Genomic DNA, 72,089 nt, shown 5'->3' with positions numbered 1-72,089 from the left:
TTTTGATCGTCCCTACAAATCGACCCAGCCTAATATGTATATACATTAGAGTGTCCCTTAGAATTAAATTTTTTGAAATGTTGAAACGGTACCCGCTGAAAACTTTCGTAATGACCTAAAATACCACCAATTAAATAATAACTTTTGCAATTTAATATAAAAGAATCGAAATGTGTACGTAATTTTCGTTCTAATAAGATATAAAAGACAAAAATTGGTTAAAAAATGTAAAAGTTATTAAAAAATCGCCAGACCATTAACGTGTCTCAGGCCACTCGAATAAGAAATGTAGGAACAAAATTAACATATTTTGTGAAATATTAAAACAAAAGTTTATTCTTACTTAAAATATATCCATATTTACTTGTATATGAGTTTTTATCTTTATAGGATACAGTTAACCTATTCACAGGTATAACAAAAAAAAATATTTTTTTTTAACGGCAGTTTCAAAACTCCAATTTCAAATTTTTAAAAATTTTGTTAAACAAATTTCAGAATTTTTTGATCATCACATGGGGATTTATTAACAACATAATAGGGAATAAAAATGTGAAAAAAGTATGTCAATACCTCCTATAGTTTTTACGTACCTGCGAAATAAATTTTGCGATTTTCGAGAATAACTAATTTTTTGGCCATATTTTGTCGAATGAGCCCAATTTCCTTACTATTATTAATTTTAAGTAAAAGCTATTCAGAATATTATAGTCGAGGTAATTTTAAATATAGTCTGAAAGTTTTCCTAAAATCCGAAAACGTTAACCCTTAAATCGTGAAGGTCAAAGGTCAATTTTTTTCAATATTTGGAATTTCTAATGGAAAGATAGCGAAATGTTATATATTTTTGGGCCGATTTAGATGAAACTTAAGAAAAATATAACACGAAGTCTAGTATTTATAATAACAGTACAAAAATGGAAATTAACCCTTAATAGCACTTGGGGTCCAAATGACCCTGAACTTTTAAAATCACGAAAACCACAGTAATTTTGCCTCAAGTGCTCTTAAGGGTTAATTTCCATTTTTGTGCTGTTATTGTAAACACTAGACTTCACTTTAAGTTTCATCAAAATCGGCCCAAAAATATACAATATTTCGCTATCTTTCCATTAGGAATTCCAAATATTGAAAAAGTTTACATTTGACCTTCACGATTTAAGGGTTGACGTTTTCCGATTTTAGGAAAACTTTCAGCCTATATTTAAAATTTTCTGGACTATAATATTCTGAACAGATTTTGCTTAAAATTAATAACAGTAAGGAAATTGGGCTCATTCGACAAAATATGGCCAAAAAATTAGTTTTTCTCGAAAAAATAGTTTTAATCGCAAAATTTAAATCACAGGTACGGAAAAACTATAGGAGGTATTTCACGCTTTTTCACGGTTTTATTCCCTATTATGTTGTAAAAATCCCCATGAGATGATCAAAAAATTCTGAAATTTGTTTAACAAAATTTTTACAAATTTTAAATTGGAGTTTTGAAACAGCCGTTAAAAAAAATAAAAAAATATTTTTGGTTATACCTGCGAATAGGTTAACTGTATCCTATGAAGATAAAAACTCATATACATACAAGTAAATATGGATATATTTTATGTAAGAATAAACTTTTGTTTTAATATTTCTCAAAATATGTTAATTTTGTTCCTACATTTCTTGTTCTAGTGGCCTGAGACGCGTTAATGGCCTGGCGATTTTTTTTAAAACTTTAATATTTTTTAACTAATTTTTGTCTTTTATATCTCATTAGAACGACAATTACGTACACATTTCGATTATTTTAAATTTAATTGCAAAAGTAATTACTTAATAGCTAAATTTAAAAAAAAAAACTCAAAAAAATTAATTTTTCCCCTTGTAAATGCACCTCAAAACTAAATCGAAAGTCGGCACGGGTTGCCCTTCTTAGAACAAGCTAAATTTTTTTTGTGTTATTTTAGGTCATTACGAACGTTTTCAACATTTCAAAAATTTAATTCTAAGGGACACTCTAATATACATATGTGCATTTATTCGTTTTATTCGATTATTCTACATAAAATTTTTCGAATTATTCGTTATTCAGTTCATCTGCCCTGGCACACGACACAAAAAACTGGTTAATCGAAAATAATCATTTTAAATTAACCCGTTCACAAAAAACCGAAATTGAGAAAAAAAACCGGGTTTTCGGTTAACCGGTTTATTTTAAAATATAGATTCGTTGTCAAATAAATATGGACAGATGACGCCGCCAGACCAAAATCCACACCAGTGACATTTTCGGGATGCATTGAACGTTTTTGGATCTCATATGGATTGGTACCGTCCCAAATTCGACAATATTATTTTTCGATATACCTATTCATCCAGAAATGCCCGAACAGAAATGATAGCCAATTCAACAGGTGTAGTTTGAACTGTCCAAGTTAGGAAGTGCCTATTTGAAGACCATTTATATTACTGCAATTTATATTACTGATTAACTGACAAATTTGAATTTTGCAATCAATTGCATGATCCTGCAAACATCCTTAAATATTAAACTACAAAATGGTACCCAAATAGGAGCTCAATTTCCGTAGATTTTAGAAACATAAACAGTTTTTAACATTTTAATTAAATTACTGAGTTCCTGAGATAAAACTGGAAAAAAACGTTTTTTTTTTTGGTGAAAACGTATCAGTGGAAATATCTAGAAAACTAGCCATATTTTTGTTAAGCGTTCCAATATTATATAAATTTATAAATTTCTAACATATACAACAATAATGTAATCTACAATATTTCCCCCACAGGTTATAACCGATTTGCAAAAACAACTAAATCGTACCTTAAAATTAACTGAACCATTGGAGGGTGTTCAATTCCAATATGGATACAATACTGAAGCCATGGCTCAAGTTGTCGAATACTGGCGGGAAAAGTATTTAGCCAAATGGTCGGAGCGTCAACAATTACTCAACAGTTTGCCTCAATTTACCACCGAAATTCAAGGGTACTATAGATTGTCTAAAATTCATTGCTAACTTAAACTTAATTTTATATTTTCAACTACACAGTTTACGCATCCATTTTATCCACTCCAAGCCCAATGCTGAGGCAGTGAAAACGAAAAAGGTTTTACCCCTGCTCTTGCTACATGGCTGGCCAGGTTCTGTGCGTGAATTTTATGATTTTATACCAATTCTTACTGAGGCCGCCGATTTGAGTGAATATGTTTATGAGGTTGTTGCACCCTCTTTGGTCGGTTACGGTTGGTCACAGGTAATTGAGCATCAGCTTTTTTTAAATTATTTATTAATATTTTTAAATTTCAGCCTGCTAGTAAAGTCGGTCTGAATGCTGCTGAAATGGCCATAGTCATGCGTAATTTGATGTTACGTTTGGGCTATAATAAGTTTTTGGTACAAGGAGGAGATTGGGGTTCTATAATTGGCAGCAATTTGGCCACTATTTTCCCAGACAACGTTATTGGTTATCATTCCAATATGTGTATTCTTAATACTCCGCTGTCTTTAATGAAGGGCGTTGTAGCCAGCTTTAATCCCGACAAATACTTACCCTCACGTTTCTTCCGCGAGCATCATTTCCCCCTGACTGATAAGTTATTGTGGGGTTTGGAGGAAAGTGGCTACTTCCATATTCAGGCTACCAAACCCGACACCATTGGCACAGCTTTAATTGCCAACCCAGTTGGTCTGGCCGCTTATATACTGGAGAAATTCCAAGCCTCTACTGGACCTGCCAATAACCAACGTTTTGATGGCATGACCAAAGTATTCACCATCGATGCCCTTTTGGACAATGTGATGATTTATTATTTGACTAATTCTGCCACCACTGCTGGACGTCTGTACAAGGAGTCAATGTCTAAGGAATTCTTAAGTTATCAAATGGATCGTGTTCAGTCTCCAGTGCCCATGGGCTGTGCTCGATTCCGTTTTGATTTGCCAGCCGCAATGGATTGGCAATTGAAGGACAAATACCCCAACTTAATTCACAGCAAATATTTCAATCAAGCTGGACATTTTGCCGCTTTGGAAGTGCCAGTCATGTTGTACATTGATTTTGCAGAGTTTGTTGCTAAAATTGAATTGTAATGATTTCATAAATATCACTTGTGATTATTTTGTAAAGTTTTGTTAATTTATTTAATGTTTTGTATTAAAAAGATTTGTTTAAAAAAAAATACTAGTGTTTTTTACGCCACAGCTACAATCATTTGTATAGAGTAATAATATGATAACAATATCTCTGTAGTATAAAATCTTAACCAATTAGTTTTGGGTGACTGTCCCGAACTAGTGATAGCTAATCCTGTAACCACTGGTTACATTTTTAGCTATGTGATTAGTTATTTTAGAAAGAGACTGTATGATAGCTGGTCTAAAATAGTATAACTATTTCTGCGAATGTCGGTTTTTTCTTCTATCAAACCATCAAAAATATGATCATAAACCATAGTGAATAACAAGTAAGAGTACTATATTCGGCCGTGCCGAATCTTAAATACCCTCCACCTAAATATGATGGTATAAAAACTGAAATAATATAACAATTGTTAGAAAGACTAGTTTACGCAGAAGATATTTTATTTCAAATGTACAAAAACTTGTATCTATTTCAGCAATTTATAACCGAAATTCCTATTAGAACGTATGAAATTTAATAATTTATATACTTAATTAATAATTAGTTAATAAGTTTGGATCAACATTTTTCCCTTTTAACCTCAAATGAAGAAACAGAGTATAAAAAAGGGTATACAAATATATTTAGACAAATTTCAAAATATTGGGTTGTGGTACTTATATTTAAGCTATAACCAATTATTGGACCTATCATCGTAAAATTTGGTATATCGATTTTTGTATATATTGAACAAATTTGTTTTGAATTTCAACCTGATAACTATATTTGTAAGAAATTTATGAGGATTTTAGTGATTTTCGGGAATGGACCTTATATGGGGGCTATGGTTAAATATAGACCGATATTCACAAAATCCAGTAATATGATTGCTGGATAAAATTTACTGATCTGTGCGTAATTTCATTTTGATATTGATTTGTTTTAAATATTTATTAAGGTTAATATCTTTTTCGGAAATGGGCCTTATAGAGAAGCTATGACCAATTATCGGCCAATCTGCGTAAAATTTGGTACAGTGATTTCTATGTATATGAGTATTATTTTTGCCGAATTTTATCATGATAAGGGTATTTATAAGAGATGAGTACTTAACTGATTTTCGGAAGTGGACCTTATATGGGAGCTATGGTCAAATATGGACCGATATTCACAAAATCCTGTAGTATGATTTCTAAATATAAATTACGGATCTTTGTAAAATTTTGTTTTGATATTGATATTTTTTAGATATTTATGTAGGTTATTGTGTTTTTCGGAAGTGGTCCTTATATGGGAGCTATAACCAATTATTGACCGATCTTCATAGAATTAGGTACATCGATTTTGGTATATATGGGGATTATTTATGTAGAATTTGAACTTGATAGCGACATTTATAAGACATTTATGCTTATTTAAGAGATTTTCGGAAGTGTACTTTATATGGGAGCTATGGTCAAATGTGGGCCGATCCACGAAACATTTTGTAATATAATTTTTTTTACCACGAAACTTATTTTTGCTGAATTTTATATGGATATTCCTATTCTGTAGGCATTTATAGACCATAGAACCATATTTCGGGAAGATATTTGTATGGGAGCTAGGAGAAATCTTGGACCGATAATTTTCACCACAGTTACGCCTTTTATCATAAAAGTAACGAGTGCAAAATCTTATGATATTAGCTGCAATATATTTACAAAAAATGTCCAAAAATATGTGAAAATTATCAATTTTTGTTTGAGGTTGTCCCACATTTTAATTCATAACTTTGGTTCCACTGTACCGATTTCGCTGATTTTCAATACCAAACTGCTTAGGACAATAACAAACATTTTTCTTGCAACTCTACTAAGTTTGTTTGCGTATTTTGGACGTGAGCGTGTTTTACACAGACGGACATACGGACAGACAGACGGACATGGCTCAATAGAATTTCATAAGGATCAATAATATATATACTTTGTTGGGTCTCAGATGAATATTTATCAATGTTACACACAGAATGACAAACTTGTATATACCCTCATTCACCACTTATGGTGGTGGAGGGTATAAAAAATGTGAAAAAGTATTTCAATATATATAAATTTTGGGATTTTCGAGAAAAACTAATTTTTTGGGCATATTTTGGCGAATGAGCCCAATTTCCTTACTGTTATTAATTTTAAGTAAAATCTGTATAGTCCATTTAATTTTAAATATAGTATATATTATATATATTATAGTTTTCCTAAAATCGGAAAACGTTAACCCTTAAATCGTGAAGGTCAAAGGTCAAATTTTGGAATTTCTCATGGAAAGATATCGAAATATTTATTGGGCCGATTTTGATGAAACTTAAGAAAAATATAAAATAAAGTCTAGTATTTACAATAACAGCACAATACCGCCAGATATTCGAAAATAACTAATGTAGCTTAAAGCATCCCACAACTGATTTTTCCTTACATTTATGGATTTCACAGATTATTCAAACTAAAGATCAGCTGCAATTAGTTAATCTCTTGCAATTATCTAAAGTAAGTTCACATTGATAGAATATGCAAGCAGCAACACTGATCTTAACAGAATAAAAAAAGCTTTTTTATTTGAGTCTCATTTAAACTACAAGTTAAAATGTACAAAGAGAGCGAGAGAACAATATTTAATAATTGCTAAATATTTATTAGATGATTTAGCATTTTTGGTGTATTAAATAAAAAAATAAATTTGCAAAATTAAAAAATTAATGTGTTTGAGTTATAACTAGAGTATTCAAAGCCGAAAACCGGTCAACAGGTTTTTTCATATTGCATTTGACAATATTTCGTAAAAGATACAAAATAATTGCATAAAAATAAGTTTTAAATATTCAAAAATTTTAAATTTACAAGAATTTAGTATACAATTATTATCGTTCACAGTATTGAATTAAGGCGAAAAAACAATAACGATAAAATTTTAACATTTGCATTTAAAGGTAATATAAAATTAGAAAACAAATTAATGGTATTTATGATAGGAACAAATTTTAAACACCTGGAATTAAAGCAAAATGTTTATTATTTATTTCATTATTCTGAAAAAATAAATTATATGTTAAAATCTATTTATTTTTCTTATGAAACAAGTATTTACACATGTAATTCTTTTGTTTATAATGACAAAAACCGAAACATTTTTTTCGGTTAAACCCGAAACTGGTTTTTATAATTTTCCGTTTTTTTTTTGGACACTCTACTTATAACGCTGCTATTGCATTTGCAGTGATATTTATTTATTTATTAATGTTCATAAATGTAGGTATGTATAGGTGTCAACATTTGAATTAAAATTTTCTATTTATACAAATAAATAATTTCATTCAATGAATTTTAAGTTTTAAATATATATTTGTACGGTTTACAATAAACATATTAAGAATTGCTAATAAATAAATGAACTACACTTTTTTTAATATCGACCCTAACTAATAATGTACATTGGTATGTTTTAAAAAAATATCTATACCATTGTTTATTCCCCTTTATAAAATAAGCACGTTTTTATCTTGAAATACGACTTTAAAAAAAATCAACAAATTTATGTGAAAACAACCCCTTCTCATTTTAGCGCCATTTTCATTTGAAATTTAATTCATATTGAAATTGTACAAATGCGTGCAAATAAATAGCATCATATTGTTGACATACAGAACTAGGTCCCATTCAATAGATCGATGGACATTAGGGAGGCCTTTATATTCGACTTTCGGTACTCTCAAGGTCTAAACATGTTCTCTGTTATCTAAAATCCAAGTGCTGAAAATTTTAGTAAAATTGGATATCGTTCAGAGAGTTTCCATTCTATTCATTATATTTTAAGTTTCGAGTTTTGGATCAAAGCACGATGGGGCCAATGACCAGTTTTTGAGGCAATAAATCACAGGAAACAGCTAGACCTTTCAAATTTCGTACAGATGATAATAATGAGCTTTTAAGTCTTCAGTAAAAAAATTAAGTCAATCGGGCAGTGCCACGCCCATTTCCAGTAGTTGTATTAAAGTACTACTGCGGTTGATGATCACCGGGAAATTATAAGTTTCTGAGTTACAAATAGGTCACATAAATGCTCACCTAAGACTTTAGTAATCATTTCAAGTCAATCCGCCTACTGCCACACCCACCTCTAGTGACAGGAAATATATGCATGGCTATAGGCGGATCTTGAAATTAAGCGATAATTGCATCAGTCTGTTCAATATACATTTATTTAGAAACTTACACACAGAAAATAGATTGGTTGGAAAACGGTTCCCATTATAAAAATTTAATAATCTTAGACGAAATTTTATTGTGGTTATCAAAAAACTCTGAACTTAATAGATTTTCAGTAATAAGAATTATCTAAACATTATTGAAATTGAATTGAGGTTCCAACTACTGTTTCATAAGTTGGTATTACCAATTTGTGTCTGTAGACATTTATTTAGTCAATTCGGTAGGTACAACCTACATTAATTCAGTTTAAATTTGGTTCATATTCCAAATATTGGTGTTTGTAATTGAAAAATTCGGTTGTGATGTAAAAAACTTGAATTCGATGTTCCCAACTGATATAAAAATTGAATTGATAAATTGTTTAATTGACATTCTTGAAAATAAATTAAAAAATTGTCTTTGATAAAATCAATTGCATACATATGTAAAAAATACAATTAAAGGAAACTTTTAAAATTCTTAAGATTAGCCGTTGGATATGCTAGAGTAAGTTCAATATCTCAATGAGTCTGTACTATGTATGTAAATTGCATGGAGTAAATGCTCTATTGCAATTTATGTACTTATGTACATATTTACATATACATACATATATATGTAACAATCAAAACTATGTAACAATCATATTTCATAATTATATTTCTTATTTATTTATATTATCTTGTGACCAATATTACATAATGACTTTCCTCAAAAGCGTTGTAGAAGTTCTCCCGTCTTCTTTCATTACTGGTGGATCCATTTTGTATGTCTTGTAATCCAAAAAATGACCCGTAGAGTATCGATGTGGCCAACTGTTTACCTTTTTGTACATAAATAAAGATGGGGACGAAGCCGCGCAACAAATCTCAACATTTTGAATGTATTTTTAATAGTTTGTATTTGTTTTCTATATTATTGTTTTACGATTTTCTTTTTGGTTAAATATTCATTGTATTTTCAATAAAAATAATAAAAAAAAAATGTCAAACAATTTTGAAAATAATTCACAATAGTCATATATATTTTTACCGAATCATTTTTAAAAACAGTGATGTCTACCCTATTTATTCAGTTATTGCAATCGAATTTGTCGATAGTACTTGCAACTGACAAAATTCGATTGGCGCCAAATTCGGTTGTGAACACGAATCAGTTTTCTCTGTGTACTTTAAATAAACAAAATAATTCATATTAATTCATTTAAGAAAATTACTTAAAAAAATAATAAAATACTTGCTGTGTGAGTGTTCACAACATAAAAGTGATTTTCGGAAGTGGGCCTTATATGGGAGCTATTTCTAATTAAAGACCGATCGACATAAAATTTGGTGGTGCGATTTCGGCTTATATAAAACTTATTTGTGTTGAATTTGGTTTGGATATCTATATAAATAAGATTTTTATGAGAGCTTAACTATTTTCAGATAGGGCAATCGTATCGGGGGCTAGGAGAAATAATGGGCCAAATTCAACAGGCTTTGTCCCTGGGACAAGAGAAAAGCTTGTACCAAATTTTGTCGAATTTTCTTTAAAATTGGAACCTGTAGTTTGATTAAAAGGTTTACATTGAATGAAGAACAGACGGACGGACGGACATCGCTTTATCGACTCAGAAAGTGACCCTGAGCAGATTGGTACACCATAAGGTGGGTGTTGGAACAATATTTTTGCTCGTTATAAACATCAGCACTAACCCAATATACCCTCCCCACTATGGAGGTTTAGGGTATAAATATCCAATTTTTTAAGTTATACGCTATCTGGAAATAATTTTTTATAAACAGCGGCAAATGGCGGCAGATGGTTTTTCAAAAAAATTATAGTACACATTATTACCTTTCCCCACACATATATTTTTTCACTGATACGCTCGGATAAACAAAGTTCTATTCCAAAGAATATATGGACGACAGCAAAAACTTCACAAAAAAGACAACACAAGTTGACACAAAAAATTATTTACTACATCTAACTTTTTTTTGAAATTTTTAATAACATTTTAATTTACACACCTTTACAAGTGTTTTCCATTTTATAAAATTTGTATAATCTTAAAAGTTTTTGTTTGACGACTAAAATTCCTTTGTTGTTTCATTATGATTGAATGTCGGAAAATGTAGCAAAGCAATACTTGGCAACTTTGGCAGCTCGGCATGTCGCCATGAGTTGCCACCTGACATTAATTTTTTAATATTTGAGTGTTTCAAAGTGTTAAATATAAAATTCCGTTATTATTTTTTTTAAATGGTTGACTTGAAAAAAGGATTTTTTGCCTCAAAACCTGTCATTGGCCCCATCGTGCAAAGTAACAATATCTTCAAACAAAAAATCCCAAATTTAACATTTCCAAAAAAACGAAAATAATTTTGAAGATTATAATAAATACTAAATTATTGAGAATGTAAATATTAACGGTTGTACCTATTTTGGGTTAGCGTGGGGATCGATTTGAAGTCGGCGGATTCGAGGAAATTGCTTTATAAACAGTATTTCTTACTTTGGGTTATCAATGAACTCCAAATAAAACAAGTAAGAGAGCTATATTCGGCTGTGCCGAATCTTATATACCCTTCGCTGAATTATACTTCAAAAAACCAATTTTAAATATTTTAGGCAAACAAAATTTATTTTTTTTCCAGTTTTTTTTTTAATTTTATGAAAAAAAAAATTTTCCAATTTTTGTTTTAAAATGTTTGCTTTAAATTTTAAAAACTTTTTTTTAAATTAAAAAAAAAATAATTTTTGTTGGTGAAAAAAAAAATCGGGTTAAAAAATATTTTTTCCGATTTTGACCCATTGTAGGTACAACTTACTATGGTCTTATATACGTCGTTGCAAAGGTCTTTGAAATATCTATATAATGATATTATTAATGACTTAGTAATCCAGATATAAGTCAAAAATCGAGGTTGTCCTCATATCTCTGCCATTTGTGGACCGACCGATTTTGCTGATTCTAAATAGGAAACTTCTCGAAAGCATGTCTGACAGAATTATTGAAGAATTGGATCCCGAAGATGTCTTCAGAAAATTGATTTCAACATACAGACGGACAGACATACAGACATGGTTTAATCGACTCCGCTATCTATAAGGATCCAGAATATATACTTTATAGGGTCGGAAAATTATATTGTGGAAATTACAAACGGAATGACAAACTTATATATACCCTTCTCATGAAGGTGAAGGGTATAAAAATAGACTACAAAAATGTTTCTTAACAAATAATTTTCATATCTTTCACAGTTTTCATTATGTTTAGTGTAAAGATCTAACTTTCATGCCTTGGGCAATTTTGACTCCATCGTAAATTAGCAACCGATATAAATAATCTGGAATTGAATATTAGAATATGCTACGAAACGTTTTATATAATTTATTATTTAAAAAAATGTATGAAATATCCTCGAAATCCACAATTTAGCACGGATCCAGGTCAACCCATTTAGGGTTGACCTGGATAATTTTTCTTTTTTTCCTTTTTTATATTAAAACTTTTTGGTTTTGGGCTGTAAATTTCCTTTTTGTCCCCCTGGATCCGCGCCTGACTTAGCATTTATTAAAATCTAACATTTTTCATATATGCAATCAGTGGGTCAAAAGTCGGCAATTTTACAAACTCAAAAAATCTGAACATAAATCTGTAAAATTGGGGGAATGAAAGTGCAGAAAACATCTCTATTTTAAAAAAGTATACTCAACTGGATATGTCTACTTACCTGGGCTACAGGTAATATTGTCATTAACGGGTTTTAAATATATGAATATGGATGTTATTTTTTGAGTAAAAAAAATTAAAGATTTTTTAGAAAATCGTTGGAAAAGCGATTATATTATTTTTATATTGAGAAATACCTACCAGACAAGGGCAATGATATTGAGGAATTTTTACCATTGCTTCAACAATACTGATATGATAATTCAACTGTATGTACTTTTATGTATATTTGAGAAGCTTTCTGATACTTCTCGAAGACCTTGGAAGTTTAAAATCCATATACTTAATATCAATTACACTTCAAATCCTAATGGAGCCAGATTTGTTAATTTCGATAAACTAGCGGTGCGATAGTCTGTTATAGATATGTAGAATTATAAACTTGTTTAATATGTTTTTAAACACACCACATATAAATTCGTTTATTTCTAAAGTATGTATTTTAGAACCCATTAATGCCCAAGTAGATTGAAAAATACCCGGATGCCACAGATTCAGGTGTAACAGATAAAAATTAGATATCCATATCAATATAAATATAAAATAACCTAAATACTGTTTGTATGAAATTTCATTAAAATCGGACAACGGAAGAGAACGTAAGTTCCGTAGATTTTAATTCAATAAACAGTTTTTAAAAAATTCAGTTAAATTTCACATTGTCGAAAACTGTGCTGTTAATTTTGTTTTTTACAGATTTTTATTTAGAAGGGTATTCAGCTGTTAATCGGTTAACCGATTAATTTTGGTCGGTTAACTGTTCGAATAATTTAAAATTGCCGATTTTCAAATAACAAATAAACCGATTAATTTGTGTCGATTAACCGATTAACTGAAATTTCTTTTCATTTGTACTTTATATAGAAATGTAGTTTTAAACACACAAATTTTATTTCTTAACATGAACATTCCCTTCTAACAATAGCTTTTTTGAAGTATAGGTCAAAAACTGAAACTAAAGGTAGGGTCTCAAATGACAAAATGAACATTGACATGACAATTAGAACTTAAAGAAATTATTTAAAGATTTACAAATTTTAAAAAATCGAAAAAGGACTCCAATGCACTGTGGTTCCAAATCGAAATCTAGGTGGACAAAATTATGAAAATCGATTTCTTCAGAATTTGGAAAAACTAAGTTTTTTCGAAAGCTGACAATCTGCTCTTATATCTTATATTTATGGGCCTCTCCATTTTCCTGTTATAGTCCTTTCAACTTGGGTCTCAAATATACTGAAATTTTTTTTTTCTAAGAATGTTATATAGCTTGCCAAAAAAAAAGACCGTCGAAGCCCGTCCAATAAAGAAACTTCTGGGGAATGTGTTTGTAAAAAAATTGTAGCCGCCAGCACCCGCCGAAGTACTTTTTTTTAATTTTTACGGAATGTAATTTTCAGAAATATTTCATTATTTATTATTGATTTTTATATATCTAGACCCTACTGTCACTTGAAATATACTAAATGCAGATCTTTTTAAAAATTTAGTTTCAGAAAGACATGAAAACGTATTTTTTTTAAATTTTTTATTAATGATTTTTATATGTATATCTAGACCCTACTGTAACTTGAAAAAAGTCTATATTGATCTTTTAAACATTTTTTTTGGAAATGGAGATACCAATTCTATATAAAAAGACCGCCAAATAATTTTGTCCACCTAGATTTTGATTTGGAACCACAGTGCAATGGTTTAATGGTGGATTTTATATGTTTAAAAAAAAGAAACCTTTTAAGTTATATTATTTTCTTAAAAGATTATCTTAGAAGATCTCACTAAAATCCTAAAAAAAAACTCATATGTGTATTAGAGTGTCCCTTATAAGCCAAAAACTTTTTTTGGGAATTTTGGAACGGGTACCTCTATTGTTTTATTTATATAAAACTATAGTTAAATACGAAACTTTGTCTTTCTATCATGATTGCAATCCTTGTCGACTTGCGATTTAGTTTAAGTTTAGTGTACGTACTTTTCGTTCTAATGAGATATAAAAGACAAAAATTGGTTAAAAAATGTTAAAGTTTCAAAAAAAAATTCACCAAGCCATTAATGTGTCTCAGGGCACTAGAACAGGAAATGTAGGAACAACATTAACATATTTTGAGAAATATTAAAATAAAAGCTCATTTTTACTTAAAATTTATTCATATTTACTTGATATGAGTTTTTTTTAGTAGGAAACCGTTAACTTATTCGCAGGTATGACCAAATTTCAAATTTATAAAAATTTTGTTAAACAAATTTTAGAATTTTTTGATCATCACATGGGGATTTATTTACAACATAATAGGGAATAAAAATGTGAAAAAGTATGTCAATACCTCCTATAGTTTTTCCGTAGCTGCGGTATAAATTTTGCGATTTTCGAGAAAAACTAATTTTTTGGCCATATTTTGGAGTCTGAAAATTTTACTAAAATCGGAATACGTCAATTCTTAAATCGTGAAGGTCAAAGTCAATTTTTACAATATTTTCAATTTCTCATGGAAAGATAGCGAAATGTTATACATTTTTGAGCCGATTTTGATGAAACTTAAGAAAATATAAAATAAAGTCTAGTATTTACAATAACAGCACAAAAATGGAAATTAACCCTTAAGAGCACTTGGGGTCAAAATGACTGTGTTTTTCCTGATTTTAAAAGTTCAGGGTCATTTTAACCCCAAGTGCTATTAAAGGTTAATTTTAATTTTTGTGCTGCTATTATAAATAATAGACTTTATTTTATATTTTTCTTAAGTTTCATCAAAATCGGCTCAAAAATGTATAACATTTCGCTATCTTTCCATGAGAAATTGAAAATATTGTAAAAATTGACTTTGACCTTCACGATTTAAGAATTGACGTATTCCGATTTTAGTAAAATTTTCAGACTATATTTAAAATTAAATGGACTATGATATTCGGTATTAAATTAAATATGGCCAAAAAATTAGTTTTTCTCAAAAATCACAAAATTTAAATCTCAGGTACGGAAAAACTGTAGAAGGTTTGATCATACTTTTTTCATATTTTTATTCCCTATTATGTTCTCAATAATTCCCAATGATCATAAAATTCTCAAATTTTTTTAACAAAATTGAAATTGGAGTTTTGAATCTGCCGTTAAAAAAAATATTTTTTTGGGTTATATCTTCGAATAGGTTTACGGTATCCTATGAAGATAAAAACTCATATACAAGTAAATATGGATATATTTTATTTTTATTATATTGAGAAAAATTAATGTTGCTAAAAGTTTTGTGCAAAATTCGAATTGAATTCAACCAGTCGTTACATGAGAACGAATCATTGCTCAGCGACTCGAAATAGAATTACACTTGGCATATACATGACCCGATTTTACTCTAATGTTCAGCATTGCAGTTCTAAGTGCCACGCTAGTCACACCCTAACAGCTTAATTACAATTCATAGTTTACCTAGTATGCTAAAGTGTCTGAATTATTTTGTGAGTTGTGCTATTTTATTCCTCCCCACTATAAATACGTTCTCTAGAACAGTACAAAGATCTTTAACCACTTTATAATAAAAACAAAAAGCTTTTAAGAGCGCATTATTCAACAGTTTTATTAACATATGCTCTCCATTGGCGCACAAAAATTGAATTCTCTTTTACAAACATTATCAATCGCAAGAAGCGAATGTGATTTTTAGCATTTTAATGATTAGTTTTAATTTTCAACAGCAAAAAAAACAATCGAAATCAGTTGATTCTACCTACTTGAGGTGAAAAGTAGTGGAGAGCGCTTAGCGCTAACTAATATCGAACAAGAAAAAAAACACACATTTAATTATTTCTAAAGAAAATAAACACATTTTTGCAAAGATAAAACCAAATATTTTTTGATTGCATTAAATATAAATCATAGCAAAATGGGCCTTTTTGTTAGAGTATCTATAGTTGCGATCTGTTTGGGATTGGCAGCTTTAATACAGAATTATCGTATGTTGTCGCAACCATTGCCGGCACCAAAGTTCGATTTTCAAGAATACTGGGGACCCGGCAAGGCAGCTGATTATAAAGAAAATAAAGCTGTGACACCATTCGATATTGCAACCAATTCAGAGGTGAGTACAACAGCATTATTAAGTAGATATGTGCAACGAGTGTGTTGCAACTTGTTGCTAGTTTCCAAATTTAAAAAAAAAATAAAAAACAACTAAGAATGAAGTAAAACTTGTTGTTGCAAATTGTGTTTGTGCTAAAATTTAATTAAAATTTGTTTGTGTTTTTTTTATTTACGTAGCTGATTGAAGATCTTAAAACACAACTTCAACGGCCATTGAAATTACATGATCCTTTGGAAGGTGTTGGCTTCGAATATGGTTTCAACTCAAAATATTTGCAAACTGTTGTGAAATACTGGCGCGATGACTATTTGTCAAAATGGTCGGATCGTGAAAATTTCTTGAAAAAATTCCCTCATTTCCAAACACAAATGCAAGGGTAAGTGTTGCAGTTTATATGTCTAGATAAATATCTATAATGATAACATTTAAACAAAAAATAAAGTAGAAAAAGAAAGTTATAATCATAGAGAAATATACATAGAGACAGTTCGATTTATCAAACAAAAAAAACTCATACATATGTCTAATACAACAACTAAATACATTGAATAACCTGTATTTTGTTGTTGCAAGAGTTAGGTTTTTGGCAATTACGTCTCGTCTCTATGTTACCCTATGTTTATAATCGTTTGAAAGTCACCATTGTTCATTTAGATTATGATAATGACAGCTGAATGAATTCAGTATACAAGGGTATTCCAATATCAAATATTTATGAAAAAAATTTTTGGCCTTATTATGTTCTTTTGCGATTTTCAAAAAATCAAATTCTGAAAATTTTAGAAAAATCGAATAACGTTTAGAGTTTGCACATTTTATTTGAAGATTCGTGTTTTGGATCAAATTTTTAAATATTTAAAAAAACTTAATTTAAATATAAAAATTTTCTGACATCGATAACTGACTACAATAATTTTGGTGCCGCCTATAACTAAATTCTGATTTCCTAAGATATTTTTCACAATGGCAACAAAAGATTTCCAAACCGCTGCTTGTAAATCCTTTAAATTCATGTCTCAATTTGATGTGTAATTGTGTAATGGAGTCAAAAGGATATTATCTCTTGAAACCAAAGGCTTCAACTAACTTAAGAAAGTATAGTCGGGCAAGACCGACCTATGATACCCTACACCGAGTGATTATAAACAGTTATCTCTTGATATGAAACTTATTTGTATTGAATCTTATTTTCTTATTTTCGAGAATGGTGCATATATGAGAGCTATGAAACCGATTCGTTCCTAAATTTGGCAGTAGGAGTTCGGCTTATAAAAAATAATTTATATTCGTGAGTAATTTTTGAAGTGGGCCTTATTTGGGAGCTATGGCCAATTATTGACCGATCAGCATGAAATTAGGTCGTAGTTTATGTCTGTATGAAAGTTATTTATGTTGAATTTTATGTGTATACCAACATTTTTATGAGATTTATGAACGTTAAAGTGATTTAGGGAAGCGGGTCTTATAAGGGAGCTATGACTAATTATGGACCGATCATAATAATATATATATAAAACTATTTTGTAGCAAAACTTGTGTAGATACCTACATAAATTAAACAATTATGACCGATGAAGTCCAATTTCGGGAGGAAATTTGTATGGGGGCTAGGTGAAATAATGGACCGATTTGAGCCAGTTTCAATAAGATTCATCCTTGGGTCAAACAAATCATATATACCAAATTATATCGAAATATCTTCAATAAAACACGATGATTATCAACATTTTATTTTCCGATCCTGGTTGACTAATCGTATGAAATGCCCGTATGTGTTTCTCTCTAACTCCGTTAAAATTTTTCTAAACTTTTTGTCTGCGTATTCAACACAAATGTTACAAAACACATTTAGGTCATTGCGATAACTTTTCACTATGAGGACAAAATGTTAAACTCAATTTATTGTAATGTAAATACATATAAGATTCGAAACCGGCACAGTAATAAACTTATGACAGTCTTAATCCATTGGCCAATATTGAAAAATTAAACAAAACTAATTAGAAAACATTATAAGTGACCCAATGTTCACTTAATACAAAACCACTAACAGTATCTCGGCAACAACCTTGTCTATTTATTTGTTGACCTGTTTAACATATTAGAACTTGATACCAAAAAGAAAAAAAAACAAATCGCAAAAGTGCAAAATAAGGGCACGATTTAATCTAATTGTTTTAATTAACAATTTAACAATTTTTATTAAATTTTATTTAATTTGCAAATTGAGCTTTTGACATTTAATGTGAAATACTGATGAAATAAATTTTCCTAATAAAAACAAAATTCGACAGTACCAAACCTTAGATACTTAAAGTAAATTAAAAATATATACAATATTTTTTGGAAAAACTATTTTGTGATGATAATAGACAGATCTGAAAAATTCAGAATTGAAATATAGTTTAATCCTAATTTATTCATTTAATACAACAACATTCTCGGAACCGGATTTATTGATGAATCATTCATGTTCGATTAGCGATTATCAATATGTTACCATACCTTGGTCCGGTGATTTGTAAGTTAAACAATAATGAATTGGACAGATAACTACCTTGGCCAGAAAAACAGCCCACCGCCAAACTTGACTGTCTTATTTATATGCTTAGGGTCCAGTCTCTTTCCAATCGGCCATCTTACAAATGTTCTCTCATCATTAAATGTTGTTTGCCAAATTTTATACAAACCGTACACTAACAGTTCGGGAAATAATTTCCAATTTCAGACTACTGATAACCTCCCGAAGAGTAATTTTTTGGAATTTCTTAAACTCTCTTGCTATTAAATTATCCTGCCCAAATGTTAAGTTTTTACAGAGTATTATTACAATTTTTGATATTTCATCTCTGGAATAATAACATTTTATAACAAAATTCATTAAAATTTCATTATTAATTAATAATGTTCAGGTCATTGACTATGAATGACTTTTTACTTTAATTGTTAAACAATTTGCTAGTAACACATATACGGTTAACTCTAGGTCAATGTAGTTAAAATTAAAAACTAAAAAAATAAAAATAAATACTGTGTTTTGAATAGCAATTAGTTCGTGTTTTTCTAATAAATGAATAAACAATTAATAATATGAAAACTATTATTTGTATGTCTGTTGTTATTTATACACTTCGTTCTATAAATAAATATTAAATTAAATAAACAATTGTTAGAGTTAAAATCTGGATTTGAAAATATTTTTTGACATTTACCTTGACCTTGAAAGAATGTATTAGCAAGTACATAAAAGAGATTTTTTTGAAATTTTAAGGAATGCGGTCACTTGATATAATAGTATAACTCTGAAAATTTAAGTTAAATCGGATAACAAAATGGAAAACGTTTGTTTTTTTTTGGAGGGGGAAAAATTAAAATCTGTCAAATCATAATCCCTAACTTAAAAATCTGCACTAATTAAGTACTACAAACATATGTATAATATACGATTTTCATCCTCTAAAGATAGATGATATCAGAATTTCCTACGTGACTAATGAAAAAATAATTTAAATTGAATATTGGACGCAGTTCATATAAACATATGTATATATTTTCGAACTTAGAGAAGTCGATATTCTAGTAAAAAAAATAAACAAACTTGCCTGATAAGCAACATCTGTTTATTAAAAAAATGCAAAAAAAAAACAATTAAAAAAGTATGATTGGTCAAGCCCGACCATATAATACCCTACTGAGTGATTTTCGGAAGCGGGCCTTATATGGAAGCTATAAACAATTATGGACCGATCACCATAAGATTAGTCCGTGTTATTTGTTTCTTCTTATATGAAACTTGTAATAGTTAGATTCTCATTTTAGGAAGATGGCCTTATATCGTAGCTATGCCCAATTATGGACCGATCAGCTTGAAATTAGATAGTATGATTTATGTCTATATAGAACTTATTTTTTGTTGAATTCTATGTGTATACCAAAATTTTTAAGAAATTTTTGTTCGTTTGAATGATTTTCCGAAGTGGGCCTTATATGGGAGCTATGTATTACTAATTTCGTATATATAAAACTTATTTGAAGCGAAATTTGTGTAGATAAAGTCCTATTTCGAGAAGACATTTGTATGGGGGCTAGGTGAAATAATGGACCGATTTCAGCCCGTAATATTAAGGTTCGTCCTTGGGCTGCATGCATGTTGCAAATTTGATCGAAATATCTTCAAAATAGCTACCTATACTTTGCGCACAAGGTTTACATGGAAAATGAATGATCGAAGCTATTGTGTTGTGTAGATTATAAATTATAATTCAAGTCTAATAAAATTTGATTGATATTTTTTCTATCGCACTTTGAGTTACGAAAATAAAAGTATCATGTAAACAAACAACATTTAATTAAAACCATTAAATGATTATTATTCAATATCTAATCTTTTTGTATTATTGATAATTGCAGCTTAAAACTTCACTTCATCCATGTCAAACCAAAGAAAACGGAAGGTAAAACAGTTTTACCATTGATACTGTTGCATGGCTGGCCCGGTTCCGTGCGCGAATTCTACGACATCATTCCATTATTGACTACACCCAACGAGAAGAGCGAATATGTGTTTGAAGTAGTAGCTCCAAGTTTGCCTGGTTACGGTTGGTCTCAGGTAATATACATATTCGTAAATTGTTTAAGAATTCAAAATAATTACTCTTATGCAAGACCGCAATCCAGTATAGTATTCGAGATTATTGCAAAATATGATGATTTTGTATATTGTTCTTTATCTCATCTGGTGACGTTTATGTCCGTTAAAGTATGTTTTACATGATAAATTATGGTCCACTAATTTATATTCCCATGATAGTTATTTTGCTGATTTATATATACACCCATAGACATTTACGAACACTCGCATCCTACACGGAATTATAAATATAGAAAGTACAAAATTTCCCTAATTTCCCGGACATTTTTGTTTGATTCCTATTATTAAATTGTTGTTGTTTTCTTTCTTAAATTATATCAGATAGCCTCATTAAGAAAGAAACTGAAAAAAGAAGAAAATAAACGAAATGAGTTTTAATTTCTGACGGGCAAAATAAAACTCCTTAAATGAGTTTTATTTTAGAACGGCAAATTAAAATTTTCTTTTTAAACAGTTTCATCCGAACTTTTATAGAAATAAAGGGAGTTTTTTTTAAAGGCGGATCACTGTTTTCTGTGACAGAAGATTTGACAGTTCTCGGCTGATTTGAGGTTAGTTTGGTTTGGCAATTTATCATGAATAGACTCACGCCAGAGCAACATTTGTCACTTGTTTTAAAATCATGGTTCAATTCGACAAACTCATCAGGCATTACGTGCATTTTATGATGCTCATAATCGTCCACAGTTTACACAGATATGAAGCAGCAAGTTCCAGTAATATGGCAATAGAAAACAAATAAAAGAAAAAGTCCAATTGGTTGTGGTTTGGAAAGAAGGAGAAATATATACAAACTTGTTGCCTATTGAAAAATGCGATTTTTCTCTCGCCCTACAAACCAAAACCAATGAAAAGTAGTTGTAGATTCTACAACTACTTTTCAATGTTTTTTTGACGTTCTACAATGTAGAACGTCAAAAAAACATACGGTTCCATATTACTTTTTTGAGAACTGTCATTTGTTTTATATCTGCAATAATCTGTGTAATCGTCCATCAGAACGATTAATTGGAGAAACTATGGATCGTTAGGAGCGATAATAAACGACTGAAGCTAGAATCATGAAATTTTAACTGTGGGTTCCTCCCCTCCCCCCCCAAAACGATCCACTATGGATTTTTGGAAATTCGAGCGTTTAGGGGGTAAAAAGGGTAAAACCGGGTAAATTTATATCTTCAAAACTAATAAAGATACCAAAAAAAATAAAAATTGCATGTTACACCATTTAAAAAATAGGCTTACAGGTGTTTCGTATATTTTCTAAATTCGAACCATTTAGGGGAGAAAACGAGTAAAAACTATATTTTGGTATTTTTTTGGCACCCTATGTATTTTAAAATAAACATAGAAACCAATAAACATAGAAACAAATTTTAAATCGCATTCTTTACTTATGAAAAAATAAAAAATATAGGTTTGGTACTTTTTGGAAATTCGAACCCTTAAGGGATAAAAATTGTGTTTATTTTTGGTACTTTTTCAAAAAATATGTTTTTCTATAATTTGACATAAACATACGAATATTTTATTATGAGCTCCCACCACGATACAGAAGTTTATTTAAAAGGTACCAAAAAAGGGTATAAAATCGGGAAAATTCATTTTATTTGAAATTATTAAGCCAATTTTGATAATTTTTTAACATTAGTTCCTGGATTCATACAAAAATTAACTAACAGGTTATTATTTGGATCTCCAAGGTTTATATTGAGCCAAATCCGGGTAAACAGTTTGGTACTTTTTTAAAACATATTTTTTCTTGGGCACATTAACACAGATTTTAATCGTTTGAGACATGTCTGTAGCATAAACAATTTTGGCAAAATGGAAAATTTTTAAAGGAGGAAAATGGAAATTGGTACTTTTTAAATATTTTAAATTATTTGTATTATCGACATTAAAGTTAGCTGATATACATCTGAGTGAAGTTAGAGTTAATAATAGGAGATAATATTTAGGTACCAACATGTGAGAACTGAACTATAGGTACTTTTTTATTCTTCTAATGGTACTGTTTGAATTGTCTATAACAATAGACTTAGAAATATGAAATTAAGCATATATGGTCCTAAGTGAGTGTGAATTCTAGGGAAAGACTTTTTGGTACTTTTTCTTTATTCGAATGGTACTTTTTGTAATTTCTTCACCAATGAACCTAGTAACATGAAATAAAGCTTATATGGACCCGAGTGAGTGGGAAACCACAAGAGGGACTTTTTGGTCCTTTTTATATATTCTAATGGTACTTTTTGAATTTTCTGTAATAATGGACATAGAAATATGGAATTAGGTGTACATGATTCCGAATGAATTTGAATTCGCAAAGGTAACTTTAGTGGTAACTTTCTTTTGCATTTTCTATAATGGACCCAGAAATATGAAATTAGACATTTACAATTAGATGCACAAAGTGAGATTTAATTGTACTATTTCTTTCTTCTAATTGGGGTGGCGAAGCGCACCGGGTCAGCTAGTGTCTTCATAAATAATGATGGTTACAACGTTACAGTAAACGGTGAGCGCTATACCGACATGCTTTCCTACTTTTTCGCACCTCAATTGGAAGGCATTAGTATTGCAGACATGTGGTTTCAGTGGATTCTACATGTCACACAGTGTGCGATACATTCAATTTACTTAGAGAAACATTTGGCGAACGGATAATTTCAAGAAATGGTCATATTGACTGTTAGTTTAGCGTTTTCTCGAAAAATCAAATAATAGAAAGACTTCGTAGTAAATACATTATTTAATTGGTTTAATATATGTATGAATACCTATATTATTAATAAGCATGTGTTATAAACTAAATCCTTTTTTTACAGGGCGCCTCCAAGAAAAACTTTGGTCCTGCACAAATGTCCATAGTTTTGCGCAACTTAATGTTGCGTTTGGGTCACGACAAATTCATTGTACAAGGTGGTGATTGGGGATCCATTGTGGGTTCCAACATGGCAGCTTTATTCCCCGAAAATGTTTTGGGCTATCATTCCAACATGTGTGGAACAATGGGACCCATTGGCATGCTTAAAATGGTCCTTGCCAACTTTATGCCCAGTCTCTTCTATGAAAAACAATACAGCGGCTTCTTCAAACCTTTGGGGGATTTTTTTACAACTACCATGGAAGAGATGGGCTACATGCATTTGCAAGCCACAAAACCCGATACAATTGGCACAGCTTTAGCCCATAACCCAGTTGGTTTGGCTGCATACATCCTTGAAAAATTCTCCACCTGGACAAATAGCGAATACAAACACTTGCCAGATGGTGGCATTACTAAACGTTATACTATGGATGCTTTACTCGATAATGTCATGATCTACTATGTCACCGATTCCATTACGACTTCTCAACGTCTCTATGCCGAACAATTTAATAAGGAACAAATGGGCTTACAAATGGATCGAGTTGGTGTTAAGGTACCTACAGCCTGTGCTCGTTTCCTTCATGATTTATGGCATGCTACCGATTGTCAGCTGAAGGATAAATTTTTGAATTTAGTCCAAAGTACCTACCATTTAGAAGGTGGCCACTTTGCTGCCATGGAAGTGCCCAAAGTACTCTACAACGATTTTGTTGAATTTGTGAAGAAGGCAAATTTGTAAAGCTGTTTTATGTATTTTTAAAATTTAATCACAAAAAAGTCTGTTTAAAATAAGAAATTGAAAACATATACGAATAAGTATGTATGTATATTAACCTAATTGAATGTTATAATTTTATATTAACCTGGCGTAGGCATTTTGTTTATTGTACATTTAAATATTGGTATAACTGGATATATATATATATTATGTACGTATGTTTATTAGTTTTTTTTACATTTTCTAAATAAAGTTTTTTTTTTGTTTAAACTGTTATATGTTATGAAATCTATGTTTTTCTATGTGTTCTATTTAATACAGAGACCAAAAATAACTGTTATTAAATTTTTTGAGACTGAAAAAGTTAGGCATAAATCAATGAATAATTTTTACGTTTTCAAATAAGAGTTATTCATAATAAATATTTTCTTTCGTTGCTCATAACTTTAATTTTCGATTTATATTTTTTTACGTTGCCTAATAAATGTTATTCATAATATATATTTTTTTACGTTGCTCATAACTTTTTTTTTCAATTTGTATGTTTTTAAGTTGCCTAATAAGAATTATTCTAAAGAATATATTTTTTTCGTTGCTGATAACTCAAAAGAAGTTTCTTTCGCTACCTTGATTGCATTTTATTAGTACATACATTGAATTTAACCTTTAAAGTCGCAAAAAATAAGCTTGGTATGAGATTGATGGTTTTTATTGTGTGTTTTTTAATTATGAAGAATTTTGTTTCACAATCAATGTTTTAGCAAACGCATTGTCCGCCAAGTTGCACCTTTTCTCAGTCAACAAAATGCGCAAAGCAGAAAATGATCTTTCAACAGAAAGCCGTTTAGCCAGGAGGGCATAGACACTATGAACCAATTTATTTAAAAATTGCAAAAGTATCCTTTTTCTCTTCCTAATATTGCAACAGTCTCATAGGTTTAAAGCTCTCTATTTCAGCTATAGCTGCTAATAACTCTAGCGATGTATTGCCTTTGTCATCTTCTGAAGATAAATCCACTTCAAGTTCTCTAATTGATGTTCTGAACAACGATGACGTATTTAGATTCGTCGATTCGTCAATCAGAAAATCGGATATTGGTTGAAGTGGAGATACTTCAGGTGAAGTTAAATCGAAAATAAAAGTTATGAGTAACGTAAAAAAATATTTATTATGAATAACTCTTATAAGGCAACGTAAAAACATAAAAATCAAAAATAAAAGTTATGAGCAACGAAAAAAAATATTTATTATGAATAACACTTATTGAAAAGCAAAACTTATTTTCATTGAGAATAACTATTATTTAAAGAAACAAAAATTTATTTCTACTATATAACAGTTATGGCTAAATTTTTTTAGATATTTCTTATAACAGTTATGTCTCTGATTTAATACGAATATGGTAAACTTTGTACCCCAGTCTATGTAAAGACAGATCTAAAGAAACATTTGGTCAATTCACAAGGTCTCTTATTAGTCATATTGTCATAATGTCCTAATATATCACGACTCAGCTGCTCGGCTTAACCGACTCTTAGACATTCGGCGCAGGTCTCTGCTGGTTGGTTACGATAACACAATAAAGATAGCATTAGGACATTTGTTGCTTGAAAAGCAATAAAAACCATTGTGAACTATTAGGACATTATGACAATATGATAAGATACCTTGTGAATTGACCAATTATTTTTATAGTTGTACTATACTATAATTTTATGTTCAACTTTGAGATGCAAATTACACTTTTTATATTAAAAATTTACTGCCGTTTTCATAATAAAGAAGATAAATAAGAAAATATAGTCAGTCAAGCCCGAGCATATGACCGAATGACTATATATTAGAAGTATGTATTTCTAGGGATAATAAACAGTTCAAGATCTTTTACGGATAGCCACTTAGTTCTAGGCTAAGCAATATAATAAACCTTGGTCCTAAATTGGTCCTAAATCTCACCTTGCATTCCTACAGGGTGATCACAAATTTCATTTGCTTAAATGACGACACAGGGTCGTCTACGAATCGTTGATACATTATTTTGCAAGCGGACCAATAGTTTATATGATTCTATTTGTGAGCCAATACTTTTAATTTTTAGAAAAACATTGACTTCGTCTTAAACGTGATGGTAATAAACTTTTTGAGTATTTATAAATGTGTCAATCATACATAGTCTGACTTCCAATTAGCTACGTTCATTGGCATTGATATCAAACTTTGGACAGATTTGTGTAATTCCCTAAGACCACTTGATTAAGCAATGATTCGGCATCGTTGATAGAGCTTGAGGGTATAATACAATTTGTTATAAATAATTTAGAATAATTAATTTCCTAAAGAATTAGTTACTCATTTTAAAACACGAATTAATGAGCGACATTAAAAATTTCTTAATACGTTTATATTGTACATACTTGAATTCAAGGATCATATCCAACTAGCTTAGATTTTTTAAAGCATAGCTCCAAAACGGAAACTTAAGAGCTTGCTTGTCAACTATTTTGTATATATCAGGATATTTCTGATGAAAATTTAATGATGGACTTCGTTTTCGAATGGTTTTTAACATTATCAATACTTGAATAGTTAATATTAATGTATTTTTTTGTTTTTCTTTAACAATAAAATATTAAAAAACCTACATCAAACTTCATTTTTTACTTTTTTATAAAATTTAAATTATTCGAATAATAATTCGATTAATATTAAACGTGTGATCGAATTATTCGAAAAAGTTAAAATCTCTTATTCGGTTTATTCGAACAAGAGAAAAATCGAATAATTTGAATACCCTATTATATACATATGTAAAACAAAAAAAACTCAATATTAATTTAGATTTTCTCATTTTCTGAATAAAATTGTATTTACATATTAATTTATATTTGTATTCTCTCAATACTAATATTCATCTTATATCATTCTCAGAGTCCATACGTCATCGATTCTTTTTTTTTTTTTTTTTGATTAATAAAAGTGCAAAAAATGCTAATTTCAACTTTAAAAGCCGGAAAACTTCCATTTAATTCCAATTATTTCTTCTTGGAATATATCAGGTATTTTATCAATAGAGATTATAAAATGATTTTGACAGGATAGAATCATGTACTTTCAATATATTAATGTAAAGATGAAAATATTATAAATCGAAATTGTTCAATAAGAAAACAAGTAAGAAAGTATGGTCGGTTAAGCCCAACCATATAATACCCTACTCTGATTAAATGAGCAAATTCATTTTTTTTATACCCTTCACCTTCGTGAGAAGGGTATATATAAGTTTGTCATTCGGTTTGTAATTTCCATAATATAATTTTCCGGTCCTATAAGCCCTTATAGATAGCGGAGTCGATTAAGCCATGTCCGTCTGTCTGTATGTTGAAATCAATTTTCTGAAGACCCCAGATATCTTCGGGATCCAAATCTTTAATAAGACATCTTCAAGTAAGACATGCTTTCGAGAAGTTTCCTATTTAAAATCAGCAAAATCGGTCCACAAATGGCTGAGATATGAGGAAAAAACCAGGACATCCTCGATTTTTGACCAATATCTGGATTACTAAGTCATTGATATAGACAATTTGGATATCCATTGATAGACATTTCAACAAGCTTTGCAACGCCGTATAAAAGATCATAGTAAGTTGGACCTACAATGGGTCAAAATCGGAAAAAATATTTTTTAACCCAAATTTTTTTTCCCAACAAAAATTTAAAAAAACAAAAAATTTTTTTTCAAATTTAAAAAAAATAATTTTATTTAAAAAAAAGAAAATTAAAAAAACAATTCGAAAAATTTTTTTTACAAAAAATGAAGAACACATCTTTGGAAAAAAAAATTTATTTAAAATTTGTATAAATAAATAAGATTCGAATATAGCTCTCTTACTTGCTTAATTTCAATAATTTATTTTCGTGAACGATTTTCGGAAGTTGGCCTTATATGGGAGCTATGACTAATTATGGACCGATCATCATAAAATTAGGTCGTTTGATTTATTTCTATATAAAAGTTATTTCTGGTGAATTTTATGTGGATACCAACATATTAAGAGGTTTAAGCTCGTTAAAGTGATTTTCGGAAGCCGGCCTTATATCGGAGCTATGACTAATTATGGACCGATCATCATAAAATTATGAAACATGACTTCCGCATATATAAAACATATTTGAAGCGAAATTTGTGTAAATTAAACAGTTATAACCGATAAATTTCAATTTCGGGAGGAAATTTATATGGAGGCACAAACACATTATACCCTCCCTCCTCACTATAGTGGTGTAGGGTATAATGATTTTTTGTCAAATTGGAAAATAAATATTATACAGTGATAGTTTAATGTGTTTTTCGCGGCGATCCTGGAATGTTCATACGGATGCCCATTTGAGAACTGTTGCTCTAATGTATACCCTTACCACTCATGGTGAAGGGTATACAAATATAGGCGTATAAATAATTTTAACATACACTGTATGAGAAAACACACCATACAATTGAATTATAATGAACTAAACCTAAATATGTTCATATAAATGCTTTTAATTTGTTTATACTTTTTTCAGCGGTTAAACTTGTATTACTGAAAGCTCAATTATAAAACTTGATAAAAGCAACTTAATCGAACACCCTTGCAAACATATTAATCGCATTAGGAATTTTTTGGGTGTCAGCTTAAATATATCTAAATATTTACTCTTATATGTGTCGTGTATGAACACCATTCGAGTAATGTTTGATAAGAATAAATGAAATCCAAAAATTTAGCCGGTAAATAGTAAATATTTATGTATGTAGATACAAACACAGATTAATACACATAGATCGGAAACTCTACTGTCAAAGACCTAACTCAGTTATGAAAAACCTAAGTGGTGTAAATGGTTAAGAAAAACAATAAGTGAAATTAAAAACAACACACGTATGTGTGATTATTTTAAGAAATTTTCTAGTTAAAGTTTTTTTCTAGTTTCCGTTCTATGTGTATTCTCTATGGATAGAAATTTAACAAACAATACACAACAATAATACGAGTATTAAATATAAATATTTATTTATTTAATATGTATAAAATTGATAGATGTTTATTATAGAAATATACTGCACACACTGACAAACACGCATATACTATAGAACGATCGCTTTGAGATCGTTTATGGTTTAATGCAGTTATCATGCGATAACAAATACGACTAGTAGTAGTTAAAGTTGTAGTGGTTGTTTTAATACCTTTAAGAGAATATTATTTAATAAAAACAAATTTCAAATTAGATTCTATTTGAATAAAGTCGAAATGAAGGCACCCTAAAAAATTATAAGAACTAAAAAATTTATTTCATACTTATTAGAATATGAACCGATCCGTGTCATATTTGTAAGAGTAATACATATTTTGCAATATAAACCTATGACAGTAAGGTTGAATGATGGATGGAACATTTCGAATTAAATACCCTTCATAATAATTGGTAAGTATAACTCGATTAAGACAAATCCGTCTGTCCGAATGTGGATTGAAATAGATTTTCCGAATATAACCTACAGATCCACGTGCGGTATCAAAATGTAAGCTATAGTAAACCTAACCCGATTTTTTTATTCGAGTCCAAGTTTTCATATGACATTCACTTTATTTTTATTATGTATACAGTTGTGAGTACAAAATATAAAAACTATTTATCGTCTACGCCTACATTATAGTGGGTGTGGCTTCAAAACTTGCAAATATATTTCACTATACCAATCTAGTAGTATAAAAACACACACGTTGCAGTCCGTGCAACATAAAAGCCCTTGAGTCATCAAATAATATCTATATATCTATGTATATAAAAGAGTAACGTTACTGACTGACTGAATGACTGACTGATACATCATCGCACAGACCAAACGACTGAAGCTAGTTAGAATCATGAAATTTTAACTGTGGGTTCCTCCCTCCCCAAAACGAACGTTTAGGGGGTAAAAAGGGTAAATTCGGTAACCTTATATCTTCAAAACTAATAAAGATACAAAAAAAAACTTATTCCATTTAGAAAATAAGCTGACAGGTGTTTCGTACTTTTTCGAAATTCGAACCTCTTAGGGGAGAAAACGGGTAAAAACTGCATTTTTGTACTTTTTTGGCACCCCATGTATCTTTTAAACCAATAAACATAGAAACAAAATTTACATCGTATTCTTTTGAATACAATTTTACAACCGCAATGGGGATAAAAAAGGTACCAAAAAGGGGATAAAATCGAGAAAATACATTTTATTTGAAATTATTAAGCCAATTTTGATAATTTTTTTTAACATTGGTTCCTGGATTCACACAAAAATTAACTAACAGATTGTTATTTGGAACTCGAGTGCCAAGGTGTATATTGGGCCAAATCCGGGTAAACAGTTTGGTAATTTTTTTAAAACATAGTTTTTCTTGGGCACATTAACACAGATTTGAATCGTTTGATACATGTCTGTAGCATAAACAATTTTGACAAAATTGAATATTTTTAAATTTAAAACAAGGAGGAAAAAAAGGGAAATTGGTACATTTCTCCTAATGGTACTTTTTTCAATATTATAAATTATTTCACTTATCGACATTTAAGTTAGCTGACATGCATCTGAGTGAAGTTAGTGTTAGGAATAGGGTATAATATTTAGGTACCAAAATGTGAGAACTGAACTATAGGTACTTTTTTATTCTTCTAATGGTACTTTTTGAATTTTCTATAACAATGGACTTAGAAACATGAAATTAAGCATATATGGTTCTATGTGACTGGAAATTCTAGGGGTAGACTTTTTGGTACTTTTTTTTATTCGAATGGTACTTTTTGAATAATCTGTAATAATGGGCATAGAAATATGAAATTAAGCGTATATATTCATATGTGAGTGAAAATTCAAGCGGATACTTCATGTTACTTTTCCTTTATTCAAATGGTACTTTTTTAATTTTCTATAACAACAGACTTAAGGTCACACATGCCAAATATTTACTCAAAAAAGCGTAACCAGTTTTTTAGGACAAATTTGTTTGACGTGTTTACTCTTACAAGTGTTTTGTAAGATCAAACTGCATCAAATAAAATAAAACAAAATATTTGTTTTGAATTGTCTTAAGTAAATGGAGTTTTTGACAATAAATAGAAGAATTAAAATATATTTTATTTAGCGGTTACATAATTTTCGTCAAATATTTGTCATTAGAAACATAAAATTAAGAATATATTGTCCTACGTGAGTGAGAATTCTAGGGTGAGATTTTTTTGGTAATTTTTCTTTATTCGAATGCTACTTTTTTGTAGTTTCTTCACCAATTAAAATATAAACATGAAATAAATCTTATATGGACCAAAGCGAAGGAAATCTACAAGTAGGGACTTTATTGTAATTTTTCATTATTCTAATGGTACTTCTTGAATATGTGCAAGATAGGATTTGATTTTAGACCTATGGTTTTGCGTTTCAGCTATACGATTTTTTACTTTTTTTAAATTACGTTGATTCAAGTGTCCTGTTATGCTTAAAAATAAGTGGGTCGGAGAAAGGGATTTGCTCTCTCCCATACAAAGTAAATATTTATTATCGAATATCTGGAGAACTATAATAGTGAAATTCTCAATACTTTACATGTGTTATTTTGCTACTATTGACGTATTGCAAATGGGTGGTATCAGATCATATAAAGTAGTTTGACTAAAAATAGGCTCGAAACTTGGTCACAAGAAAAGTATAAAAATTTTTCAATTCACAGCATATTTTTTATACTTTTATAGCATTAAACAACACAAACAATAAATTCCGGTATTAATTATATTAATTTATTTTTTATATAAATCATTTTTATTTTACTACGAAAGGGGTAGCGAAGCGCACCTGGTCAAGCTAGTCTCAAATAAATTACCTGTTAAAGTATTGGCATAAAGATTATCAGTGCATATACAAAATACATATGGCGGATAGATTTGCCAAGATCCATCCACCAACCTAGAAATTTGGATCGACCGACTTTTTTGACTTGGTATAAAAATTATTGCTTTGCATTGCGAAGAAATGGAATATTTTCTTGTCCAGTCTCTGTAAATATTGTCTTTAGCTCTTATTGAAACTAATAAATCATTACAGAAAATTATTATTATTCAAATAGCGATAAAAGTCAAAATGTTTACATTTCAAAAATATTCTCAAAATTAGTTTACCCATCTAATAGTGTAGGGTACACAATTAATGACGCGTAGAACACAATAAGCTACAATCACAGCAAATATTTTGTGAATCCAATAATAATAAATAGTTGACGACGACACCTGTAACAAATCACTGGTACTCCAGAAATAAATAATAGAAGGAAACTGTTAAAGAGCAACACGAGACACTTTTTTGTCTAAACAACAAAGATGTCACCAATTACACGAATTTTAATACTCATACTCGCCATAGCCGGCGGTATGCTGTATAAAAAAGTAAATGATCTAATGGGCGATGCCAAAGCACCCACTTTACCACTCAATCAATGGTGGGGTGATGAAGCTGAACCCAAAGATTGGCAGGCCTATTTAGCCAATTCATCCGAGGTTATTGGCAATAAATTGCTTTATGCTGATCAGGTAAATAACTTTTAATATTTATGATTGAAAGTATAAAAGTAATATATATTAAAATTATTAATGCCTAATTAATACTTCTGATCATTACAGACCATTGATGATTTAAAAACTCAACTAAATCGCACATTACATTTGACGGGACCCTTAGAAGGGTCTACATTTGAATATGGCTTTAATACGAGACAATTACAAGAAATTATTGAATATTGGCGAGATGATTATTTGCCTCGTTGGCGTGAACGTGAAGTGTTTCTTTGGCAATTTAATCATTTTACCACTGATATACAAGGGTAACAATTATTATTTATTATCAATAAAATATTTGAAACATTTTCACAATCGTCATATTCTTATCAAATCACCTAAAATTTACGACAAAAACAAATCGTACGAAAATAATTTTCATTCCCGTTTAGATTACGTATGCATTTTCTACATTTAATGGTCTATGATGAATACACCGTAGATAGACATCATTATCCAGTGCTATTGTTACATGGTTGGCCAGGTTCAGTGCGGGAATTTTACAGTTTCATTCATAAATTGCATCAAACGAGAAAAGACAAAAACAACAAGTACATTTTCAATGTCATTGTGCCCAGTTTGCCCGGTTATGGATGGTCTCAGGTGAGAATTGCTATTAAATAGAATTTACATTTTATAAAAGTGAATGTGATAAAAAGGTCTAGACGAACATTATTATTGAGATTGCAATGCAAGAAATTCTTTAATAGATTTCTTATTTCCACAAATACTTAAGCATTCGTTTTTAGATAATTATTTAAAGGTTGGAATTTGAACAAGCATTAACTTTTAGAGTCCGCCATATAAAACCAAATAAAATTTCAATAAAATTTATTCATGAGTAATTTTTGGACCTTATATAGGATATATGGATTGATCAGCAAGAAATGTTTAAATGTGATTTCTTTTTATATAAAAGAAAGAATTTGATCAGACATTTATGTCAAAAAAATACCTATTTTCGGGGTCCTATGGGTGCTAAGTGAAATAATGGACCGATTTCAACCATATTCAATAGGCTGTCAAAATTGACTGTCAAAATGTGATTCTGAATCGATCTGTTGGACTAATATTTTTGGTCATTACAAACATCAGTATCCCAATTATGCACTGTGGTTCCAAATCAAAATCTAGGTGGACAAAATTATTTGGCGCTCTTTTTATATAGAATTGGTATCTCCGATTCCAAAAAAATGTTTAAAAGATTAATATAGACTTTTTTCAAGTTACAGTAGGGGGTAGATAGACATATAAAAATCATTAATAAAAAATTTAAAAAAAATACGTTTTCATGTCATTCTGAAACTAAATTTTTCAAAAAGATCTGTGTTTACTATAATAAATAAAGAAATATTTCTAAAAATTCCATTCCGTAAAAATTAAAAAAAAGTATTTCGTCGGGTGCTGGCGGCTACAATTTTTTTACAAAGACATTCCCCAGAAGTTCCTTTAAATAATGGTGATGGTCTTTTTTTTGGCAAGTTGGAAGAACTATAACAGGAAAATGGTGAGGCCCATAAATATAAGATATATACTTAATAAAAGCCTATATCAATGTTTATCTATGTTTTGAAGTATGAATTTCTATATGGTAAAACAATTTAGATATATCTAATTTAGTAAAGCAGTAAACTATTAAAAAAAAATTAACGAAAATATGATTCAAAATTTGTTGAACTTCTGGCGCTTCTGTCGAGAAAACGAAATGTCAAATTGAAAAACCCATTTGTATTGGAGGAGAGCAGATTGTCAGCTTCCGAAAAAACTTAGTTTTTCCAAATTCTGAAGATACCGATTTTCATAATTTTGTCCACCTAGATTTTGATATGGAACCACATTGCTATGGTGGTACAGGGTATAAATAATTTCTGGATTGACTTTATGCTTCATCCATATCGGTCCCGAAGAAATTACAGGAAAGAATTTTAGACCGCCTTTTTGGAAAAAAAATTATACAAGTAATTCTATATAAAAAGGAGTGTATACCGTAGACGCATTGCATAATACGACTTAGAATGTACTCTATTTCCAAATATATTGTCCTATTTTTACCTAAAAATTTTCATCTTAAACGCAACAAAATATATATATATAAAATCATGCTGCTTTTATGACGATCAGTTCATAATTGGACATAGCTTCCATATAGGGCCTACCTCAGAAAAAATTAATCGCATTGGAAATTTCTGAAAACAAGAGAGTGCGTCTAAGGCAGCTATCGCTTTTTATGCCTGCAGAATGGCCATTGGGAAGACCTGGGTAATAAACCCTAGAAATGCGAAATGGCTTTTTGACATGGTGGTAAAGCCCATACTAATGTATGGATCACTAGTAAGGCTCTAAATAAATCCACCTACTGTGGGATGATTGAGAGAATCCTGCGAATCTCTGCACTAATGATTACGAGTGCTCAGCGCAGCACAGAGGGATTTTTGTGTCAAAACCCCTATTTTTCAATTTCAAAAATCAAATGATGCATTTTTGTAGAGAAATGTTTAAACATGAAATATGCATTTATAGTTTTAAGAAAAATTGTATTCTATTTTTAAAAAATTTAAGTAAAGTCCATGCAAGGGTTTTATTGGTTTAGATATGTATATATAATTTTCCTGGTAATTTTATGGGGATAAATATAAGCCTCTAAAAATTATTTTATTTTTAATTTTCCATGGAAAAAAAATAATGTAGCCCCACTTTACCCCAAGCTGGGAGTGTCTTGTTTCGATTAAAAAAAAATAGTTCTCGGAAATTTTCGGAACAGGATGAAAACTTAAAATTTTTTGTCGAATAATAAACGAAATATCAAAAAAAAATCTTATCTATTTATGGTTTTCGTGGGCGGTGGGCATGACCGATTTTATTGAAACTTGGCATGTATGTGTCAAATTTCTAGACTTTTGCTTGGATAGAAAAAATTTTATGCGAAAAAATTTATTTGGATTATATGGGCAGTGGGCGTGGACGATTTTGATATAATTTCATTAGTTTCTTAATTTAGTCCATATAATTCTCGGTGCCAAATTTCAATGCTCCACGACCACTTCTTATAATTTTTGAACAAAAATGTATTGCATTTGGATTTCATGGGCGGTATGCGGTGGGCATGGCCGATTTTAATAAAATTTAGCATGCGTGCTTTTTTGTTTCAAAAAATGTATGTACACTCAGGTCCCGTTTCATGAGATAGATGCGTTCCAAAAAAAATCGCATTAATTGAATTCGCATAAAACGATACTCTAACTTCATATAAAAACTAATGATTCGTTCCAAAATTCTGAAAAACCGCATAAATTCAAATTTTAATTAAAAAACCAAAATCGCATAAAAAAAATCAACAAAAATATATTTATTTCATTTACTTAAACAGTAAAAACAAAACACGTTTAAAAAAATAACAAAAATATAATAGCGGTATTCACTGTTAAGTGCGAATGGTCTAGCATCATTGCAAATGCAAAATTTTACCGTAATCCAATAACAAAATACACACAAAAACATTTACAATTTTGCATTTTCAATGATGCAATACCATTCGCACTTAATACTGATTAATTACAGAAAAACAGAAAATGATCAAAAAAATAAGCTAAAACATTTTTTAAGGAAATTCTGTAAATATGTATGATAAATGTGAATCACTGAATAATTGTCGGCATTGTTTTAGAATTAGTTCAACGTCACTTTCATCACTAGATGATATAATCATATTGTAAAATATAATTTTTATAACTAGAATTTAAAAAAAACATCTAAAATTTTAAAATCTGTTAAAATTCCAAAAAATATCGTTAATTTAAAAATCGCAAAAATTTGAATCCGTATAAAACGAGACCTGAGTGTACCATATTTCTAGACTTTTGCTTGGATATAAACAATTTTATGCGAAAAAATCGATTTGGATTGTATGGGCAGGACGATTTTGATAAAATTAATTTTTTTCTTAATTTAGTTTATATAATGTTCGGTTCCAAATTTCAATGCTCTACGACCAATCCTTATAATTTTTACACAAAAATGTATGATAATGATGATATAAATCCCTCTGTGCTCCGTCTCGTGCTTTATTCGTTTTGTTGCACCGGCTACTGGCTGATCTCATGGCCAAACAATTGTCCATAAATTCTCTCTATACCTACTCACCTTTGTGAGCCATGTCCGTCTGTTGAAATCAATTTTCTGAAGACCCCAGAAATCTTCGGCATTTAAATCGTCAATAATTCTGTCAGACATGCTTTCGAGAAGTTTGCTATTTAAAATCAGCAAAATCGGTCCACAAATGGCTGAGATATGAGTAAAAAACCAGGACAACCTCGATTTTTTACCTATATCTGGATTACTAACCCAGCAAAAATTTTGTGAATTTTTGTAATGACAACTAGTTATTTCATGCATTCTTTTGTAAGGAGTGGTGGTTACCCAGCACATTATTTTATTTACTAGAATAAGTACTTATTTTTATACAGGTAGGTAATGAACTATTGCATTTAGCACAGCTATCTAGTGTGTTTGACTGGAAAATGGGAGGTTAGTGGTTCGCCGCCACCTGTCAAAGCCACTAATTTTTTTGTTCATATCATATTCATTTATATGTTGATGTTAAAACAATTGTTAACTTACAATAAAATAACTCGATCATGGATGGAGCAGTGAGTTATCAGCTTAAGTCATTAATATAGACAATATCGATATCTAATGTAGATATTTCAAAGACATATCGGAAAAAATAGTTTTTTTTTAAATTTAAAAAAAAATCTTAAATAACAATTCAAAATAAAATTTAAAAAAAAATGAAAAAACAACTTTGGAAAAAAAAAATTAATTTTGTTTACCTAAAAATGTTTAAAATCTGTATTTTGAAGTATAATTAGGTGAAGAGTATATAAAATTCGGCACAGCCGAATATAGCTCTCTTACTTGTTTTAATTTAAAATTGTAATAGTTTTTGAAAACCAGATACAATTATCTACATGTCTTGTCTTTTCCACTAGTCCGATTTTTACCGTATTCAAGTGGTATTATAATTTCGTTTGTAATTTCTTAAATACTACTTAATACATTCAAAATAATTTATATGGTCTTTAAAGTATGCACATTCCCTGTTCTTATGCATAAGAGGGTCGCTTGAAATAGGTTTTTCGAAGACCCCATGAATATAATCTTCCGGCCTGCATGTGGTACCAATATTCATAAGAATTTATTGATAAATCAAATTCGGGAGAATTCAAAAAAACACTTACCCCCATTAACACGAAATCTGGTTATGCCTTAACTAATAGTTATACAGTCGGTTAAAATTATTTTTGTATGAAAGCTGTCAGTATAACTATTAGTTAAAACATAACCAGACTTCGTGTTACTGGGGGTTATTGGTTTTCATATAAAATTGGGTTTAACAAAAAAAACCGGTTTTCCAATTATTTTTTTTACATAAATATAAGTTTTTTTCCAGCTAATATTCGTCACAGTTTTTAAAATAATATTAGAAATATTGGTCCATACGTACATATACACATATATAATAAGGTCGGATGTTGATATAAATGTACATATATGTACATAAATATGTACGTAAATAACTGATATTAATTCAAATATTATTTATTTTATTAAATTTAATTTTACCGTTCTTATCTACAGGGCACCTCTAAACAAGGCCTGGGTCCGGCTCAAATTGCAGTTATGATGAGAAATTTAATGATGCGTCTTGGCTACAATAAGTTCTTCATACAGGGTGGTGACTGGGGTTCAGTGATTGGATCACACATCGCAACATTATTCCCGGAAAATGTTCTTGGCTATCATTCCAATTTGTGTACAGCATTGACACCCAAAGCAATGCTTAAAGGCGCCGTTGCCAGTGTATTACCCAGTTTCTTTGCCCCCAAAGGTTTCGAAGACTTCTTTTTCCCCATGTCAGAAAAATTCAAATTTCTTATTGAAGAAACTGGTTACATGCATTTACAGTCGACCAAACCCGATACGATTGGCACAGCACTTCAAGATAATCCTGTGGGATTGGCCGCCTACATACTTGAGAAATTCTCGACCTGGACCAATCCTTCGTATCGCCATTCGTCTGATGGTGGTCTTAAAAAACGCTTCAAGCTGGACGCACTTTTGGATAACATTATGATTTATCATTTGACTAATTCCATTACTACTTCACAGCGTATTTACAAGGAACATTATACGCCGGAACAGAGGGCTTTACAATTGGAACGTGTACCCACTAAAGTACTGACGGGTTGTGCTCGTTTCAAAAATGATTTAATGCACTTTTTGGATTTCCAACTGAAGGATAAATATCCAAATTTAATTCATAGTACTTACCACAACGAGGGTGGTCATTTTGCCGCGATGGAATTGCCAACGACTTTGTACGAGGACTTCATTAGTTTTGTACAAAAGGTTGAAAAAATTAAGAAGATTTCAAATTACAAAAGAGAGTTGTAATCAAATATGTAGATTAGACTAATAGAAACTTTTTTAAATTCGTTTTATATTTTGTTAATAAATAATTTTAATAAAAATGGTAAACTAAATATTTTTTTTATTAAAAATGGCAACAAAGTAAGAAGCGACAAAATGTGATCACCAGTTAAAAAATTATTATTCTATATTAAAATCAAGTAAGAATGTATAATCGGTCAAGACCTATGCCGAGTAACTATATGAGCAAAATTGTTTAACAATTAAATATCTTTTCGACGTTATCGGTCATCACTTTGGCAAATGGGCTCAAAGGTTATAGCGGATTTATGAAATAATGAAGATCGGTAGTGGGCATTATAAGGGAGCTTAAACTAATTACACTGTGCAACAACCAAAATCGGAATGGGATTAAAACAAAAGCAAATGAAAGCTTTCGTTTTCCATAACAAAACCCTCAAGGCTTTTTTTAGTTCTGCGCTAGATTTTTTGTTTTACACGCATTTGAAGTTAGTGATTTTGGAACGCTGGCTAACAAGAAAAAATCATTAAAATTTTGATAAAGCAATCAATGCCTATTTATTTTTACTATCCCGGAAAGTTTTGGTATCTTACTATTTTTGGGGTCGGGAAATCCATTTTTGATATTTATTTTTACCTAAAACTCACGCTAGAGGGCGCTGCACAGTGGTGTAGAAAAAAAGGGAAATAAAGTTAGAATCGGACCAACCGTTTAGAAGTTACAGTTCTAAACGGTTGGTCCGATTTTAATGAAATTTGACATGCGAAAAGAGCAAGTACTGTCGAATTAAAGTTTTGAATAAGGACCTCATGGGCCACCAAGGGCGCGGGCAGGGGTTCCCAATGTAGGACACCTCGGTATGTTAAATATTTAATACAATACTATTACTTCTTTTGCTCTCTGATTTAAAAGAAAAATACATGTATAGAATCTCCTCATCGAGCAGTACAAAAAACCTTGTCTTAGCTATCAATTAACTCTTACAGCTTAGGAGAAAAATCGCATTTGAAAATTTAATTTTCAACATTTTTACCCACCCTACTCCAGTTTTTTGAAAACGTTTTTCCCGATTTTCGCTATTTTTCTTTTATTGGACTAAAAATAAACGTGTATGTAAAATAAAAAAAGAATTATTTAAAAATCATTACTGAGTCCAAAGTTATATGCATTTGAATTTGAAAAATAAAAAAATGTAATTTTTCGCTAATTTTTTTGGTAAAAAAGTACTTTTTATCTTTTTAATTTATCTAAACAATTTCTTAGAAGATGTACATATAAAAAATGTATACTTTTTGAAAAGTATATTAAAATTTTCCCTAAAAAATTTTTTTGTTAAATTCAAATGCATATAACTTTGAAGTCTGTCATGATTTTTAAACAATTCTTTTTCTGTTTAACATAAACTTTTGTGGTTAGTCCAATAAAATAAAAATGGAAAAAAATCGGGGAATATTAGGGTCCGCTATTATAAAAAAACTAATAAGAGAGATATATTTGGCTGTGCCGAATCTTATATACCCTTCACCAAATTATACTTCAAAATAAAAATTTTAAATATTTTTAGGTAAACAAAATTATTTTTTTTTTTAAATTTAACATTTTTTTTTTTGTTTTTTAAATTTTTTTTTAATATTTAGCGAAAAAAAACTTTTAATGAAAAAAATTCAGTTTAAAAAATACATTTTCCGATTTTGACCCATTGTAGGTCCAACTTACTACGTCGTTGCAAAGGTCTTTGAAATATCTATCATTAGATATCCATATTGTCTACATACATATATTAATGACTAGTAATCCAGATATAGGTCAAAAATCGAGTTTGTACTGGTCATATCTCAGCCATTTGTGGACCGATTTTGATGATTTTAAATAGGATACTTCTCGAAAGCATGTCTGACAAAATTATTGAAGATTTGGATCCTGAAGATATCTGGGGTCTTCAGAAAATTGATTTCAACAGACAGACAGACGGACATGGCTTAATCGACTCCGCTACCTATAAGGATCCAGAATATATGTATATACTTTATAGGGTAGGAAAATTATATTGTGGAAATTACAAACGGAATAACAAACTTACTATATATCCTACTCACGAAGGCGCTCTTAATTGTTTTTATTTTTATTTGCTTTTTACTAGTATAATTTATATCTCAGGATTTTTATTAGTATACTAGCTGAACCCGGTCCGCGTTGCTGGATTTAGAAAACATCTGTTTTATATTGTATCTCGATCTCGATTTTAATATACAGTGTCGGTAATCCAACCTTCAATGTTAATACATGTGGTGGCATTTCGGCTGGTTCCAATGAATTCAAAAATTCAGTAGGATAATTGACGACTTGTTCTTCGTTCATTACTGTGTCAATCGATTTGTATTTTATTGTTTCGCCAGGCACTTTCAATAGTATTTGGTCATTGAGCTTGTTAACATCATACTTTTTTGATTAAAAGTAGATTTCATATAGCAATGCACCTAATATGCAAGAGTAAACAAAATTGTTTATCACAGACCGAAAATCTTTTCTGAAGATTCCGTGAAAATTTCATCAAAATCGGTCCAGCCATTTTTGAGTCCATACGGAACATACATCCATTTTTATATATATAGATGAAAAATGTTTGTATGAGAAAATTCGAAAATCTTTACGAAAGCACCAAATGGACCTAATGTAGTATTTTATCTGTCTAAAACCATATTCAGAAAATTTCCTTTCCAATGATACCAGTTTGGAGCTAATCGGTTGGATGGTCTCAGACATAGGACATAGGTAGAAACATTTTTTGTATTTTATATATATAGAATAATACATATTTATATTTTGTCCTAAAATAATGGCTTTGTATTAAAATCTTGAATAAATAAATTCAAATATTTTTTGTTCTAAACTTTTCTATTTTATTACAATTCACATTAAGGTTTAAAAATGAGATTAAAATAATGTACTTTTTGTTACATTAGAGACTAATTTTAGATATTGTAATTATGGTAAGGGTAGCGAAGCACACCGGATTTTAGCTAGTACATACATAAAGTTTAATTTCTTTCAAAGTTTATGTTCTTGTTAATACGAACATAATTTCTGTTGTAAATTTAATATTCTAAAAAATAAATAATCTTTTAGATTTATCCAAACTTTGTTGCTAATGTTCTGCTCAGTATTGTGCATACATTTGAGATGTAGACAAAAATATTTGCAAGTTTAATTTAGGGTTACTGACTCGAAACTTCAATGTGTAATATTTTATTCGCACACTGTATGTGAATTCCCAAAATCGCTTATTTATTTACGCTTTTTTATTGACATCTTGGCGGGCGTAGATCCTTAATTTGCATAAGTTTTAGTAAACGTTTAAGGTTTTTGCTCAATCGCTCTACTATAAATTGTTAAAATAATTTATTTATAATTGGCTCAATGTCGAACAGAACTCTTAAAAATATACACATATTCTAAATATATATAGCAGAATATTGATGGAAGCATTTTTGCATTCTTTGTTGTTTTTGCAAAATTTCCACATTTGTTAAAAAAAGAAAAATTGTTCTATTATAGTGATAAAAGTCATATTTATTAAATGAAGTATTAATAAAAGTGTTAACAAGAATAAGAGAAACAGTACGAAAATAATTTAGAAAACAATAGAACCAAGTGATCTTCATGAGAGTAGAAACGTGCAGCACATTTACATACCGCATGCAGAAATTGATCGTTTATAGAAAGTAGGGGCAGTGGAAAAGGAATTACGCACTCTTGTCATCTGAAGAGAGCTGAATTAAACCACAAACAACACACACCTACCTACATTATCATAAATAAATACAATAATAACAACAAATTATTAATAGAAATCTATATTGACTGACTGACTTTGTATTCATTTCTCTGATACCGTTAAATTCATTTGCAATTTATTCGCAACTGCATTAAAATCACAAACAAACAAGCGAACAATTAAAATAAAAATTGCAATTTTAAAAATATAAAAATAAAAAAGAAAAACATTGTGCAAAACAATAAATAATGCCAGATGTAAAGACAACAGTTTCACTTACTAGTGCTACAGTGGAAAAAATGTCTCGCCATGACATGTTGGAGTGGGTCAATAGCACCGTACATGGACAATATAAAAAAATAGAAGAGCTGTGCTCCGGTAAGTTTTCTATGCACTCATTTCTGTACAGTGTTTGTAATATTGGGATTTTGTCTTCTACTTTTGTTAAATTTCTAGGAGTGGCATATTGCCAAATGATGGAACTTTTGTTTCCCAATTCAATTGGTTTGAAAAAAATTAAATGCAGTGCAAAGTTGGAACATGAATTCCTGCACAACTTAAAGCTATTCCAAGCTGCCTTTTCAAAACTCAATTTCGATAAATCCGTACCCATTGATCGTTTAATAAAAGGAAAATTCCAAGATAATTTTGAGTTCTTACAATGGTTTAAGAAATTTTTCGATTCTCATTCGGGTGGTAAGGAGAATTTAAAAGTGCCAGCTGCCTTAGCTGCTGCCGCACAAAATGCCCCCAAGCCTATAAGAAAACCAGGAACGCAGCCATTAAGTGGCGGAGGAACTTCAAGGTCAGCATCCACCAAAACTGATGTGTTAAAAACACCCAAGAGTGGTCAACATGAGGAAAGAGTAATTTCACCATCAAGCCTACGTGTGCTGCAGGAAACACAAGAACAATTAACCGAACAAATGTTGAGCATAGAGCTGGAGCGGAATACGTACTATAAGAAACTAGCTGATATTGAAGCCATGTAAGTTTAAGTAAAAACTTTAATTTTCGCATAAATTGTAGGTATATGTACATAATAAAAACAGCCCAATTATGAATAAAAAATTCCGCGGGAGTTTGTTCCCCGGGAGTTTTTTCCCATTGAATTTGAATAGGAAAAATGAGAAAAGGGAAAAGGGGAAAAACTCCCGGGGAATTTCGCTTCATAGCTGATTTGTGATTCATATGGATTGTCTTAATTGACAGACTGTAACAGAGTTATTTATTAATTAAATTAAAATTGTAAATATACTAAAGATGCTACGTTTAAACAGACAATATCAAGAAATTATTTTTTACAAAAATGATATTACATACATACAAAATTTAATAATTTCAAATCAAATCTGGTTTATATTAAAGACCGACTTTTTCATTCCCAACCGTATGTCATGAGAAAGTGTTTTAAGCTATGCAGATGTCGAAAATAGCCAACATAATATGAGATTCTGAGAAAAATATGTCTTCTATATATACACATATAAAAGGAAGCGATTTTGGACTTACGTATGTCGTAAGAAATTGTTGAGTCGCAAAGTAGGTCTGGGTTTATTAACAACTCGCGCGTCTTTGTAATTATTTTTTATTACCGTTTTAGTTTTTTGCCTTCGACAATTTTGTACTCTGGTACGTGTGTGATGTAAAGCTTCGTATAACGGTTCCTGTTCTACGTCGTTTACACCAACCGCGTGTCTTTAAATTTACTTAACACCGGTGGAGACCATACCAAATGCAAACTGTTTCATTAAACTAGTTTGAAACTGACGATGGCGTAAAACGTTTACGCCAACCACGATAAGAATGAATAATTTGTTCATAAAATATGTTTCAAAATTTATTTTTTAAAATTATGCATGAAAATATCGTTTTTTACTCCGAAATTGATTTTTGACTTTAATCGAAATCGGTTTAACAGTCGATAACAGATCCATTGAACAATTCAAATTTGTATAAATAACACAATTTAAAACTTTTTATTTTTTAACTAATGGTGGAGCTAAAAAACTTATAGAAAGAATACATTCATATATGAATACATACAGAAATTTTAAGGGGTGTATTTCATGTTATTTAAATATTTTTAATATTAAATTATTCAACAAATATAGAAGCACTTATCTCACTACTAAAACAAGACGGGAAGAAGTATTCATTTATCATACCTGACAATATTGTACGCTAATTCATAGTAATGATCATAGAGAAACATACAGCGGAAACTAGCAAAAAAGTCGAACAAAAAAATTACTCGAAATAATCACACATACAAGTGTTGTTTTTGTTTTCACATAGTTTTTCTACTAATACATTCACACCACATAGGTTTCTGACAACTGAGTTAGGTCTTTGACAGGAGAGTTTCCGCTCTATGTCTAATCTCTATGATCACTGTTGCCAAATTTGCCGATTTATCGGCATTTTGGCGATTTTTGAGCGGAAAAATGGTAAAGTGCGATTTGCCGATTTTAGTACTCAAAATGACGATTTTATGAAAAGTTTATATTTACATCAAGGGTTTCATATAATTGGGGTATTCACATGGTATGCAATATGACTGTCATAATGTCCTAATATATTATAATAGTATAAAAGTATTATTTTTTGACAAACCAATAAACATAGTTATTAGCAAAGTATACCAAGTAGTCCAACTCTCAATTTTTTAAAATTACTCTCTCACATATACGTGTAGCGTGTGAATTCAACACCCTTGTGAGAGAATTAAACACATCAAAATACTTGAAATTTTAACTACTATTTTCCGGCTAAATGAAGGCCGACCCACGTTATTACACTTTTACACAATATTTAGTTAATTTTTTAAACATTTGCAGCACACATTTATTTCCAAAAAGCGTTTATTTTGAACAAATGAAAAAAAATATTTTTTTTTAATTTTTGACACTTAATTTTATTTGTGGTAGAATTTCAATTATAGAACAGAGTTTCAATTTTTGGTATTGAAAATCAAACAAATTGAAACTTTACACAATTTTATAGAACTCTGTAGGTCTGGTGAAAATTGAAAAGGCACCAACACATGTACATTTTTGTTACTAACACATGTTTAGAGTTAGGTACTTTTCACTAACACATGTTTAGAGTTAGGTACTGCTGTCAAAGAGTTGGACTACTTGTTATACTTTGGTTATTAGTTTAGAACTTTTTTTTTGAAACACAACATAAATTTATTTGAACTATCATAATATATTAGGACATTATGACAATATGACCAAATAGTAAACCGTGTGAATACCCCAAATATTTTAATTAAAAAATTGAATGAATACACATTAAACCGTAATTGTTTTTGTAAGAATGAAGATTATATATAAAAACAGAATCCAAATTTAATAATTTAATGAATCAAAATTTAAAATGTTTGTTAAGATTTTTGAAAAAATTTGTGAAATTTTTAATTTTAGTCGTCCGCCAATGTGTATAACATCTACTTGAAAGATTTCTATAAAGAATTATTAAAGTTAATTAAGTCTGATACTTGATTTTCCCGAAATTGAAATATTGTTGGTCCGAATTTCGTATACGTGCTAAACGTTTCTAAATTGCTTTTGTACATGACTTAGTATTCGCGATGTACATATGTAAGTCGTAGCTTTTTGCAAATCTTTCAGCCTTTTGTAAGCCGATCTTCCAGATTTTATTTAGCAACCTAACCAGAACCATACATGTTGTACCATTCATGTTTGTAAGTTATTGAGAGCCTTCGGAAAGTTTATTTCAACAGACAGACCAACATCGAAATATTGAATACTCTATTTATAAGGATCGTAAATGAAAAATGTGGAAAATAATAACTAGGGGCGGATTTTCATGCATTTATTATTGGAAAATATGCGCCTAAAATATGCTTCAAAAAAATCAAAATATGACCTAAAAAGTTAAAAAATATGCACTTATATTTTTGTGCAGAAACATAAAATAATTAAGTATGGAATTCGAAATGTCCAAAAAAATACACAACACTGTTGGCAGCAGTTAGAGCTCTTTAAATTATACCAGGAATTAAACAATTAAAGTTCTAAAACTATTTTTAAAATAATTTTTCTTCTGAAAAAACGATGGACGATATATTAATTGTAATATCTTGGTATGAATACTTGTTTAAAGCCATAATCTTTAGAGCTTCTCTATTTTGATCGTGCTGTAAAGTAGCATCCAACCTTAATTTTTATCTCGTAATAACCAAGCAATTAAGCAATTAGTAAATGTATCCCTTATAGAGGGAAATAATATCTGATCACTTGGCTGACTCCAATTTATATATTTTGGGTCATTTGACGTGCTATTTGTAATGCAGAGAGAAGTCAATTGGTTACTTTATACATCCCATGGAATCTAGCATAAAGACAATTATCACTTAAGTGTCTCTATGTAATCTATAGTGTCTCTAAGTTATCCAAAATCACTAGTTTACGACAGTCTCGTAGAAATAACTGTCTGGAGCGGTAACTGTGTATGTGAATCTTTCGATAACGAAATCTCTTATAAATCGAATTTGCAATTAAAACAAATATGAATGTTTTTCGATACATTTAATGAATTTTTGATACTTAACAAAACTAAACTTTTTTGAAGAAAAATGTTTTGAAATGATAATTTTCAATTACTGTTAAAGCAATGAAGAACTTAATGCCAGTTTCTCGATGTAAATGTTATCTACTGCTATTTCTATAATAAATTCGACAAAAAAAATTGTTGTCGAAATAATGTATTGCCCATTAATGACAAAAAATTATATTTTTATTAAAAATTGGCATAATATGCATATAAATATGCATTTTGAAGTAAAATATAACAAAATATGCATTATCAATAAAATATGCAAAAATATGCACTAACAAATCGATGCCATTTTGCAGCAAAATGTGCGATTCGGATAGATAATTGGTCTACATTGTATTTGGACGTTCGAGAAAAAACATGCATTTGCATATAAATCCGCCCCCTAATAATAACTTATATATATCCTTACCACTCATGGTAAGATGTGAATTCTTTATTGGATTTTGACGATTTTTTAGTCCAATTTTGACGATTTTATACCAAAATTATCTGGCAACAGTGTCTATGATAATGATCAGGACATCTTTAAATATGCACAAACAAATTTAAAATAATCAAACAAAAAACTTTTAAAATTGGAAAACATGCACAAAAAGATAAAGAAAAACTAAACAAAGTATTTTTCCAGTTTTAAAAATGAAAAATATGTTACATAAAAGATAAAAATAATAATTTGTAAACCAAAATAAATCCACGTGATTTCATTTCAGTGATTTAAAAACTCACACGTTTGATTTGTGCCTGTACTGTAAATCATACATTTTAGTATATTTCGGTGTGATTATAAATATCCGAAATCGCAAGGAAACACTTCAAAAAACGTATTGCTTCTATATTTTTAAATTTTCACAAAATCTATTAAATTATTGAGTTTTCAAAATAACTCAAGAAAATAAATTAGTTTCGATTTTGAATAGTTAACTTACATATCGTCACCTAAAATGCAAAATAACGTAACATCACTTTTCATAAGTTTTTAGGAGAAGCAAAAAACGATATAAAATGAAAACTACTTGAGATATTGAAACAAAATTTTCAAATCTAAATTACAATAGCTCTAGAAATATATTTTATTAAAAAAAAATAATTTTTTCAAAGCTCACTTTAAGATATGTGGCTTACGTTTTTTTGAATTGTTATTTTCTGAAACAAAAAAACGTATCATCAATATAAATTTTTGTGAAAAAATAAAAACTTAGATAAAAATATTTTTTTTATTTTAAATAAAAGCAGTTTTTATATATTTTAAATTTTATTATGTTTTTTTATATTTACTAGTTGTCCCGGCAAACTTTGTTCTGCCATAGCTCACACACAGTTTGAAGACTCCCACTATAATAGCACCCCAGATATGCAATAATAAATTTTTACTTTGTATGGGAGGTGCCATACCCATTGTACCTATATAGGTCAATTGTGAATCTAAACCATCCAGGGACTCACTCAAACACACACAACAAATTTCATAGAAATCGGCCCAGCCGTTAAGGAGGAGTTCAGTTACTGATAATGTTTGATGTCATGCACTCGATATTTTTGCGGTTAGGACTCGATGTATTCTTTGTTTATAAAAAAAAACGTTTTTTAGGTTCTATTGAAAATTGCTAAATCGTAAAGTTTTATTTTAAAATTATAGATTTAAACTGCACATTTTAGTTTCAAATATTAGTTAACTTTGCCTTGATATACATATATCAGCCATACCCATATTCTTTATAACTATAGTTAATTATAATATATTTGCAGAGGGAAATATGTATGTATACATTTAAATTGTGATTATCAAATCAGCAAAACGGAATATTCAAATTTTTTTAATATGTAGTGTTAAATGAATGTATAAAAAATTAACCCGTAGAATAACGATATGCCTAATACATAATTATTTTCATTTTCAGTCTAAACGAATCCGTAAAAAATGAAGTCCATGTTGAATGGTGTAATCGTGCATTGACCATACTGTATGCCGTGGATGATAACGCACCCACTGGCGATGAAGAAGGTACTGCTGAGGTTTATGCGGCAGAAGCTGGCGTAGAAACCGCCGATTTATAAAGCATTTATTAACTATTCTGTCTTAAATCTATTAATTTCTTTTGATATTTATACAAGTAATAAAAAACTACACAATTAAATAAATATGTAGTGTTTAGCTTTCTTCATTATCTGATTTCTCAGACGATGAAGATGATGTTGGCGAATTGGAACTATCATAATCACAGACTAATGCTAAACTTTTAGGTAAAGTTATTAAACAAACATTGTTGGAATTTGTAGAGGTAGTTGGATCATTCTTGTCTGCTAAATTTATGTCATCTATAGGTTTCATATCTGTGCCTATACATATCTCACTTTCTTTTTCACTGTTTTGAGTTGAGATAGTTGAGTTTGCCTCATTTGAATTCTGTTTTCGTTTGATTCCCAGTAGTTTGTAGTCTAGATGAGAACTTAATGCCTTTTGACGCTTAAGACCTCCAAAAGTAGTTTGCGTTGAACCTGGTAGTGTTGGTTGCAGCAGAATGTCTATACGCTTTTCTTCTTCTCTTTCCTGGGCAGATTTACTTTGCAGTTTCATTAGAGCAGCCATTTGTCGATCTTGTTGAGTTTCCGGCAACAGTGCTATATCTAGACTGCTTTTGGCCAATAGTTTTTCATCAAGTTCTTTCAATGCTTTTAATTCTGTTTTCTTGGACTGAAAAGAATTAATAATAAAATACTCATTAAAATGTTTATGCATGAAGTTTCTAAAAACTCACCCTGAATTCAGCTCTTAGTTTACAATTGGCTTCATAACAGTCATTCCAAACCGTTTTATTCCTTTCCATTAGCTTTTCTAAAACTGGCTTTGCTTGATCTCCGGCCTTTTGATCTTTAGCTTGATGTTCCAACTTATACATGGCATCGTCAAATAAACGTTTTTGTACTTCTTTCGTTTCAGGCACAACTTGTTCGTTTTGTGTAGGATCCCAACGATTTTCCTGTCTTCTAGCACCCGATAATATAACATAATCCAAATTGCCAGGATCTGTCTGTATTTCAAAATGATTGTCGCACAAATGACATTTCATGCGGAACTTATAGATGGGAGTGGAATAGTACATTCCCACTTTGGTCTTCTCAGCGTTGTAACGAACACCCATTCCAATATGATTCTTACAGCCATCACACCAAATGTTGTAGGGCATTTCAAATCTGATGATTATTATGCCCAAGTGAATCTTCCTGGCCCTTTCCCGCAAAGCATGGGTGCCGCGGAATTTGTTAAGGCCACCTTTTTTGGGATCATAGTCTGGCGGATAATATTTATTTTGTCCCTTGCGCTCACCCATTTTGTTTAAAAACGTTTACTTTCCGAAATATAAATTCCAAAAGTATTTAGAATGTAAACACAAATACTAATGTCAGTTTAAACGATTATTTCCAAAATACAAAACAACAGCTGTTCAAACACACAAGGATGCCAGATTGAACACAAATATACAGTAATACTACTATAATTAGAATTAATATATTAAAGTGCTTTTATTTCTTAACACTGCAGCCACACGATCAAGTTTTTCTTGATAGTCTTTTACATATACTGTTTGTCAAAATTTATAAAAATTGAAAGCGGTGACGTAGGTAGCACGCAACTTGAAAACAATTTTAGTACAAATTGGACATAAAAATGTAATCAGCTGTTTTCTTGAATGAAAAATTGAACACCAACTTGAATGTGAATGTTCGTTTCAATTCTTAAAAGTGTGAGTGTATTAGTAAAAAAGTGTGAGTGTATTAAAACTTGAAAGGCAAAACTTGATCGTGTAACCCCCAAGTAACATATGAAATAACGTCGGCAGAATTAGGAACAATGACGAATTTATATAAAGTGGAGTCAGTCAAACAGCTAATTATATTTTTTCATTTATTTGGCCTTAGCTTCTGTGTCATCAGGATCACATCTGATTATAGATATAACACTAATGTCAAACTACACGTATAAAAAATATTCGCCCGCATTTATGTCAAACTCTATATATAAAACATAATTTGATTTTCGGTCATATTATGTCAAAAACATTGACTAAATGATTTGACCTGCGCGAAAACAACTAACAATTTCTGAAAATGTGTATATATAAACAACTTTTGACATTACAGATCTGAGAAAAAAATAAGGTCTTCAACACCTTATATATTAATTTGCCTGGGGCAGTCACCCCTACTGAGAGTAAATGTGATGTGCTTATTTTGAGTTCATTTACTCGTATTATCCAGTTATTCAACCATATCCACTACTCTGATATAATTAGCCAATTCCGTGGATCTGCATGCGATATAAGTATTGCCATGAGATCATCCAATGTCGATATGATAAGTCTATAGCACTGTGTGCAAATCAAAATATTTTATTATCTCTCCAGTCAATCGATAAGTTTTCTCAATGGTTTCATATTGTTCACAAAAACCAAATTGATGAACTGGGATAACATTTGGTTATATAAATAAGATATAATTTTGCATCGCAATATTTTCTCAAATAACTTGATATGTAAGATCTGTATGAAGATGACATTGTTAAATATTTTCCTGGCTTAAGTATCACTATAATCTGAACAATTTTCTAATTTGTTGAGAAAGCGCCTAGTCTTATGATTGCAGAAAACATTACAGATAGATCGATTGTAGCTATATTATATATATATTATTATATTACTGGTGCTCCTCTAAACAAATGGCTCTTTTCATTATTTTAGTAGCTATGGATAGCCTGTGCTTTGCAGCAGTTGATTTATTTTGTTGCCACAAGCTTTCCCTTTTCGAAAAGTAATCGTACAATATCTGAATTGGAAATAAGCATTTTTGGTTTTGTAGGGATTTCGATCTTTGAATGATCCACAGCCGAAGTAATTAATGACGTGAAGTCTTTGACGCATTCGTTTATCTCAAAAAATTTAAATAAATTCAGTTTTCATAAAAAAGTATATCTAACGCAATTGCAATTTCAAGCCCTTTAAAATAATATCAAATCAGGAAAAAAACTTCGACGCCGATTTTTGACAATCCATATCGTAGGTCATAATTGACATGAATACAGTTTTCATATGGTTTTGTCTCATTCTGTTGTTTCAGTTTATAAGTTTTAAGTCAAATCGTTAACTTTGAAATTGTATATTTTTTCACATAAATTAATTTTGCACAGTGTAGACTTGATATAACATCCCTGTCATTTACCATTTTTTATTCTCCTACCCAGACAATTTTGACACTTTATTTTGTTCCCCATTTTCTTGACACTTTTCAATTAGACTTTTTTTTGACAACGAATTGTGTCTAATTGGAGAAAATTGCAGTTGGAGAAAAAAATAAATACGAAGACAAATTAACCCTTTTGCCACGTTATTTATTAAACTTAATTAATAAAACTCCTAGTTTTAGTCGAAAAACAACAGAAAGCTAAAATGAAAATCTATACAAATGAGGGCAATCCACTTGGCCTGAAATTACAAATATTGGCCAAATTTGCAAAACGTGAGGTGTCGGTGGAAAAAGTTAACCTAAATGGTGCGTGAGTAGTTGTTTCTGGTTGGTGTGAGTACACATTTGATCGAATGTTAAAATCATAAAGAAGTGCAAGGGGGTGCCAACAATTAAAATTTCTTTAAAAAACCCCATAAATTATGATGTTTTGAATTGAATGTATGACGAAATGTTGTTCTTCTATTGCAGATATTAAATCTAAAGACTTATTGGTTTTACCAACTTTACAATTGGAGAATGGTGTAAAATTGTTCTCGACAGATGCAGTGGCTAAATATTTCTTCCCTGATGAAGGCCAATTAAGGGATGAGGTTTGTAATGCATTTCGGGAAAACTTTATCATAAACTTTAAATAATTTAGGAGATTTTATGAATATTGACCTTGTTCAAGGTTATTTTAATTATTTTTTATTTTTGTTTATCCAGTGGCTTGAATGGTCTTCAACATTATTGGCACCTGCTTTGGTACATCACATGGGTCATGGCCATCGTGCTAATCCTAACGCTATGCCCGTACTTAATGCTTTGGTTAAGAAGCTAGAAGAGCATTTATCCAAAACGCCCTTTCTGGCTGGTGATAAACTCACTGCAGCTGATCTCTCAGTATGGTCCCTTCTTGCACCGGATGGAACATTAAAGGGAGCCCAAAAAATTGAAAATCTTCTCGTGTGGTATCGTAAGATCAGTGCCATGCCAGAAATTAAATCACTGTTAGCAACACAACCTTTAAAAGATTTATCTTTTAATGCTTTACAAAATTCAAATCTATACGGAGGTCTCTACCATGTTTCTCTTAAATTGCCTGTATCTTTGGCCGAAGCTGGCAATCTTTTGGCTGACACTGGTTCTACTTTGGCCGATACAATTACTGACGAAGAACTTAATTTGGCCAGCAGTAACTTTGTATTTGCACCTGTTCCAGAACGTAAGGATCCACGTACAGTTCTTCCTAAAGCTGGTGAGCGCAATGTGCTGGTCACATCTGCTCTCCCATATGTAAATAATGTGCCACATTTAGGCAACATTATTGGTTGTGTATTATCCGCTGATATTTTTGCAAGGTAAGTCGTTCATTTATTAATTTATGTAGAAAATTCATAGATAATGTCACTGTTACATTCTCGGGACCTAGAGTTTTAACGACATAGTTTTTTGACATATAGCCTCTCGACCCAATGAATATCTCTACTCGATATTTTGTTATAAATAATATTCTACCAGACCACCAGGAGCTTTTGCAGCTGCAGGCCAGCACGGACTGTGTCATCTCTTGATACGCTTCAACATCTGATTTTGAATTCAAATGTTAGTTTTTCTTCCGACTCCATTTTGAATATGGAAATGAGATACAAATTTTAATTTATTAGATTGTACAATTTTGGTTTGCTATCGATATTGGTTGGTTAATGTGTACTCTTAAATGGTCCTTATATGGGAGCTATGACCACTTATGAACCGATCTGCAAACAATTCAGTACATTGATTTCTATATATACGATTATTAAAATATCCATCTGATATTGATAAGAGATTTATGTTTCGGAAATGCGGCTTATATGGGACCATATCAAATATGGATCGATATTCACAAAATCCAGTAGTATGATTTTTATATCCATATAACTGATGTGTGTACAATTTTGTCAAGTCAGCAATCAGTGCTGCTATAACAACCAATTATGGACATGTGTTCATTAAATTCGGTAAAGCAATTTTTTATGCATTGGGGTTATATCGAATTTGATTACTGTGTTTATAAAAGATTTATGCATATTTAAGTGACTTTCCGAAGTGGGGGCTATTGTCAAATATATGTAGACTGATGTTCCCAAAATCGAGCAGTATACTGTAACTCATTTGTGTAAGATTTTGGTTCAATATTTTTAAGATATTTATGAATCTTAATGCTTTGTCGGAAGTGGTCCTTATATTGGAGTATAACCAATAATAATAACGATATAATTCGGTACAGCGATTTGTATATACATATGTATTAAGCCGACTCACAGAACTGTCCATGTTTATAAATGTTTATTATTTTGAAAGTAAAAACTTTTCGGGAATTTAAAAAAATATTTTTTGTTATATCGCGCTACAAAATTGATTTGCGGCAGCTCAATTTAAATAATATTGATTTATTCATTCATACTGAGTCAACTTAAATGTTTACTTAAATTTACTATATACCATCGAAGAAAATATTTTATTTATGCCAATTTCCACTTTTTTGCAAACTATGAGTATTTACTTGTCAAAATAATAATTTTGATATCCATATTAACCATGTTTAAACATGATGTTTATTGACGGTACGATAACATGCGAACTATCACGAATAATGAAAATGAAATTAACACAATGTTTATGAAAAATAAAAATTTTCTTAAAAAATCCTAGAAAAATCGTATTCGAAACTTTTTATTGTGGAGGGTATAAAAATGGTGAAAGGAAAGTAAGAGCTTTTATGAATCTTAGGAAGATGATAAGACTTTTATTTAATCTACCTCTACCACATTATCACGATATCTTGTTATATGTTAATTTAAACTTATACTGTCTGGTAAAATACTTTTCTACATAAAATAAATACATTTTATAATGCTTCCTTTCTTTAAAGATACTCACGTGCAGCTGGCTACAATACACTCTACATATCCGGTACTGATGAGTACGGCACAGCTACCGAAAATAAAGCACTTGCTGAAAATCTAACACCCCGTGAAATTTGTGACAAATACTTTGAACTTCACAATGGCATCTATCGTTGGTTTGGCATTGGTTTCGATTACTTTGGTCGTACTACAACCCAAGAACAAACAGAGTGAGTAAAGGATGCATAAAAAGCTATAATAATAATAAATAAACAATTAATAAAACAACCATTTTGCAATAGAATTGTACAAGAAGCCTTTAAAGATGTCTACGATAATGGGTACATTTTAACAGAAAGTGTTGAGCAGTTATTGTGTCAAAAATGTGATCGTTTCTTGGCCGATCGGTAAGATAATTTATTAAATTATTTTAGATGTTAGTAATAATTTATTACGTTATAGTTTTGTTGAGGGAACATGTCCTCATGTCGGCTGCGGCTATGAAGACGCTCGTGGTGACCAATGTGACAAGTGTGGTAAACTAGTGAATGCAACCGAACTTATACGTCCCCGCTGTAAAGTGTGCAACACTGCTCCAGTTGTAAGATCCTCCGACCAATTGTTCCTTGACTTACCCAAAATAGAAAACACACTACGTGAATGGGTTGATCATTCCGAAAACGGTTGGACGAATAATGCTCGTGTTATTACACGTGCTTGGTTACGTGAGGGCTTGAAGCCACGTTGTATTACTCGTGATTTGAAATGGGGCATTCCTGTGCCACACAAGGGCTTTGAAAACAAAGTATTCTACGTATGGTTTGATGCACCATTCGGTTATGTGTCAATGACCAAACGTTACTCCAAGGAATTTAAAAAGTGGTGGCAACCCGAAAAGGGTGTGGAAGTTGAGCTCTTCCAGTTTATGGCTAAAGACAATGTACCCTTCCATTCGGTGGTGTGGCCCAGTGCCTTGTTGGCCATTAACAAGGGCAACACTTTGGTGTCCCACATAATGGCAACGGAATATTTGAATTATGAAGATGGCAAATTTAGTAAAAGTCGTGGTATTGGTGTCTTTGGCAATGATGCCCAGGTAAAGTTTAAAATAATATTCTTTGATTATTCTATATAACTTAATTTTCGCTTTATTTAGGATACTGGTATTCCCGCCGATGTATGGCGTTTCTATTTGGCTTCAGCCCGTCCAGAAGGTCAGGATTCTAGCTTTAGCTGGAACGATTTGGCGGCCCGTAACAATTCTGAGCTCCTCAACAATTTGGGTAACTTTGTTAATCGTGGTTTAGTTTTCTGCGAAAAGAACTTTGATAGTGTTGTGCCTCCCATGAATCTCACCAATGACGACCATATACTGCTGGCTCTTATCAACCGTGAGTTGCGCGGTTATGTCAACTCCTTGGAGAAGGCTCGTTTACGTGATGGCATCAGACACATGCTTTCTATATCACGTCATGGCAATGTTTACCTACAGTCCCAACAGCCTTGGGTGCTGCTTAAGGGCAACGATGCACAAAAGTCTAGAGCTGCCACAATTATTGGTTTATGTTGTAACATTGCTTGTCTCCTGGCCAATCTTATATTCCCATATATGCCATCAACGGCTAGAACTATGTTTGAACAATTGAATGCCAAGCAAACACAATTGAATGCCGAGTAAGTATATTTAGAAAATTAGGTTTAGAAAATCAGTTAAAAGAGTCCCATGGAAAATCTGCTTTTTTCGATAAGTCCTTCCGAATATTTACCGAATATATTATTATTAAATAATAAAAATCTTTTTTCAGAAAACCATTTATCTCCATTTTGTTACCATCCGGGCACAAGATCGGCAAACCAGCACCATTGTTCGCTAAATTGGAGCAAAGTTTCATTGACGAAATGAAAAATAAATACGCTGGACCTCAGGTTCTAAGTTCCGCTGATTCGGAGGTCAGCTCTTCAACGGTTGCTGATTTGGAAAAGGCTATTCAAGAACAAGGCGATAAAGTAAGACTAATCAAAGCCTCTACAAAAGACAAAGCTGTATGGCAACCGGAAGTAACCAAACTTTTAGATTTGAAGAAACAACTAACGGAAGCGCAATCTAAGCAGGCAGCAGCAAAAACCGAAACAAAACAAAATGGTGCTGCACCAAAAAGCGTAAAAGATCTTGAAGCAGCCATACAGGCACAAGGCGATAAAGTGCGTCAACTAAAGGCATCCACAAAAGACAAAGCCGTTTGGCAACCGGAAGTCAATAAACTTTTAGACTTGAAAAAACAATTAACAGAAGCTCAAGCCTCTGCCGCCACTGCTACCACCACCACTGCTTCCCCAGCCTCAGTCGATTCCAACAAGGTAAAGGCAGTAGAGGATAAAATTGCCAAACAAGCGGAAAAAGTGCGCACTTTGAAAGCTTCTGGTGATGCTTCCGTTTGGAAGCCAGAGGTAGAAGTTCTTTTGGCTCTTAAAAAGGAATTGAACACTTTAACAGGTGCTCCCGAACCCAATGCTCAGGGTAAAAATAAAAAGAAAAAGTAATTTCATACGTCTTTTTAAAGTTTAGTCACACTTTTTTGTATTTGCCACCATTTATTTAACTATATTTACTTTTCTCCTCGTGTTTGTGTTTTTTATTCTTAAATAATTTTGGATTCTCAATTTCAAGTAATTAAATAAAGTTTTATTTTATTGTTTCTTTGATTGCATTTGATCATGATTTTGTATTCGACCATACAAAAAAACTTAATTTATTTATTAATGTTTCGCTATCATATGAAATATATTTATTATAAAATTCATTTGTTTTTTTTTTTAATTTTGCAAAAAACTTAAACATAACTGCTCAATAAATTATTTTGAAATAAATGTATTGAAATTATTTATTCTTTAAAATTATTATTAACCTTTTAAGATATGTATAGGGTGATCCTTTTAAAGTTTTTTTTGGGATTTAAAAAAAATACTTTAATTATAATTGGATGTCGTAATCTTTATTATGAACCGAAATATCCAATATATGACATTTACTTTTTAAAGATAATTTTATTAAAATGTTCGGAAGGTGCAATTTTCGATCACACCCAGCCATGCTATCATCGGCATCTCGCGAATTAAGTAATGTTGGCTTATAAAGGTAGGGAGGGTCACATATGGCAACTGTTTACTCAAAGTAGCGTAACCACTTCTTTAGCACAAATTTGTTTGCCGTTGTAGCATCAATTAAATAAAACTAATTGTTTTGAGTTGTGTTATGTAATAGGAGTTTTTGAAATAAATAAAAGAATTAAAATATATTTTATTTAGTGGTTACGAAATTATAGAAACAAATCCAGCGTACCCCAAATACCTTGAGGTTGATCTGCTCCCGTATTGATGCCATTGTCAATTCAGAGGTTTACATGTCCGCCAAGATATCAGTCTAAAAGACGCTGCATTCATCGGAAAGTTTATATGACAACCGATAGTCACTATCTTCTATGTTTCTATCTAAAATCATATGCTCAGCACAATCGCTGTCATCACATGTGTAAGTAGCTTCATCTATATATGTATATTAGAGTGACAATCAGTTGAATGGAAAAAAAATTTTGTTAAAATTTTGAAGAGTGCCGGGTGGAATATTGTGACACTAGGCCTAAATGTTAAGTGCTGAAAATTTTAGCCAAATCGGGCAACGATTTCTGGACGCGCATCGAGGTCAAAGTTCAGATATATGCAAAATTTTACTGTTAATATGGAATAAAAAGGTGAAACTCGTTAACTTTCTTTGCATTGTTTATTTATTTTTTTTTATTTATTGTAAGGATTTTCCTTAAGTTGCATTAAAATCGGCCCAAAAATATATAACATTTCGCTATCTTTTCATTAGAAATTCCAAATATTGAAAAATGTTACCTTGACCTTCACGATTTAAAGGTTATCGTTTTCCGATTTTAGTAAATCTTTCAGACCATATTTAAAATTACCAGGATTATAATACTATGAATAAGTTTTACTTAAAATTTATAACAGTAAGGAAATTCGCCTAAATATGGACAAAAAATTAGTTTTTCTTGAAAATCGCAAAATTTAAATCGCAGGTACGGAAAAACTGTAAGAGGTATTGACATAATTTTTTCATATTTTTATTCCCTATTTTGTTCTCAATAAACCCCAATGTGATATCGAAAAAATCTGAAATTTGTTTAACAAAATTTTTAAAAATTTGAAAATGGAGTTTTGAAACAGCCGTTAAAAAAAATTTTTTTTTTTGGCCATACCTGCGAATAAGTTAACGGTATCCTACGAAGACAAAAACTCATATACAAGTAAATATGGACATATTTTAAGTAAAAATGAGCTTTTATTTTAATTTTTCTCGAAATATCTTAATTTTTTTCCTAAATTTTTTGTTCAAGTGGCCTGAAACACGTTAATGGTCTGGCGAATTTGTAATAACTTTAAAATTTTTTAATCAAATTTTGTCATTTATATCTCATTACAACGATAATTACGTACATATTTCGATTCTTTTGCATTCAATTGCAAAAGTATTTATTTAGTAGCAAAATTTTTTCAAAAACTGAAAAATTTGCATTTTTCTCTAATTTTGGCGATAATATAGTTTTTGGGTCATTTTGAACCAAAGGAGATACAGGGTTAATTTCCAAAATTTTTTTTTTAATTCATTAATATAAATAAATCTACATATTTCTAGAAAACAATGCAGAAAGTTAACAAGTTTCACATATTAATTCCATATTGACAATAAAATTTTGCATATATCTGAACTTTGACCTCGATGCGCGTCCAGAAATCGTTGCCCGATTTGGCTCAAATTTTCAGCACTTAACATTTAGGCCTAGTGTCACAATATTCCACCCGGCACTCTTTGAAATCTAAAAAAAAATCGGCTGTCACTCTAATGTATATAAAAGAGTAACGTTACTGACTGACTGATTCATCATCGCACAGCCCAAACGGCTGAAGCTAGAATCACAAAATTTTAACTGTGGGTTCCTCCCTCCCCAAAACGATCCGATAAGAAGGGATTTTTGGAAATACGAACGTTTAGGGGGTAAACACGGGTAAATTCGGTAACCTTATATCTTCAAAACTAATAAAGACACAAAGAAACTTAAAATTGCATGTTACTCCATTCAAAAAATATGCTGACAGGTGTTTCGTATTTTTTCGAAATTCGAAACATTTAGGGGAGAAAACGGGTAAAAACTATTTTGGTACTTTTTTTGTACCCTATGCATCTTTTAAACCAATAAACATAGAAACAAATTTTAAATCGTATTCTTTACTTATCAAAAAATAAAAAATATAAGTTTGGTACTTTTTGGAAATTCGAACCCTTAAGGGATAAAAATTGTGTTTATTTTTGGTACTTTTTCATAAAATATGTTTTTCTACAATCTGACATAGACATACGAATATTTTATTATGATCTCCCACCACGATACAGAAATTTATATGAATAAAATTTTACAAAAGCAATGGGGATAAAAAAGGTACCAAAAAGGGGATAAAATCGGGAAAATACATTTTATTTGAAATTATTAAGCCAATTTTGATAATTTTTTTAACATTGGTTCCTGGATTCATACAAAAATTAACTAACAGGGTGTTATTTGGAACTCGAGTTCCAATGTGTATATTGGGCCAAATCCGGGTAAGCAGTTTGGTACTTATTTTAAAACATATTTTTTCTTGGGCACATTAACACAGATTTTAATATTTTGAGACATGTCTGTAGCATAAACAATTTTGGCAAAATGGAATATTTTTAAAGTTCGAACTTGAGGGGTGTTCGAGAAAGAAAAGGGAAATTGGTACTTTTCTCCTAATGGTACTTTTTTAATATTTTAAATTATTTCACTTATCGACATTAAAGTAAGCTGATTTGTATCTGAGTGAAGTTTGTGTTAGGCATAGGGTACAATATTTAGGTACCAAAATGTGAGAACTGAACTATAGGTACTTTTTTATTCATCTAATGGTACTTTTTGAATTTTATATGACAATGGACTTAGAAACATGAAATTAAGCATATATGGTCCTAAGTGAGTGTGAATTTTAGAGGTAGACTTTTTGGTACTTTTTCTTTAATCGAATGGTACTTTTTGTAATTTCTTCACCAATGAACCTAGAAACATGAAATAAAACTTACATGGTACTTTAGAAACATAAAATAAAACTTACATGGTACTTTTTCTATTTTATAATGGTACTTTTTGAATAATGGACTTAGAAACATGAAATTAAGCGTATGTGGTCCTATGTGAGTGAAAATTCAAGCGGATACTTCATGGTACTTTTTTTTATTACAATGGTACTTTTTTAATTTTCTATAACAATGAACTTAGAAACATGAAATTAAGCATACACGGTCCTAAGTCAGTGAGAATTCTAGGGGGAGAATTTTTGGTACTTTTTCTCTATTCGAATGGTACTTTTTGTAATTTCTTCACCAATGAACATAGAAACATGAAGTAAAGTTTATATGGACCGGAGTCAGTGGGAATCCACAAGTGCCTGATTTTTGGTACTTTTTGTATATTGTAGCGGTACTTTTTGAATTTTCTGTAATAATGAACATAAAAATATGAAATTAATCGTATATGTTCTAAAGTGAGTGATAATTCTAGGGGGAGACTTTTTGGTACTTTTTCTTTATTTTAATGGTACTTTTTTGAATTTTCTATAACAATGAACTTAGAAACATGATATTAAGCATATATGGTCCTAAGTGAGTGAGAATTCTAGGGATAGACTTTTTGGTACTTTTTCTTTATTCGAATGGTACTTTTTGTAATTTCTTCACCAATTAACCTAAAACCATGAAATTAAGCTTATATGGGAGTGAGTGGGAAACCACAAGTAGGGGCTTTTTGGTACTTTTTATATATTCTAGTGGTACTTTTTGAATTTTCTGTAATAATGGACATAGAAATATGAAATTAGGCGTCTATGGTCCCAAGTGAGTGAAAATTCAAGGCCATACTTCTTGGTACTTTTTCTTTGTTTTCATATGTACTTTTGTGAATTTCCTATAATAATGGACCTAGCGTTTCCAAAAAACCGAAGAATTTCAAAACCGCGGTTTCGTTTTTTTTGGGTTTTGTGATAATTTTTAAATATTAATTGTTATAGAAACAAAATTAGTTGATAATATAGGAAAGGCTATACAAATTTAAAATTCAAACTTGACGGGTTATGGTTTAGTGAATGCGAATTCAAAAGTGATAATTAATGGTACAATTTGTTTATTGCAATGGTACTTTTTGAATGTTTTATAATAAACCTAAAAATTTAAAATTAGGCACACATGATTCTGAATGAATTTGAATTCACAAAAGGTGACTTTAGTGGTAACTTTCTTTTGCATTTTCTATAATAATGGACCCAGAAATATGAAATTAGACATTTACAATTAGATTCACAAAGGGAGACTTAATAGTACTATTTCATTCTTCTAATTGTGGTGGCGAAGCGGGTCAGCTAGTTATATATAAATTTAAATAACAATATTTGTTTGTTTAATATTCTTTAACATCTTAATTAATCCATACACATGTAATTAAATAAGGCAATGTGTTATTCCATTTTCATTATTAATTAATTTGTTTATTTGCAAATATTTATAAATTAATTGGAACAATAATTGCAACATTGTTTTAAAATTCATCAAACTACTCAGTTATTTTGTATATAAACTGAAATATTTTCAATAAAAAATTAAAAAGATAAAAGCAATCATGAAGTGTATTATATTAATCGTGGGAGTTTTGACCATCTTGGCTTTAACTCAAGCTCAGGTAATTAAAAATAGTTAATAACCAAAATTAAGGAATAATAATGTTCATAATACATATGCATAAATAGGATGATGCTATCCTAGTTTCCCAATCAGAACAAGATTCAGAACCAGCACCGCAACCTGAACAACCACAGGCCGATGAAAGTGAAAGTCAACAACATCATCACGGACATAGACATCATCAAGAACATCCTGATGGTAAACCACCAAAACGTACACCAGTTTGGAACATAGGATTTAGTTTAGATACCGGAAAATAAATATGTACATATGTATGTTCATGTGTACATGTATAATAAAATAAAAAGAAATTTGCATAACAATTCTATCACATATAATTTTCATTCATAATTCAGCTCAGGGTGGAGAAAGAAAATTGATCCGAAATTAAAAATAACAGAAACTAAGGAGGGAGGAAATATGGACCGGACTGACAGAGACGTTGACGGAAGAGGGTTAAATCATACTAACTGACGTTAATGTCAGGGGGGTTATTATGTAATTCGATTCGAAACACTTTCGAAATAAAGCATACAAATTCGAACGAATTTATTTTTGAAAGGAGTTACATAATAACCCCCCAGGATTTTTGAGCTTGATGAACAGGTAAGACAACGTGATGTGGATGGCCTTCTGGATTGTCGAAATACTTCTTTGGGGAAACTAGCGCCACTCAGAAGTTGGAGGACATGGTTCTGCATTCTGACGATGATCACAATATCACTGTGATGTCTGCTCATAGTCCGATAGCCAATCTTGTTCGGTAGGTCGGAGGAGATGCCTTGTTCGTCTCCACGAGTTATTGATAATACCAGCCGACCGAAAGAGGATAGGGCTAAAATTGGCAACAGGAATTATCTGGCCTTTCTGCCTAAGATAGGGTTAGGGCCTAAAAAGCTGGACAAATCAGAAAAAAAAAAACTGGACAATAAAAAAATTACTGAGAAAATGTTAATTTTTGTGTAATCAACATACGCAATAAAGTTTTTCATGAAATATTTTCAATTATTTTGAAATACAATATACATATTTTATTGTAATAATAGGTCTGTTCATTTACTTTCCCAGTAAATACTTGCAACGAGAGAATAAAATCAAAATTTACAAAATTACTTTTAGAAATCGGTTACGTTTTTGATTACGCTTTAAAATGACGTGCATTTTTTGATATATTTGTAAGTTATAAGTATTGTTATTGTTAAGAATATCTAAACAAAACAAAATTCATCAACTTTTTTATTTTAAATGGCTTTTCATTGCTTATTTTGTTACCCCCTGTCTATACCTGATAAATTTGTATCATGATAAACGTCAAAATGGTTGTCAACATACAAAATTATCAGGTATAGTCACCATTTATTAGTATTATTGCTTCGTTATGACAAAATTGTTAGTGCTTTTGCTCAGACAACTTTGTCTTGACAACAAATGTCATTTATTGTTATGATGAATATTTTTCTAGTATAGACAGGGGGTTATGAAAACTTATACAAATTTATAGCAATGTATAAAGAAAATTTAGTTCTTAACAAAACATGGTTTTATTCAACTTTTCATTAATACGTTTTTTAGTAAAATATTTCTAGAGTTTTTAATTTACAAGTCAATTTTTTCGAACTTTTTCGAAAAAGTTTACAAACTTTTGCAAATTTAAACCGATTTTAACAAGTATTGTCTCGTTTTTTTCTATATACAATTTTCTTTAAAACATTGTACAACAAAAATAGGTTTTCATAAAAAATACATTTTATGTATACATTTTATGAAAGCTTAATTATTAGCCTTTCCATAACTGTTTACAATTTTTCGGTCTAAAAATGTGTGAGTCAAGGTAGGGTCACACACGGCAAACCACTTTTTTTAGAACAAATTTGTTTTACGTGTTTACTCTTACAAGTGTTTTGTAAGATCAAACAGCATCAAATAAAACAAGTAAGAAATTATGGTATTGTATGGCCAAGCCCGACCATATAATACCCTACACTAAGTAAGAGAGTAAAAAAACATTTTTCTTTTAAAATTTCAATTATTTATATTTTTGAGTGATTTTCGGAAGTGGGCCTTATATGGGGGCTATGACCAATTATGGACCGATCGCCATGAAATTAGGTCGTATGATTTATGTATGTCTATATGAAAGTTTACTATGTCGAATTTTGTGAGTATTCCAACATTTTTAAGCGATTTATGCACGTTAAAGTGATTTTCGGAAGCGGGTTTATATGGGAGCTATGACTAATTATGGACCGATCATAACAAAATTTGGTGACATGAATTTTGTATATATAAAACTTATTTGGAGCGCAATTTGTGGAGATACATTTATAAATTAAACATTTATGACCGATAAAGTCCAATTTCGGAAGGACATTTGTATGGGGGCTAGGTGAAATAATGGACCGATTTCAGCCAGTTTCAATAGGCTTGGTCCTTGGGCCGAAAAAATAATATAAAAATAAAATAAGGTTTACATGGACAGCCAGCCAACCAGACGGACGGACGGGCATCGTTTAATCGACTCAGAATGTAATTCTAAGTCGATCGGTATACTTTAAGGTGGGTGTTAAACTAATATTTTTGGGCGTTACAAACATCTGCACAAACGCATAATACCCTCCCCACTATGGTGGTGTTTTTGTTTTTTTTGAATCATCCTAAGTAAAATAAATTTTTGAAATAAATAAAAGAATTCAAATGTATGTATTTTATTTAGTGGTTATGTATTTTTCGTCAAATATTTGTCATGTGTGACCCTACCTTTAGAGGTACTAAAGCACTACGACCTATTGTAAAACTATTTTTTCAAATTAACTAAAAATTTTGAGGGTGTTTCAAAATCTTTCAAAACGGGGTCTACAACCCCCACTTGGTCGCTTTTCAAGTTATTACAAAAAGTGTTTTTTTAGCAGTGTGTTAATTCCAAACCTAGAGGTTTGTAAACAATTTTGAAAATTTTTACAAACTTCCTATAAATTATTTCGTATTAATATTTCAGGTCGAATGACATTCGGTGTCTTTCTTTAGTATAAATATTGTTTAAAATAGTAAAAAATCTTGCACAAAAAGCTTTGCTTACTGTTATTGAAAATACGAAACATACAACTTTTCTTAAATTCTCGAATTCATTCGTTTCACCTTTGGTAAAAAAAATAGGACTATATCATTTGACAAATCTCTTGGTATTTGTTTATAAACTTCACGAAGGCTGCAGTAATCAATATATGTATGTATAGTTTATCGTTATCTATTTCTTCAGATATTTGAAGGTTTTGCATAAGTTTTTGTAAATCTTGTAAAGAAAATATGATTTTTTTTTTTTAAATTTAAAAATTATAATTTTTTAAAAAACGATGTTCTAAATAGCTGTTAACTTTGGAGCCAATAAAGTTTTCATTTATTCTACTTTTGAGGCTATTTATAAGTGCGGTCATTATATCGAGCAGCTCTAAAACTGTACAAGAATCATTCTCAAGAGCTAAAATAGTTGTATGAAATTTCTGCAATATGTTTTGCTTAAAATATAAAAATGCTTCTAATAATCCTTAACTTTTACATTCTTCTTCATTGTCATCATTATCAGAAATTCCACATGACACGTATTCCCACAAAAAATACATACACTTTCTTGCATAAGTTATTACTGTGTACTAATTAGTAGTAAGTAAATTTGAAGTAATAAATAATATAGATATTATTGCCGAAAATATCATTTTAGCTGGACAAATTAAATTTTAGCTTGAAACTGGACAGGAATCAAAAAAGCTGGACAATCCAGCCAAGTCCAGCCAGGCTGGCAACCCTAGATGGAACAGAGCGATCCGGGTTCATTTGGTGCAAAGGAGAAGTACCTTCTCAAGAAACACAGGAAGGACGTCGCTAGATTCGAAAGAATCTACGGCGCCCTAAGTGTAATCTTGGGACAGTCTTCTTCTAGGAAGCAGAAGGTGGTTGCTGCTGTCGACCTGGCTAATCTAGTAAGGGTGGAGAAGGGTGACTACTCCACTAACGAACAGCTCAGGGCTTCGGTTAGAGCTGCAGGTGGTAGTAGGAAATAACCTACAAAGCTGTTCGGGGTGAAGGGAGCAAGGAACCTTTCGGCTGTTTCCCTTAAGGGTTCCCTTATGCATAACATTACATGAAACGGATCTGCAGGTTCTCAATCCTCTACATCAAAGGCACCGGGCCACAATAAAGCGGCGAGAACTGCTGGTACAACTTCATCTAGCACTCTTAAGGGTCCCCAGGAGGAGACCATTAGAGGGCTAGATCTGGAGGTGATCAGCCCACCTCGTCAAATAAGAACGTGAATAAGTCCTTGAGTCAGGATTTATACCTTCAGGCAGCTGTCATCGGAATGATCCGTCTACCGCTAAGGTCAATAGTGACAGTGTCGATTCCACCCCACTAACAGACCAAACAGATCTTAAAGAAATAGACCTAAGCTGAGTAAAAAAAAAATAAAAAGGGCCAATTTGGAAAAAAGTCAAAAAAGTTTTTGATTTGGAACAAAATAATTTTTTTTTTTTTAAATTATTTTTTTCGATAGATTGAAGAAATAGCTACATATGTAAACTATTTGGATATTCATTTTGAATAGGTAATAACCCAGCGGTAAATGAAACAAAGTACCCAGATAATAATCGATAACGTCAGGATGATATTCTAAGCGAGCAATCTAAGTACTTAGAGTATAATCTGTGCGTAATCCAACACATCATGCACTAATTATAACTTCGATTACGATTTAAGCGGATAGTCAGCAGCTATTTAATTTTTTTTTTTGTTTTTTATTTTTCACTAAAATTCACTAAAAATAAATACATTTTCTTTCTTGTTTATACATGAAAAACAAAATTGATAAAATTTATATTTATGCTGTAAGTGAAGGTGTTGATTTTAGTGCCGTAAAAATTATAAATAAATTCAATGAAAATTTAAGGTTTTTCCTCCAGAAATTTATATATGAAAATATACAAAAGTATTCTTTCAATTACGAAATCAGTATGCATGGTACTATTCCTTAACTTGCTAATGCAAATAGGATTGTAATCTACATTTATTACATTCTAATTTGCAAGTCTTTATAGGCGTATCATCAAGTTCGCTTAGAACTCCGCTTTTAATGTAAATTAAATAGTAATGACACCTACTGATATTGTGGCTTACACTCTAAGCGAGAGCACACCGATTATACAGCCTATGACACTTTTATGTTAAAAGTGGGAAAATAAGCGAAAGATTCACCAATGACTGCTACGAAATATTGCTTAGATAAGCGCTTACGTAATGTGTATTTTTACCGCTGGGTAGTTGTTGTCTATGGTTCAACCCTTAAATTTTTACATTGTTTAAATATTGTTTTTTTTTATTTGAACTCACGCATTCAAAAAACATAACAAGAAAAGGAAACATATACACTAAGGTATTCAATTAATCGGGTTTCTGGTTTAATCGAGCAAATAATTAATCGGGGTTTAGATCTAATCGGTTAATTTTAAATTATTCGATTAACCGAATAATTTCTATTTTAATTTTAAATTATAGATCTAATCTTTTAAACAAGGAATGTATTTTAAATGCTTTCCCTTTAAAGGATTTTTTTAGTTTTAATAAAACTTGAGGGAGAATCAATATCAAAACGGACAGAAAAGTGCTATTTTTGGATTTAACATCTTCGATTGTAATGAAATTTACCACACATATTACGGTTTCAAAGGGTTCCTCAAATCAATGCCCTTTTCATCGGAAACCCTTTTCATTTAAAAAATATCGCGCTTTGAAAATTGAAAAATTTGTTAAAATTGTATAAAATTATATTCACATAATTGCCCATAACATTGAAACTACTCAAAGTCCAACATAATTTTTAATTCCATTTTAAAGGCAAATTTATTAGTTGTGTTCGCGTACTTTATAATTTGTAATAATTTGTACAAATTATCACTGGAAGTTACGGGATTCCGTTCGTTTACTTTTAAAAACTTGTAACGAAAGAGCAAGAGAGTGTTAAAAGTGACAGTTCGTAGATAGATAGTGAACATGAAATTTTTTATATTTTTTTTTATAAAATATCAACATAAGAAATATGTTTAAACATATTGTTGCAAATGTAAACAAAACAAAAAAGTTGAAAATTATGACAATTTATAAGAAGTAAAATAACACAAAACAAACGTTTTAAATTGATTTATAATAAAATACAACTTATTTTTACAAATTGTTGTTCGCGTACTTTTTTGGATATTTTTTTTAGATTGAGAGTAAAGGTATTTTTACGCTCTAAATTAAAGTTACTGTATAATTTTTACTGGAAAGTACGCGAACACACTTATTGTCATTAAAATTGTGTGAATAAAATTGTTTACTTCCAAAAGGTTAAACGTCAATTTTCGGAGTATATAGAATAGCCTAATAAAGTCTACATACAGGAACTCTAATCAGCATTCCTGTATGTAGTTAAAAGTGATGAAATATATTTGTTAAAAAAATAAATTCATACTAAAAAAAATTAAAATAACGGCACTTAGGTCGGTTTTATCAACATTTCCTATCAAGTCCAAAATTTCACATTTACTAGAATTATTGATTCTGAGTCAAATAACGTGAATTTTTTGGGGTTTTTTAGACTTTAATGCAGTGATGTTCAAATATAAAAATGAAGATGTATTGGTGAGAGAACTACCCATCAAACATAATGTCAAACACTTAAAATAAGAACAAAATAAAGAATGTTTAGATAATATTTGGAACATTAAAGTTTAATGTTCCAAATATTATGAAATTTAAAATCCCCGCCCACCCAAAAGTAGACGTGACCGAAAATTAATTTTCCGTTATTTTACTCAGAATCAATAACTCTAATAACGGTGAACTTTTTGACGTTATTTGATTTTTTTTTTGCTAAAATCAACATAAGACGTGTATTATTATATATTTCATTAAAAAAAAACTGCTACTGTATTTCAATGTAAAAATATCAAATATCGCAGTGTTAAAAATTCAAAAAGAACATGCTATGAGGACACCTACTATACTCTTTACTATATTCGTGCAAAATAATTTCGATGGTGACTCGATTAGTTCAGGATTTATAAAGAAAAACGTTATTTCGTTTTTTCATACAAATTCATATAAAAATTAAATTCATATATGTATGTATGTACATTAGACATGCCCTTAATAAATAGATTTGCTTTGGATGGTTCTTATTTTCTTCATTAGTAGCTAAAACTAAAACATTTGCAATAAACCTAAGCTTCTAGAGAAAATTATCTTTCTAACAAGGTATAAGACAATAATTTCGAATGAAAAATAACAAAGTTATACGAGTTTAATCTGACCAAATATTGAGCAAAATGTGCTAGTTTACACATATTTTACTCGCATTTCCCTTGTTGACATAGTTGTTTACATAACTTTAGCATGCAAAACAGTGAGTAAATAATACAAAAATCTGGTTTTTCTTGAATATATGACGTAGGGAAATGCTAATAACTTGCTTATTTTTAACTCGATGTTCATATTTTTTTAAGATATCGGATAAAGTACCATTATTCACCCAATTTTACAACTTTCAATCGATTTCCGGCACGTGTTCTAGTTATCCGATTGCACTTAAATTTTGCAGTAGTTAGTTTTAGCTACTAATGAACAAAATAAGACCCATCCAAAGCATGTCTAATGTACATAAATGAAAATAAATAAATTTTTACAAACATATAGATTTATTTCTACATTATATATCCAGGAACTGTCTAAGTTGCGAATTTGAATACTAAAGTAAGCAAAATACAATAGGATAACAGTGCACATAAAAATATAGGCCCTAATTTTGTAAATCACGTCACAAAGTGATATTTATATGGAAAGCAAAAACAAAATTTCAAAAATTTGAAAAATTTGTTTTTGCTTTCTATACAAATTCTGAACAGAACGAACGCACCAAAATTCAAGCGTTGATTGCCTTTCATAATTTGAAAATTTTGTACATAAAACAAAAACAAATTTTAAAAATTTTTGAAATTTTGTTTTTGCTTTCCATATAAATATCACTTTGGTGACGTGATTTACAAAATTAGGGCCATAGTATAAGTTCAACAAAGTAATTCAAGAAAGTAATTTAGTAAATATGCCTAAAATTTTCGTTGATTTCCTTGTTCGAAAAATCAACAAAAATGTTTGTTAAACTTTCTTACACAGAAAAAAGAAATTCATAATTGGAATGAATTTTGTAATAAATATTATTAATCGAACTTGACTTTTTTTCCCAAACTTTTTTCATTCAGAATAAGAACATGTTCATAAATATTATTAATTTGTACATGACGCAAATTTTAGCTTTTTTTACATAAA

At 30.4% G+C, this 72,089-nt stretch overlaps 6 protein-coding genes across 6 annotated transcripts in view; 5 read left to right on the top strand and 1 right to left on the bottom strand.

The window, feature by feature from the left end:
• Jheh3 (Juvenile hormone epoxide hydrolase 3) overlaps nt 1–4,177 on the top strand; it is a 7,884-nt gene extending 3,707 nt beyond the window's left edge. Inside the window, exons 2-4 of the mRNA XM_065512331.1 lie at nt 2,784–2,983; nt 3,048–3,252; nt 3,306–4,177. Coding sequence (XP_065368403.1) covers nt 2,784–2,983; nt 3,048–3,252; nt 3,306–4,088 — 1,188 coding nt within the window. The 3' untranslated portion in view covers nt 4,089–4,177. The remainder of the gene's footprint in view (nt 1–2,783; nt 2,984–3,047; nt 3,253–3,305) is intronic.
• An 11,621-nt stretch (nt 4,178–15,798) lies between these two features.
• On the top strand, nt 15,799–24,665 carry Jheh2 (Juvenile hormone epoxide hydrolase 2). The gene is made up of 4 exons (XM_065514364.1): nt 15,799–16,136; nt 16,316–16,515; nt 20,550–20,748; nt 23,616–24,665. Exons 1-4 carry the CDS (start codon nt 15,942–15,944, stop codon nt 24,396–24,398), a joined length of 1,377 nt encoding a protein of 458 aa, XP_065370436.1. The 5' UTR covers nt 15,799–15,941; the 3' UTR covers nt 24,399–24,665.
• Nucleotides 24,666–32,669: 8,004 nt separating this feature from the next.
• Nucleotides 32,670–39,542, top strand: Jheh1 (Juvenile hormone epoxide hydrolase 1). The gene is made up of 4 exons (XM_065514363.1): nt 32,670–32,976; nt 33,067–33,266; nt 33,393–33,603; nt 38,638–39,542. The coding sequence occupies exons 1-4, from the start codon at nt 32,767–32,769 to the stop codon at nt 39,451–39,453; spliced, it is 1,437 nt and encodes a 478-aa protein (XP_065370435.1). The 5' UTR covers nt 32,670–32,766; the 3' UTR covers nt 39,454–39,542.
• A 3,431-nt stretch (nt 39,543–42,973) lies between these two features.
• On the top strand, nt 42,974–49,955 carry LOC135960955 (microtubule-associated protein RP/EB family member 1). The gene is made up of 3 exons (XM_065512382.1): nt 42,974–43,604; nt 43,683–44,214; nt 49,715–49,955. The coding sequence occupies exons 1-3, from the start codon at nt 43,475–43,477 to the stop codon at nt 49,869–49,871; spliced, it is 819 nt and encodes a 272-aa protein (XP_065368454.1). The 5' UTR covers nt 42,974–43,474; the 3' UTR covers nt 49,872–49,955.
• LOC135960953 (coiled-coil domain-containing protein 130 homolog) lies at nt 49,831–51,187 on the bottom strand. The gene is made up of 2 exons (XM_065512381.1): nt 50,573–51,187; nt 49,831–50,508 (listed from the first exon to the last, which is right to left on the bottom strand). Exons 1-2 carry the CDS (start codon nt 51,143–51,145, stop codon nt 49,966–49,968), a joined length of 1,116 nt encoding a protein of 371 aa, XP_065368453.1. The 5' UTR covers nt 51,146–51,187; the 3' UTR covers nt 49,831–49,965.
• A 1,969-nt stretch (nt 51,188–53,156) lies between these two features.
• Nucleotides 53,157–58,808, top strand: MetRS (methionyl-tRNA synthetase 1). Its single transcript, XM_065510839.1, has 8 exons — nt 53,157–53,360; nt 53,526–53,647; nt 53,763–54,397; nt 55,954–56,157; nt 56,230–56,334; nt 56,390–57,023; nt 57,084–57,601; nt 57,733–58,808. Exons 1-8 carry the CDS (start codon nt 53,258–53,260, stop codon nt 58,466–58,468), a joined length of 3,057 nt encoding a protein of 1,018 aa, XP_065366911.1. The 5' UTR covers nt 53,157–53,257; the 3' UTR covers nt 58,469–58,808.
• Nucleotides 58,809–72,089: the final 13,281 nt, after the last annotated feature.

This window comes from Calliphora vicina, chromosome 5, assembly GCF_958450345.1.
Source record: "Calliphora vicina chromosome 5, idCalVici1.1, whole genome shotgun sequence".
Taxonomy (NCBI): domain Eukaryota; kingdom Metazoa; phylum Arthropoda; class Insecta; order Diptera; family Calliphoridae; genus Calliphora; species Calliphora vicina.
Note: the sequence above shows the minus strand (reverse complement) of the source record. Positions and strands in the feature narration are given on the sequence as shown.

What these genes read in the sequence shown, in the direction of transcription:
- Jheh2 (XM_065514364.1), top strand. Translation starts at nt 15,942, where the DNA reads ATGGGCCTTTTTGTTAGAGTATCTATAGTTGCGATCTGTTTGGGATTG. An exon ending in TTCCAAACACAAATGCAAGG is followed by an intron (nt 16,516 to 20,549) that starts GTAAGTGTTGCA and finishes TGATAATTGCAG; the next exon opens with CTTAAAACTTCACTTCATCC. An exon ending in CTGGTTACGGTTGGTCTCAG is followed by an intron (nt 20,749 to 23,615) that starts GTAATATACATA and finishes CTTTTTTTACAG; the next exon opens with GGCGCCTCCAAGAAAAACTT.
- Jheh1 (XM_065514363.1), top strand. Translation starts at nt 32,767, where the DNA reads ATGTCACCAATTACACGAATTTTAATACTCATACTCGCCATAGCCGGC. An exon ending in AATTGCTTTATGCTGATCAG is followed by an intron (nt 32,977 to 33,066) that starts GTAAATAACTTT and finishes TGATCATTACAG; the next exon opens with ACCATTGATGATTTAAAAAC. An exon ending in TTTACCACTGATATACAAGG is followed by an intron (nt 33,267 to 33,392) that starts GTAACAATTATT and finishes ATTCCCGTTTAG; the next exon opens with ATTACGTATGCATTTTCTAC.
- LOC135960955 (XM_065512382.1), top strand. Translation starts at nt 43,475, where the DNA reads ATGCCAGATGTAAAGACAACAGTTTCACTTACTAGTGCTACAGTGGAA. An exon ending in AATAGAAGAGCTGTGCTCCG is followed by an intron (nt 43,605 to 43,682) that starts GTAAGTTTTCTA and finishes TTAAATTTCTAG; the next exon opens with GAGTGGCATATTGCCAAATG. An exon ending in CTAGCTGATATTGAAGCCAT is followed by an intron (nt 44,215 to 49,714) that starts GTAAGTTTAAGT and finishes TTTCATTTTCAG; the next exon opens with TCTAAACGAATCCGTAAAAA.
- LOC135960953 (XM_065512381.1), bottom strand. Translation starts at nt 51,145, where the DNA reads ATGGGTGAGCGCAAGGGACAAAATAAATATTATCCGCCAGACTATGAT. An exon ending in AACTAAGAGCTGAATTCAGG is followed by an intron (nt 50,509 to 50,572) that starts GTGAGTTTTTAG and finishes AATTCTTTTCAG; the next exon opens with TCCAAGAAAACAGAATTAAA.
- MetRS (XM_065510839.1), top strand. Translation starts at nt 53,258, where the DNA reads ATGAAAATCTATACAAATGAGGGCAATCCACTTGGCCTGAAATTACAA. An exon ending in TCCGCTGATATTTTTGCAAG is followed by an intron (nt 54,398 to 55,953) that starts GTAAGTCGTTCA and finishes CTTTCTTTAAAG; the next exon opens with ATACTCACGTGCAGCTGGCT. An exon ending in GATCGTTTCTTGGCCGATCG is followed by an intron (nt 56,335 to 56,389) that starts GTAAGATAATTT and finishes ATTACGTTATAG; the next exon opens with TTTTGTTGAGGGAACATGTC.